Genomic DNA, 72,089 nt, shown 5'->3' with positions numbered 1-72,089 from the left:
AATTATCTTTATGGTATGGTCAGACTTTGATCTAGAATATTTCCTTTTGTTGTCACAAGATAAACTGATATGCTAGTGAAGTGTGGTCAACCACTGGAGGTGAAGTGAATTCAAGGAAAGCCTTGGCAGATGAATTATTTTACATTCCTTACAGTGCATGAAACCTTCCTTAAAAGCTCATATGCGTATGATGGCATCCACTGGCTATCCTAACCCCATCACAAGAATCAAGCTTCTTGAAAAGAGACTCATAGACACAAGCAATCATTCTCTTATAACCACATGCTGTTTAGATGGGTGTTCTAAGGCTTTCTGAAGAACCACACTTCACTTTATTCTGGTTGTTGCAATTTGTTTTTCAGAGACTTCCTTGTGATTTTCGCTCACTATGTTACAGAAAGCCACTTGACCAGTGAGGGGACATTTTTTTTTAATGCTGAATTTTTCATAATTTTTAGATAAAAATAATTTGTTGTCACTAAATTTATGAATTTGGTTTTCCCAAGTAATATATATTAGACATAGGAAAGAAAATGTTTCTTAAAAGGAATATTTAAATAGTTAAGAAATGACATTCGATACGGTTCCTTAATTAGAGTTTTACAACAAAGCGGTACCACCCTTAGCACTGGGGAACTGGAACCCCTGACCTGGGCATTCTGTGTTCCTCTTGCCTCCTTTCCACCCCAGACAGGGCACTGACACATCAGGAGCTGCTGTTCTTCCTCCTCTTCTACTTTTGCATTCCTCTCTGGCTTCTCCAGGACTTTCGAGTTCCCTGTAAAAATGCATAGACCCACTTTGGGGTCCTAAGGCATCTTCCCCAGATAGAATACTCAAAACCCAATTCAGCTCCAACTGTTCATCCTGTGGCTCTTGGGCCCACAAGAACTGTTGGGGTGTGTGATCCTAGTGTATAGCTATGGACTGGTTTCTCCACAGACGGGCACTGAGGTCTCTCCTGCTACCAGGCAGATCTGGGTGGTGGTTAGATGGAGGCTGAATGTACCTAAGGGCCTCAGTTTGTGTTTTTCATGGGCTGTGAGTGCTGGAGAGGTGTGGGAGGCCATCCTCGCACGTGATTTGAATTACCTCCCTAGCTGGGCGAGAGGTGCTTAGACACATCTTTGTGCCCAGAGCTTTCCCCACCCTTCTCAGGTCTGAGGGCTTGTCCAGTGTGGAGGTGTGTCTGGCTACTGCCCCTGAAGACCAATCGTCACACCTGACCTTGGGACACTGCCCCCCTTAATCTTCATTGGATGGGATTTTCCCCAGAATTTCTTCCCCAATAAAAGTCCACTCCCTGGTGTGTTCTCTCTCTCTCTCTCTCACTAGCCTCTTCAGTAAACCTCACTACCATAATAGGTGGCTGGAGGCTGGAGCTAGGAGAAGCCGTCCTGGAGCTGGCTTAAAGGTAATTAGAGCCTGTCTCTTTAATTCAAACACTCATTTTGGATTTCTCATGTAGCTGAACCTTCATTTATGAAGCCTGTGCTGGCCACGGGCTAAAGAAAAGGCATTGAATGAAATAGAAGAAGTCACAGCAAACTAAAGTCTATGCTTCTTCTTTAAGATAGTTTAAACACAGCATGTAAGGGGGTGAATAGCATTAAGTCAAATCAATAGTCAAAGACAGGGTTCTTTAGATAACAGGTCTTGGATTTGTAGTTCTGTCTTCTTTTTCCTGTGTTTCTTCTGCCTTCGAGAATCTGCCCTTAGAGATCCTATAATCAAATTTAAATTTGATTATAGGATATAATCAAAGTAAATTGAATATAATCAAAGTAAATTGAATTTACTTTGGTTCATTGTTGCAATTTATCTGCCTGTCCACCTGTTCCTAGTGCTATAAATACCAAGGTGCAGCAAGTGCTTGAAAGTGGGTGGGCAAGGAAAACTTTGCTTTTGCTGAAAGGGTATGCTGGCTGGCAAGTGGGTGTGGGTAGGCAGTCCACCTGGTTATATCACTAGAGTAGCAGTGCCTTTAATCCTGATTAGAGGAGTTTAGGGATATAATCTATGCTAATTTTAAAATTGGAGTGGGCAAAGGGAAGGACTATGATTAAAATGGCTACAATTGTATCCAATTAAGGTTATCTTCTGAAAATGGACCACTGGACTTTCTAATTCTTACACTAATGGGATAAGAAAAAGAAGGTGATGGTGTGTGGTGGTACATGCCTGTAATCGCAGCGGCTTGGGAGGTCGAGGCAGGAGAATTATGAGTTCAAAGCCAGCCTCAGCAAAAAGCAAAGTGCTTTAGAGACCCTGTCTCTAAATAAAATATAAAACAGCGCTGGGGATGTGGGTCAGTGATCGAGTGCCCCTGAGTTCATTCCCTGATAACCACCCACCTCACACACATTAAAAAAAGAAAGAAAAAAAGAAAAAGAAGGTGGCATGCTAAGGGCTATTCATGGTGCAGGTAATAGTCCAAGTGGACAGAAATTAAAAGGCTATTTTGGTATTGGGAAGCATCTCAGAATTGGCTAAAGGCAATTAAGGGTTCCTCAACCATCAACTGCAATGACAAACCGGCTTCCCAGTGGATGACACTCAATTTAATTTGCCAGTTAGAAATAAAATTGGGAGGCCTTTTGTAGGAAAAAGGAATTGGAGTCATCCTTCTGGCTGAGCAACAAAAATTGAACAAAATAAATAAAGACATGGCTTACTAAGACAAGGAACAACAGGCAGCAAAGCACAAGAATTGAGAGAGGAGAAACAAATGAGGGAGGGAGCCATACTGTGAGGAATGGTGACTTTGATCATGGTCTCAGACTGCCTCATAGGAGGCTGCACTTGTGCTGGAAACTTCCTGTGCAAAGGTTCAGATCAAGATTGCCCAGTTGCTATGGTGATGCCCTGCTTGAGGAGGTTCTGTGCAAGGCAAGGGACTATCAGTCTTGACCAGCTGCCAGGATAGAAATTTATGATCTCCACTAGAAATTATAGTTGGTTGTCAGTGCTTTGACCTTTAAGTTTGCCTGCTTTTCAGAAACTTTCTCACAAAAAATCCTTTTGATGATAAAACCTCTACAATAAACATGCTGAGCTAGCTCTGGGTCATTGTTCCTCGTCAGAGGATGGTGTCCCACCTGGACTCAGATTTCTCTCTATGTGTGTTTGTTTGCCTTTCTTAATCCCCATTGCCCCTTTCTGGTTTTCTAGGTTCAGCGTGTAGGTCTCAGCATCCTACAATTGCCTGTTTACTGTCTGGCGAGTTTCCAGATCATAGTAGAGGAGGGAGTATCCAGGTGGATGTTGGTGGTACCTCTGAGTTGAGGATAAGCTGGTGAATCAGGTAGGTGGCAGAAGCTTATAGGGCAGAGGACCTAAGAGAAGAGAGAGCTTCAGAGAACTTCAGAGATCCGAAGAGGGACACTTAAAGTCTTCAAATGAGTATGAATCAGTGTTTGTGTGTGAGGAAATTACCTGAAGCCAAGGAGGAGAAAAACACTCAAAAGGTGTCAAGGGAACAATCCCCAATGTTCTGAACACTTCAATTAAAAGACAAGGGGCTGGGGTTGCAGCTTAGCGGTAGGGTGCTCACGTAGCAGGTGTGAGGTGCTGGGTTCAATCCTCAGCACCACATAACAATAAATAAATAAATAAATAAAAATAAAGGTATGGTGTCCAACTACAACTAAAAAAAATATTTAAAGAAAGAAAAAATTCTCAAGTGGAATAAAAAAGCTAAGTGGTTGGAACAAACAATGGTACCCTGACAAAAAAATTAAACATATTAACATTAAGCAAAAATTAATTTCATATAATAAATAATAATTGTTATTAAATGAAATTAAAATTAAAAGTTGAAAATCGTCTTAAATATTCAATGAAAACTAATGTCTGATTATTTGAAGACTTGTAAAATTTTATAAAATTTGTATCCAAAATTAAAATATATATTAAGATATATATATATAGTTGTAGATGGACATGATACTTTTCTTTCTTTCTTTCTTTCTTTCTTTCTTTCTTTCTTTCTTTCTGTCTTTATTTATTGTGGTTCTGGGGATCAAACCCAAGACCTTACACATGCTAGGCAAGTGCTCCACCCTTGAGCTACAATCCAGGTCTTAGCATTACATTTTTATGTGAAATTTTGTGATCCAAATCTTTGGATCATTTGTAGCAACATCATAAAAAAGAGTATGTATTTTCAAAAGCAATTCATTTCAGTGATTCCTATGGACAAAGCAATCTGAATAATTCTCACATGGTAATGTGACTTCAATTTTTTAAAGAGTTAAGTTATATCCTAAATAATATGGTACTTATGTTAGTTAACTTTCTGTCACTGAAACAAAATACTCAATAAAATCAACTTATAAGGAGGAAAGGTTTATTTCAGCTCATGGTTCCATAGGTTTTAGGCACTGGTCAGTTTACTTCAATGCTTTTGGGTCTGTGGCCAGGTGGAATGTCTTGGGGAGCACAGGGTGAAGCAAAGCTGCTGACTTTATGGCAGCTGGAAAGCAGGGGGGTGGGGGAGGGAAGAAACCATAGTCCCAACATTTCCTTCAAAGGTACATGCCCAGTGACCTACTTTCTTCATCTAGGCTCCACCTCCGGAAGTTTCCACCACCTCCCAATAGCACTGCAGGGTGGTGACAGAACCTTTATGATCCTTCGGGAGACATCAGACGTTTCCTTTAAAGTTTCCTCTTCTTCTCTTGCTCCATGCTATAGTTTGAATGTTTAATGTCCCACAGACCCATGTGTTGAACGCTTGCTTGGTCCTCTCTGTGGGGCAGTGAGGATGAAGGAAACTTTATGAGGTGGAGCCTAATGGGAAGTTTTTAGTTCATTCAGGGTGTCCCCCCAAAGGGATAGTGGCAATCTAACAAAGAGGTGAAAGACCTCTACAATGAAAGCTTTAGAACACTAAAGAAAGGAATTGAAGAAGACCTTAGATTATGGAAAGACCTCCCATGCTCCTGGATAGGCAGAATTAACATTGTCAAAATGGCCATACTATTAAAAGTGTTATACAGACTTAATGTGATTCCTATTTAAATCCCAATGACATTCTTCACAGAAATAGAAAAGGCAGTCATGAAATTCATCTGGAAAAATAAAAGACCCAGAATAGCCAAAGCAAACTTTAGCAAGAAAGATGAAGCAGGAGGCATCACAATACCAGAACTTGAAGTATACTACAAAGCAATAGTAACAAAAAAAAAAGCATGATATTGGCACCAAAACAGACATGTAGGCCAATGGAACAGAATAGAAGACACACAGAAAAACCCACATAAATACAGTTATCTCATCCTTGTTTGACAAAGGTGCCAAAAAATTCACTGGAGAAAAGATCACCTATTCAACAAATGGTGCTGGGAAAAATGGAAAGCCACATGTAATAAAATAAAATCTTTATCTCTCATCCAGCATCAAATTCAACTCAAGTGGATCAAAGACTTAGGCACTAGAACAGAGATCCTGTGTATAATAGAAGGAAAAATAGGACCAAATCTTCACCATATTGGCCTAGGATCTGACTTCCTTAATATGTAAAGTGGCATTGGTTGGGTGAAAAGCATGTGGATTAGTTGAAGTAATGGAAGAATGATGCTTTTGTAGGTGGTTAGAATATCAAGAGCAAACATACCAAAGGATGCAGAGCATTGAGTCTTTCCGCAACCTCTGTAGAGAGGCTTAAGAATATGTGATGTCCTCAAAGCAGTTACCCTGAACTTGGTGAGAATTTCATGGGAGAATGAAGCATCCTGTTCCCTTGGGAAGTTGCCGCAGTCTGGCTGGGCACAATTCAGGAGCCACTTGTCAAAAGAAACTAACTTTATTTTTAGAACTACAAACGCCAAACAAAACAGCTCCTCAGGAAAAAAACCCTCAGAGCCCAACTGCCACCACTGGCTTCCACAAGCCTCTCCCCACACACACCAAACCACCTCCCACAATCCTCCTGCTCTTGAGGCCGATTGGCTGGGTCGTGTGGGCGGAGCCAAAGAAGTCCCCCAATGAGCAGTTCCGTAGTCTGAAGGGCAGGGAAACAGCCCAATGAACATCACCGCAGAGGAGCCAATCAGCTAGATGTTGCTGGGGCCACTGTGAGCCAATCATCAGCCAGCAGCTGGAAGTTTGCTGGCAGCTGGAAGTTTGCCGGGGCCCCTTTGGCTGTGGCTCTCAACATCTCCCCCTCTCTGTTTAAACAACAAGCATGTGGCTTAGGGACCGTGCCTGCCTTAGGTTGTCCAATACTACATATGGTCCTTACCCGTCTTCGGATGAGCTGACCTCAGGGCGTCAGCCTCCTGTCTTAGGTTGGTACCATTGTAATTGGATCTTACCCGTCATTGACTACCGGTCCAGTATACAGCCACACCTGTGGAGAGGTACCAGCGGGGGGGTGAGGTTCTTTGCCTCACCTCTGTTGGCCCCCAAATAGCTGAACGATCATTACAAGCAGAAGGGAGGAAGATATACCAAGCCAATACTCCAACACTACCACAAGTCGCTGCACCAACAGATAGTTCACAATGCATACAAGTGAGTTTACAATGCATACAAGTGACACATAGTTTAGGCAAGTTCTGTAAGCGGTTCAGTGATGGCTATTGCAGAAACTGTAGATTAGTTTTATCTTTGTCTTCACCGGCACAGGGATGAAGATAGGAATTCTGGCAATAATGGCTAAAGAAAAAATTATATAACATTCTAGAAGGTACTAAAAGAAAACAATTTTCTTAACAATTCTTCACTGGCACTGGGATGAAGATAGAAATTCTGGCAATAATGGCTAAAGAAAACATTGTGCAACATTCCAGAAGGCACTAAAAGAAAACAATTTTCTTAACAATTTACATTATCTTCACCGGCACTGGGATGAAGATAGGAATTTTGGCAATAATGGTTAATATTAATAATTGTGTAACATTCTAGAAGGCACTAAAAGAAAACAATTTTCTTAACAATTTACATTATCTTGAAAAGAATTATTAAATATAATGAAAAGGATAAGTGAAAGTAAACAAACAGATCTGTTAACCTTCTTTTTTGTTTACATATTAAAATAATTCTTAACAGTTATTTACCCAATTTAAATTAAACCATTTAAATCACGTGAATAAAAAAAAAATTTTTTGGATCCATCTTTTTTTTTTATGAGCGCTCATCATATATGATAGATATATGGACATATGTACATTCAAACATATAACACAAAACACAATTGTGCACACATAATATAATACATACAACACATAACATAATAGTAACTGATAACGCCAAGGTCGCGGGTTCGATCCCCGTACGGGCCACCATGAGGCTTGTGGAAGCCGGTGGTGGCAGTTTGGCTCTGAGGGTTTTTTTCCTGAGGAGCTGTTTTGTTTGGCATTTGTAGTTCTAAAAATAAAGTTAGTTTCTTTTGACAAGTGGCTCCTGAATTGTGCCCAGCCAGACTGCGGCAGGAAGTAAGGTGGTGGTAATGACCAAGAGTTTGGGAGTTACTCAAACAGCACTGATTCTTATCTTAAGTCATAATATGCAGCCCAAGGAAAGGGAGGCTCCCTAGAGGAAGCCAGAGCCCTGCTTAATGTGAGAGAGCTGGGCGGTGATAGTGGAAGGGAGAGTTAGGGGTGGGGTCCCACAACTCCCTTGGGTTCTTTGAGGGCTTCCTAAGCTCACTAAGAAGGCTGCTAGGATAGGCAATGTAAAGTGGCATTGGTTGGGTGAGAAGCATGTGGATTAGTTGAAGTAATGGAAGAGTGATGCTTTGGTAGGTGCTGCAGACAATGTCTTGCAGTAGTAGTAGTAGTAGTAGTAGTAGTAGTAGTAGTAGTAGTAGTAATAGTAGTAGTAATAGAAGTAGTAATAGTAGTAGTAATAGTAATAGTAATAGTAGTTTATAATATTTCCTTCCAGTCTCAAATGTCAAGAAAGAAAATGCCAGAATGCCTTTTTAAAATTTTGTCCTTCCAAACCTCCAACCTGTGCTTTCTGAGGAAAATAAAAAATTAAATTTTCCTGAAGAAAATTCGAGTAGAAAATAAAGTTTGTGCCCAAGAAGGCCCTGTGCATCAGAGGAGGGAGGGGCTCGGTGACTAGAGGAAAGAGGGAAGTGTGAGCCCAGGTGCCTTAGGCCAAAGAGAGTCATCCTTTGTGTGAAAAGTCAGAGCCTCTCGGGGATTTAAGAGTCACAGAGAAGAGGAGAAGATTATGAAACCAATTTACTCAACACTGAAATAAGAATTATGTAGATCATATACAATGGAATACTCTTCAGTCCTTTCCAGAGGTATGAAATAAATCCATTCAGAGGCAGGGTAACATGGACTGGCTATGGAAGGCTTGCACTGAGCTGCTCCAACACCTTAGTTTGATGCCTACCCAGATCATGGGTCATTCTACTGAATTCTTTCATGTCTGAGAGTTTGCTTTATGCCATAGACATTATCTATCTATCTATCTATCTATCTATCTATCTATCTATCTATCTATTTATAGTTAAGAGACAAGTTTATTGTATTATAGTTATTGTTCAGTCTGTAAAATAATTTCATCATCTTCCTTCAATAATACTTAGAAACTGCCTTTCTAATAAATCAAATTAAACCATATCAATATTTTGGGCAAATTTGTATTTATACATATTTCATCAAAGTAGCATGCTTAAGACATTATTTATTTTTGCTCAGCACCATGTAATATCATTATTTTAATTCCTTCCCCTATAAACACACTGCTGGTCAAGTTCCAATCTTTTTCACCAGTACCATATTCATTCATTCATTCATTCGCTCATTCTTCTCTCTTTAGGAATTTATTAAAACTATTTTTTAGGAAAACACTCAATTCAGCCAGAATGGCAATTATCAAGAATACAAGCAACAATAAATATTGGTAAGGATGTGAGGGAAAAGGCACGCTCAGACATTGCTGGTGGGAATGCAAATTGGCACAACCATTATGCAGATTCCTTAGAAAACTTGGAATGGAACCACCATATGACCCAGCTATCCCACTCCTCGGTCTACATCCAAAAGACTTAAAATCAGCATACTACAGTGATGCAGCCACATCAATGTTTATAGTAGCTCAACTCATAATAGCTAAGCTATGGAACCAACCTAGCTGACCTTCAACAGATGAATGGATATGATGGAATATCACTCAGCCTTACAGAAGAATGAATTTGCCAGTAAATGGATAGAGCTGGAGAATATCATGCTAAGCAAAATAAGCCAGTCTCAAAACCCAGTATTTTCTCTGATGTGCTAATGCTATTTCACAATAAGGGGTAGGGGTAGGGAAGAGTAGAGTCACTTTAGATTAGGTAGAGGGGAGTTAAGGGAGGGGAGGGGGTATGGGGTAAGAAGAATAATAGAATGAATCAGACTTTATTACTCTATATACATATATAACTATATGACCAGTGGGATTCCACATAATGTACAACAAGAAGAATGAGGAATTATATTCCATCTATGTTTTATGTATCAAAGTGCATTCTACTGTCATGTATAACTAATTAGAATAAAAAAAGGAATAGTGGGAGCCTGGGTTTTGCTTTCTTGCTTTTGCTTTGTGAGGTAAACAGTTTTGCTCTGCTCTATGCTCCCACCATGATGTGCTTTCTTACTACAGGAACAAAACAATGGGCCAATTGATCATGGACTGGAACCTCCAAAATTGTTCAGCATAATAAAACTTTTCTCTTTATAAGTTAATTATCTTGAGTATTTCATTACAGTGATAGAAAGTAAGCTAACACACTCCTCTCTTCTTTTTCTCCTCCTTCTCCTTCTAAAGCCTTTAAAACAATGCATGGATGAATTCTATGAGAAGGCAATGTAGAAATTAAGAATAGCAGATGTTTGAGTACAATGCAAGTCCTGAATTCTCATGATATTACCCCCATAGCTACCCATGAGACACCATTTTAGGGATGAGTACACTGAAGCTCAGAAAGTTCTGAAACTTGCTGACATTTGATATTAAAGTGGAGTCAAGCTCAGGGGTTTGACTCTGAAGCCCATGATTTTTACTACTATGTCAGAGTTAATAAATTCAGATATAAATGTTTATTATTCAGGGGTAACCCTCTGATATTCAGTGTACCGTGAGTGCATTGGTTCTTTTTATGTGAATTGACACTCTTCACTCAATCGTTGGCTAGCTCCATGTCAAATGACCTGGTCAAAGCAGTCCATGTATTCTCTCCCCATGACAAACTGGTTCCTCATGCTGCCTCTGTGTCCAGATGAGTTACAGTTGTTCACTTCTGGGTTGGCTACAAAGAGCACATTTAAAGCTTTAAAATGTCTCAAGTATCAAAAGGCAAGTAAGTGGTTTTACTTATTCTGACTTGGAATCTGTTCTGGAACATACCTCTAAACAACTGAAAAATCTTCTTGACTATAGTAGGATGGAAAATTTAAGGCATAAATTTAAGACTGATTTTAATATCTATTGCATATGTAAAAGAGTGTGGGGTTTGATTTTTTCCTGTTGTCTCAGAATTTTGGCTAAAACCCAAAGCTAAGGACAGATGGCACTAAGTTTTCCTAAGCTCCTAGGGCTTACTAAGTGGCATTTGTTTCCACCACCATTGCTAGTTATTACTCCATGTCCATTTTTTTTCTGCTTTCCCAGAACTTGATGAAGGAGAGCATTCACAGTTTGTAGCCAGAGGATGCTTGGAGAAAGAGACAGTAGTGCTTTTCCATCCTTGTAGCCAAGTGAGTTAGCTTCAGTAAAACCTCATGAAGATTGGGGACATTTTGTAAATAGTAGCCTGACACCCTGTCCCTTGAAATATTTACTTAGCTGCAGAATCTGGAGATTTCTCCTCTTGCTAAATATATGACATTCTGTTCTTCTCCGCTCTCCTCTGTCACTATGGGAAAGAAGAGGGAAGTGGTAGATAGTGGCTCCGGATTTTTGAAGACGTGTTTGTGGTGAGATTGAAGGAGATGGAAATACTCCTGGAGACAGAGGATTTCATACACAGAGTGGGCCAGGGTGAAACTTCACATGCACACAGGCTTAGGTTGAGGGTGCCCCACCAGGTGATGCCACCACAATCTAAGAGAGTCAGTCTAAACTGACTGGGAACCCCTCCAAGCTAGCATTGTGGAGAAAGTCACCTAAGGGGAGTTTCATTGTCCTATCTTCATTCCCAAATTGTCACTGAATCCAGTCAGAGTGGCGAATGTCCATAATGAGGGACGAAAGAAGGTGTCTCAGAGACAGCCCACATCCACTTCCTCCACTTCAAACACTACGCCTGTGTGGGGTGATGGAAAGGACGGAGGGAGGACAAGAGTTCTGAGTCAAGTGTGAGGTTCAGGTTTTAGAAAAAATTAATAGCATTCATTGAGTCTTAATTATTGGCAGGAAGATGGTTGTAATAACTGAAAACGACTTTGGAATCATCCCGTGTCATTGTTAAGGTGGCAAGCATTCAACTGGAAGAGTAAATTTATTCCAGGACCGGTGGTGGTCATAGTTGGTGGATAAAAGTCATTTGGAAATTAAATGCCAGCAATTGTGACTCCTTAACTGGCAGGTATATTTATAAGTGAATTGTTTCCCTCAACAAATTTCCTTGTCATGTTTCCTTTCTTTATCTGTTTTGTAGTGCTAGGGATTGCCTTGCACTTGATAGGCAAGTACTTTACCTCTGATCTACATATCATGCCCCTGTTATTTTCTTTATGGGCAAGGCTTCCGTTGCTTTTTCATGTTATCTAGACTGTGGCTGTCTAGAACAATATTCTATAATGATGAAAATGTTCTATGCACAGGCCAGCATAGTATTGCTATAGATTGGATTGAATGCCCCCAAAAGGCCCTGTGAAAGGATTGGTCCCCAGCTTGTGAGGGTATTGGAATGTGATAAAAGGCTTTCAGAAGCTGAGGTAGAAGTTTTTCAGTCATATGGGGTGGGTTGCCTTGAAGAAAATAAATTGGGACCCTGGGCCCTTTTCTTTTTCTTCTGCTTCCTGGCCACAACAAGGTGAGCAGGGTTCGCTCTACCATGATGTCCTGCCTTGCCACAGTCCAGAAAGCAATGGGACCAACAGATCATGGACTGAAACCTCTGGAACACTGAGCCAAAATAAATCTTTCCTGTTTTGAATTTGATTATCTCAGGTACTTTGTTACAGTAGCAGAAAACCGATCAATACAAGTATCCACTAGACACGTGGTCATAGAGCATTTGAAAAGTATCTAAGAAAACAGAGGAGCTGAACCTTTAATTTTATTTAATTTTAATTTATTTTGATTTAAATTTCAATAGTATCATGTGGCTAGTAGCAATAGTGTTGCACAGTGCTGGCCTAGGCTTGGAAAAAAAATTGGGTAGAAGAAAAAAGTGAAGATGAAGGAAAGTTCTATGTCAATAATTGGTTTTCTGTGAATTCATTTTTTAAAAGGTATTGTATAGAAGCATCCATTTGTATTAACTTGGCTAAAACTTGTTTTAATCCAATTTAAATTTTTAATTTTTGGTATGTCACATGTTTAAAAAGCTACTTATCACCTTAATAATGTTGAAAAAATAAGATGCTTGGATTTAAACTGTAAAATACTGTGCCATAGAGAATCTTTGAGATTATTCCTCCCTGAGTCATTTTTCTGGACCTTTGACCTTTAAGTAAGGTTAAACATGATTGCTTCTCCCTTAAATTAATTTAGCTCCTCAGTATTGCTGTTTATCAGTTTGATTATTTATATCAAACAATGGCTAAATTAGAGTCAAGAAGGCCAAGATGGGGCCAAAGACTTTTTTTTTTGTGCAGATGAATGATTCATGATACTTCAGCCAGAATCAAGGCAGGTGAGATGCTATTCTAGTCCATTTCCAATGGAGAGAAAAGAGAACCTCGTTCTCTTTCTTCTCAACCACATAAACCAATTCTCTCATTATTATTTAGATTAAGTGGGTACATATCCTTTTATTACAGCAAATAGAAGATCAGAATTCTCAAACTGATGATACATGGTACTACCTGGAGTAGGAAGAGCCCTTCATTCTGATTGACTACTACTATTAATGAGAACTACATAGTATTATATATACATATATTATGTATAATTAACAGAACTGAAATAGGTATAATTGGCTGATGAATTCTAACATTAAAATAGTAAGTATTTTAAATATTTTATTCCAGTGATGTGGCTGTGTATTTTGCAGTGAACTCATTCTGGTTGGCTTTATAGGAAGCGCTAGGACTTTCAACTCAGTGATTATCAGGAGGGGTCCCAACTAGCTGCCTGCCGACCAAATTCTACCAGGACAATGGTTACCAAAATGTTTTTTATATTTTTGAGTGCCTCCAGATAAGCATCTTTAATTTGCCACTGTTAATATCTGACCTTATTACATAGTTAGTGATGCTGGAGGGCTTTTGAATTGTCAACTTTCATTCAACCTATTGACAAAAATATCTAGGCTCAGTCATCTACATCTTGCTTGATGGAGCTCAACTTATTGGTTACATAGACTTTTAAACAAATTCAGAGACTTAAGGCAGACATTGATACTCCATCAGTTCTGGAGTCTCCAATTCTTTAGATTGTGTCCAATTATGGTTAACATGAGGGATGCTGGAAGGAAGCCATATGTGAGAACAGTATGATAAGTTCTAATTTCTAGTCTAGGAACAAGTCAGATCAAGAATCATCTGCCTGCATTGTATTAGCTTTTACTACAAAACGGTTTCTTTTTTATGAAACAAAATTTAATACTGTGTCTTTAGCTGTATTAACAAAAAATGTTGAATCAAAAAAAATTGTTCATTATCTTTACATAAAGACAGATGGGATATATTCCTGTATCCCTAGAGCCAGAGCAAATAAAGTTTATTTTTGAATTGGTGTGTTTCCTTTCACCAGACAGTGAGAATTATTTTGCCTGAGATGTTTCCTTTTTAGCTTGGTTGTCAGGATATTAAAATTAACTTATGGCTGCTCCCTTACACACTTTTCCCCCATTTCTCTATAAGGTGTCTCTTCTCCTTTAGTGCATTTCTAAGTGAACGTTTATATTTTCTTGTAACCAATGTCAGTGTACTTTTGGAAGTATATGACTTTAAAACTGCAACTAAATAATTATGAAACAGCTATATTCACATATGCCAAATGAATTTTTTTCTTTCTTATTGGTTCTTTTTAGTTATACATAGCAGTAGAATCCAGTTTGGCAAAATTATAAGAGCATGGAATATATCTTGTTCTAATTCAGTCCCCAGTACCTCCCCTTCCCCTTTCTTCCTGCTAGCTCTTGCTCCCTTTCCTCTGCTTTACTGATATTTATTGATACTTCTGCCATTCATCCATTGTGTGTGTGTGTGTGTGTGTGTGTGTGGTGTTTAGTTAGTTTCATGTGGATGTACTGATAGTGAAATCACTGTGGCATATTCATATATGTCAGATTCATTCCATTGACTTTCTTTCCCTCATCCCTCCTCCTTTTCCTTCATTGCCCATTGTCTACTCCACTAAATAACAACTTTTTTTTTAAAATCCCTCCCCACTCACTATTGGGGATGATTAGCTTCCACACATCAAAGAAAACATTCTACCTTTGGTTTTAGGAATTGGCTTATTACACCTAGTGTGATAGTCTCCAGATCCATCCATTTAATAGCAAATGTGCCTTTGGCTGCATAATGAAAAAAAAAGTGGGATTAAAAAAATTTGTTCTTCGTTTTGGCTGAATAATACTCCATTGTGTTTATACACCACATTTTCTTTATCTATTTTTCTGTTGAAGGGCTCCTAGGTTGGCTTCATAGCATAGCTATTGTGAATTGTGCTGCTATAACCATCACTGTAGTATGCTGATTTTAAATCCATTGGGTATAGACTGAAGAGTAGGGTAACTTATCAAATGGTGGTTCCATTCCTAGTTTTTTTGAGGAATCTCTATACCACTTTCCAGAATGGTTGCACTCATTTGCAGTCCCACCAACAATGTATAAGTGTACCTTTTCCCCACATCCACACCAACATTTATTGTTACCTGTATTTTTAATAATTGCCATTCTGACTGGACTGAGATGAAAGCGCAGTGTAGTTTTAATTTGCATTTCTCTAACTACTAGAGATGTTGAACATTTTAAAAATATATTTGTTGACCATTCATTTCTTCTTTTGAGAAGTGTCTGTTCAGTTCCTTTGCCCATTTATTGATAGGGTTATTTATTTTTTGGTGTTAATTTTTTTGGTGTTTTTTAATTTCTTTATATATCTTAAAGATTGAGGCTGTATATGGGGTGCAGGTGGCAAAGATTTTCTCCAATTCTGTAGACTCTTTTTTCATGTCCTTGATTTTTAGTTTGATGCCATCCCATTTACTGATTTTTGATATTACTTCTTATGTTTTAAGAGTCTTGTTATGTGACAAGGACTTATGTCCTGAGTGACATGTTGGAATGTTGGGCCTACATTTTCTTCTAGAAGGTGCAAGGTTTATGATCTAATTCCTAGGTGTTTGATAAACTTTGAGTTAAATTTTGTGCAGGATAAGAGATAGGGGTTGTTTCATTCTACTACCTATGGATTTCCAGTTTCCCCAGCACCATTTGTTGAAAAGGCTATCTTTTCTCCAATGTATGTTTTTGGCAACTTTGTCAAGTAGGAGATAACTGTACTTATGTGAGTTTGTCTCTGTGTCTTCCATTGGTCTTCGTGCCTGTTTGGGTGCCTGTATCATTCTGTTTTTGTTACTATAGCTCTGTAGTATAATTTAAGGTCTAGTATTATGATACATCCTGTTTCACTTGTTTACCTGAGAATTTCTTTGGCTGTTCTAGGTCTCTTATTTTTCCAAATGAATTTCATAACTGCTTTTTTTATTTCTATGAACAATGTTGTTGGAATTTTGATGGGAATTACATTGAATCTGTATAGTGCTTTTGGTAGTATGACTATTTTAACAATATTAATTTTGTCTGTACAAGAACATGGGAGGTCTTTCCATCTTCTAAGATCTTCTTTAATTTTTTTCTTTTGTGTTCTCAGTTTTCTTTGTAGAGATCCTTCACCTCTTTTGTTAGATTGATTCCCAATTATTTTATTTATGAATGGGATAGTTTTCCCAATTTGTTTTTCAACAGATTTATCTTTAGAATATAGGAATATGATTGATTTATGGGTGTTGATTTTGTGTTCCAGCACTCCACCACTGACATATAACCCAGTCCTCAAAGCAACATGCATATTTTTTTCATTGCACAGAAAAATCTGGAACCATATCTACCATGAGTTCACAATAATTGCCTCTGGGTAATTAGGATTATAAGTATTTAAAATGGTTTTTATTTTTTCTTATTTGTATTTTTGCTTATTTTTATAATTAGCCAACATTACAATAAATGCAAGTAGACTTAAAATTAAAAACCAGTCAATAGTTTAAGACTTTTGTTTGTATGTGTATTTGATGGTAGAGCAACATGAACAGTGAAGATAAGGATCTGTTGCCCATCTGTTAGAGGAAAATTGGGCCCAGAGAGGAAATTCAAAGAGCAGCTTACAGATGAACCCTCAGTGATCCTTTGATCTTCAGTTTAGCTTCCTCATAGGAACCATTTAGTGTCTCCTATTAAGAGGATGAGATGAGACATCTACCTCTTCAGTAAAGTCCCTTTGATTTCGTAGAGGTGGAAATAAAGGGGTTTTAATAGATATGATCCATTAAAGTCTGTTATCAATGTTTATTAATCTTCCTGAGAGACTTTCAGAGAGGAGCTCTAGCACAAAATAATTTAATTAACATCTGTAAGCACTCTGTTTTTTAAAAAAATATAGTCATTCATGGATTTAGAATACTAACATTTAATAGTAGCTTAGAAAAATATAACTCAGTGCCTAGTCACATATCAAGAGGAACTAAAGTTGCCCTGTATAAAGGTAGTTCTCCAAAGATACCTGGGGAAGGCTTTTATTCTTTTTTACTTTCTTCCAATTCTTTTAAAGCATGGGGATGTTATATTATCTCTGCTACCACTTTGTATGATGATTGACATCGAAACTTGAAACTTCCATTTCCAGAATAGAGTCACTTTTAAAACACAGGTGTTGTCATTTTCCAGAAGTGGTTGATAATTCTGGCTAAATCCCCTGGAACATTTAAAAGGTTCAGTTGTCTCCAAATAAAACATTCCTGGGCTTCTGGGTGGTGTCCGACTGATGGGTAAAAAGTGGGAATATGAGGGCAGTCGTTTGGACAAGTGCTGTTTTCCTGTGAAGATGAGGGAAATAATTCTGCTTCCAATCTGTGAGGTACCATCTGTCTGTGGGTTTATGTTGTCATTAATCAGAGATTAGGTGTAATGATCTCTGCAGAAAAAAATTACCTCACCTGCAACAAATCTTTTACTGCATCTGTTCCCAACATGTCAATTAAAGTCTTACCTTTTATGACAATTAGTATTATTGTGCCGGATCCTCTACTAGCTATAAAGAATCCTAAAGAAAGAGACTATGTATGGTTTTGATTTTTATTTCTTGTAAAACCTAAGACAGTATTTTTCACCCTATTCATATTCAATCAATGTTTATTGGATTGACTCTATTAATTGTGTTTTTCTTTATGCTAATAAGCCAGTCAGGTTAAGAAAAATCACTGAATTCAAAATCTTAAGGAAAGAAAGTCTGTGTACATCAGACACAGTGGAATGACACTTCTTTGAGACAACTCCTAATACTGTCAGCGGTCATATCTGTGATTAATACCTTCAAACAGATGTCTAGTTTTGAAAATCCCTTGCTAGAAATTGGTTTTGAGAAAAGCACATGACCCACGATGACTCAGGGAAGCATAAGCAAAGTTTTCAAAAAAAATTTCATATTTTTAAGTAGGTGTAGTAAGAGATGTTTCATTAAATTCTTTAAACATTTTCATATCTAGATGCACTAGAAACTCCGTGACCTTGGGTAACTCTTGTTACCTTGAGTTACTTTGGGGCCATGAGGGACCACCAGTCGGAGGGCAAAGGCAATGCTGATAGCAGAGTGGAGGAAACAAGGAACAACTTTGATGAGGCTGTGGAGCTGCTGTGCCTAACTAACCCGATAGGTTGGACTCCTATAGGTTGGGATTCTTATGTGAAGTAATATGTTTCCTTATCATTAAAGACAATGCATAGAAATTATTTTGTGATTTGTAGTTAAAATGCATCTGAAGATGACTTTCACTGTAACCTCAAAAAAATTTTGGAGAAAATATATGTTCTTCATTATGTTCTAAGCACATACGGGGCCGAATAACAAAAGCCTTCTGCCTTTGAGAGCTTGTGGGTTCAAAAATAATACTCTTGAAAAAAACTGAGGTAGTTTATGAAAGAAGCCAGATGTGGCTGAAAACCAATCACTTGTTTCAACCCAGAAGCTTCTGCACCCTGGATGCTGATGCACAGGAAGAAGAGACTTGGAGCTAAATCTGGAGGTAGGAGCTGGGCAGAACAAATGGAAGAGAAGGTGGACTAAGGAAATGAACTTGTGGGAGAAAAATAGTTGGAGTGTTTTATCATGGTCCCCAGCCTGGAAAAGAAATTGAATTTAGGAGTGTCCAGGTGGGCTGAAGAATTGGAAATGGCTAAGGGGATTTGGGATGATGGCGATGATGAGTGTTAATCAAGGATCAAAGGCATGAAAGTGATAGAAACAGAGTGGGTTATTAAGATGAAAGACTTAAAGGTGTTGAAACACAAGTTCAAAAATATTGTAAGCCTGATTTTTGTTTATTAGTTTATGCAACCAATATTTTTACTTGCTTACTATTAAGAACTTATTAGATCCATTTCTATATTTTAAGTAGTTATGACTGTCTTCAGTGGTTAAATCAGTGACCATTGGTGATCAATGTATTAGAAGATTTAAAATATGCACCACAATTGTGATTCTAAAAAAGAACTTTGCAAAGAGAGAACTAAGCCAAACTTTTCTTGATTCCTCTGCTAGCTAATTCCAAAAGGAAAGTTCTCATATTATCTTTGTCTAGGGGTCTTATTTTAATTTTTAATGTATTGGAGTCCACCATGCCTGATGGCCAAAATAAGAGTCCTAAATTGGCCAGATTTTTGTATGCCATATATGGAGATGTATATTCATACCTTTCTATTTTTTGTACTTTCGTCTCCAAGGCACTCAAACTGACCTCAACACTGTAGACATATGTAGCTCAACACAGAAACCCTGGTGCAACGACCTAGAAATGAAAACAAAGGACTCAAAATTCACAACTATCTGACATTATTAAGACCATGTCAGCTCAGAGGGGAGAGGGTGAATTGTGACTTTATTTTTTACCCCTGTTGGTTTGTTTTTGTCTGTTTCAGTATTAGATGTCCTTAATATCTACTCTGGTGAAGGGATGCTAGTTAGTATAATGATATGAAATATGAATCAGAACTAACTCTTATGCTCCAAGACTTATTGTCCATTGTGTGTATTAATGATAAGCAATCCACATCTTTTACTTAAATTATTGCAAATATCTGGTAGCAACATGAGACGTCCATGTGAGTGTCAGTTAGACAAAATAATAAGAGTTTAAAAATATGCAAGTAAACTATTGGAAGTTCTTGTTAAGATTATGTTTTTGATTCTGTTAATGAAACCTGGAAAAGTTGAGTTTTGAGTATTCCTACAGAAAGTGGCATATAAGATTAGTTTTATGTTTAACAAATTTATTCTTAGGAACTTCTGACTTAAATGTGTTAATTGGATTTTCAAATTCCACAAGAATTTAGAAATAATCTCAATTACTGATGACAAGAAATGCCTTAAATACAAAAAAAATATTTTTACATGATATAAATCTACTGTGGTTTACATGTGTAGCACGAGGTATGGTTTCAAAAAACTGTTTATTAACATTAATGTTAACTCAAACTCTGTACCTTACAACCCTCAGTGTCTGATTTTTCTCTTTTCCCTGGTGAGTTTACTTGAGGAACAACTGGGAAAGGATTGGAAGAATCATTATCATTGAGCTTAGCTGTAGTGTTGAGGGCCCTTGCTCATGGGGATTTAGACTCCTTTTCAAAGACTTCTATATATAAAAATTGAACCAGGCTGAGAAACTGGGCAATGAATTGTGACTTTTAAGGGGGAAGGCCTCCTCATTTTCTGGATTGTAAGACCTTGATTTTGACTGTACACATCTGCATTCTCCAATATGGTAGCCACATACATGGCAGCCACATATTGCTCTTGAAATCTAACTGAATCAAATAATCAATTCTGTTCCTCAATTATGCTAGCCACATTTGCAGGATCACTGATTTTCAGAATCTCTCCATGAAAATACTATCAAAAACTATATCCTTGAGCTTGCAGGGCTGCAAGTTTTTCCTGTTCATTCTAAACCAACTTCACAACTTTTAAATCACAAAGACACAGGTTTTTTTACTCTGCCTCAGATGGAGTCCCCTTTCCAGCAGCAGAGCTGCTGGGTTTTAACCTTGCTCACTACACCTGGAGGGGAGGGAACTCCGGGAAAGCCTGCTGCCACCGACTCTGTCAGACTTACTTCCTCTGCTGTAGCAGTGTGTCAAGTATAAATGCTCTCAAATTTATTAACTGACTTTGGAAACTCCCACTATGCTAAATTAATTGTTTTTTTTTAAACATTTCTCCAGTTTTATATTATTTGGTGAAATCATTGACCTCTTCAAGCCCCTGCATCTGAGAGTCCATCCAAGGATGATATGTTTCCAGTTGGCACAGCCATTAACATTTATGTGGCTAGCATTAACACCTCAATAAACACTGGCTAATAATTCTATATTATGAGTATTAATAAAGTACCTATCACAAAAAATGAAATTCTGTGACTTCTCTGACAAAACTTATTAAACCGACTTTATCTGTCTCAGTAAAATTCTGTGCCCTTATGAGGCCCACATGACTTGCATCTTTTCCCTACTCTATGTCAGTCAACTTCCTGTTACTGTGACAAAATGTCTGAGATAATCAACTTATACGGGAGAAAAGTTTATTTTGGTTCATGGTTTCAGCGCATTCAGTCCATGGTTACTTGGCCTATTTCTCTGGGCCAAGTAACCATGGACTGAATGGGGCTATATAATAGCAGGAGTGCATGCAGCTCATTTCATGGCCAGGAAGCAAAGACAGAGGCAGGAAGAGGTGAGGGTCCCATTATAACCTTCACAATGACCTAACTTCCTTCCACTGGGTCCCATCTCCTAAAGGTCTCAGCATCTCCCAATAGCAGTAAGCTGGATCCATGCCTTAAACATGTAGACTTTTCGGGAATATTCCAAATCCAAACTGTAGCACACCCCTCTTCTCTGACTGTATTTCCTACAAGTTCATTGTCCCCTCTGCTGTGACCATACTGTCCTCTACTAATTCTCCAAATGCAAAGCTCACCACTCCCCTCAGAGTCTTTTCATTTGCTTGTCTTTCTGCCTTGGACTTTCTTTCTTTAGAGTCTACATGACTCACTCCTTTGCTTCTTGTCAGTGAGTCTTTTTCTGAACATGTGTTATAACAAACAGTCTTCCTTCCCATCCTTTCTTACCTTGTTTCTCCATAGTACCTATTACATCTGGCAAAATATGTATCCTTGGGCTGCCTGCTCCACCCTGATACTAGCTTCTTAAAGGAACTTTTGCTCCTGCTGTGTCCTGATACCTTGAAGATGCCTGGTACAGCCTAGATTTCCCACATATGAGTACTGAATGAATAGGATTTGTCTTTAGCAGGATAAAGAAAAATGTGACAGAATTGAAAGACAGAGCTCTAAAGAAGATAAAGCTGAGCTCTCAATCTCCTCTCCACAAACCTTTCTCAGGTAGAAACATTTGTATTGGAAGTGCTGGTCATATTTGCAGAATTTTTTCAAGTCATTCACAATCCATTATGGATGTGGGTTGTCATGGCAATTTGAAGAGGAGACATAAACTTGAACAGGATGATGAAAGGTTTTGTCATGAGGAAATTGTCTTGCTATGTTACCATAAGGGAAATCTTATTCCTTTACTTTGAACTCGAGACATCTTCATTGCTTACTGTCATGCACTATGAAGTTAATCATACTCCCAATAATCTGCAATCCATAATAGCCTCTACCTAATTACTGAAGGTCCTAGAGAGGCCATGGCTCCAAGTGAAGGATAATAATAAAAATATTAATAATAATTGTCAAAAATAATACAAACATTAATAATAGTAGCTAAAATTTGTTTTAACTTACTATGTGCCAATACTGTTAGAAACATTTTATTTGCATTATCTTATTTTATTCAACAATTCTATGAGTTATTTATTGGCATTATCATGCCTGCTTTCTTTACAAAAAACATGAAGCACAGAGAAGTTTTTTAATCAGCATTGGATTATAAACGTTGAGGTTCAGAATGAATGACACAAGAATTTAGTGCTAGTGGACTCTGGCGGTTGTGTGAACAACAGACCAACATGATTTTCTCTGTTGTTGCTCCAGGGAAACTTCAGATTTCTGTAGTAATGCTATGATGCTCTTCACAGTCTCACAGAATCTCTGTAGAACAGTGGTTCTCATGAGGATTTTTTTTTTCCACCTAGAGGACATGTGGCAATGTTTGGAGACATCTTTGATTTCCATACTTTAGGGATGCTGCTAAACATTGTAGCTTACAGGACAACCTTCCACAGCCAAGAACTGTGTGGCCCAAATATCACTAGTGCTGGGGTTGGAACTCTTTTTTTTTTTTTTTTAATATTTATTTATTAGTTATTGGCGTACACAACATCTTTGTTTGTATGTGGTGCTGGAGGATCGAACCCGGGCCGCACGCATGCCAGGCGAGCGCGCTACCGCTTGAGCCACATCCCCAGCCCCAGGGGGTTGGAACTCTTGCTTTAGACTCTCTCTTGCTCTATTCTGAACCTACTTTCTCTCTTTTGGCACTCTAATTTCTGTCCCCTGGTTTTTTCTTTCTCTCTCTTTACTTTGAGATTGCTGCTTCAATTGGACTGTCAACTTTGGCCTCTAATATGACTTTGTAAAGATTAGAACACTTTTGGCTACAGATAACAGGAATAATGGCTCAAATGGACTGAAACAATGAGAAAATTTATTACCATGTATACCCAGGAGTGCGTGATAGGGTAGGGATAGGTAGAAGTATGATCAGAAGAAAGGTAAGATTGTCCCCCTCCCACCCCCCGCCGTGGTTAACTAACTCTGCTTTCCCCTTCTCCCTTATCAACATGGTCTATAGGTTGGCATCCTTGATGATTACAATATGCAATCAGCAGCAAATGGGACAACCATCTTCATTGCTCATATACAACAGAGGACACAGAAAACTATCACCTTTTCCCCAATTCATGGCATATGCTCTTTCCTTCATTCTCACTTAACTTAAAACACATCCAAAATTTGACCAGTAAGAGTGGGACTAGAATGCTTTGTGTAAATTGGCTTGCTATTCAGGACCTAGAACTAGAAATGTGGTTAGTAATTAGAATGAGGGAAAAGAGAAATTGGGGAAGGAGATTAGGTAGCACATCAGCTGAGTCTACCATACCCCTGGCTACTGTCTCCAAGGTGTTTCTTTGTTCCACACTCTGCAGTCAATGGACCAGGGCCATCCCTCCCTCACTGTCTCTATCCTTGGTCCCTGGAATTGCAGCTCAATTCATCAATTTTCTATCAAACCTACAAGAAATTACTGGGATGAAATTTATAATGAATCTTATCAGAGGACGTGAGACTTGAGCTGGGACTTGAAGTGTTTCAGAGATTAAGATTAAAACCAAATGCGGAATGTTTTCTCTGATATAAGGAGGCTCATTCATAGTGGGATAGGGAATGGGAGCATGGGAGGAATAGATGAACTCTAGATAGGGCAGAGGGGTTGGAGGGAAAGGGAGGGGGCATGGGGTTATAAATGATGGTGGAATGTGATGATGATTATTATTCAAAGTACATGTATGAAGACACGAATTGGTGTGAATATACCATGTATACAACCAGAGATATGAAAAATTGTGCTCTATATGTGTAATAAGAATTGTAATGCATTCCACTGTCATATTAAAAAAAAAGATTGGTAGCTTTAGATTGTAGTACAATAGATTGCCAGTACAATAGATTGCCAAACTTAGAATGATTAGAAAGGAGAAAACTGGATTTTTCTAAGAATCCTGGCATAGTACATCTTTAAGGGGACAATTTTTTTACCCTCATAAAAATAGCAGATATGTGGTAGGAATGATCTGAAATTTTAAAAACTTGTCAGTCATTTTTCTAAAGTTACCTATTATGTTGATGTGTCATGTGGCTGCAATATATGACATGACCCAAATAGGATCTCTATTGAGCCCATCACCTCAAAAAGAATTTATACCTTTAGTTAAAAGAGTGGAGGCATGATTAGGTGCACAGGGAATAAAAAGAAAAGCAGCATTTAAAACAAACCCATCTTTTCTTCAGTTGCTAATGTTTAATTTGAATAGTATAATTAAGCTTACTTCCATTCCATTTTTCCTTCTAGAGGCTAAAATCATCTTTTAAATATATAAATGCATAATTCTTTAAGCATTATGATTTATATTGATAGATCGTTATAATCTATTTTTAATTTCAAAAGGTGATAGACAAACCACATTTCCAGGTAAAAATTTTCATTTTATCCCCCTTTTTTTTTTGGATAAACACCACAGTTAAGTTTCTGAGTATAGATAAGCGATATATCTCATACCCAGATGACTCAATTTCACACATAACCTATTCTTATGTTATTATTATGTTGAACGTGGACTTAATAGTCTTTTATGGGTTGGTACATATTTTTTTACATATTACATGAAATAGAAGCCCACTGCTGATGTAAAAAGGATCGGACAGTGGTATTTTAATTTTCTTGCATCACTAGTCTAAGTCTTACAGTGTTGTCATTTATTGTTACCTGTGTTGGGAAATGAGCAAAGATTAGATTAGAAAGATTAGAAAATTTTTTTAAAAATTATGAGATAAACTTCACAAAAATAAGTTCAGGCATTTACTTTGGATTATGTTGTATTTTGTCATTACAACTAAATATTAAGTTTTAGAATTTAAAAAGTAGATATTGAGCTGATGAAATTAAATAACTATATGTTGATGGGTATAGTTCGAACTAAAGTTAAAAAATTTTATAAGAAAGGTGAAATGTAAAATTACCTTAAATGTCATCTAAAAACAGTCAAATGATTATGAAAAAAAGAGTATCATTTAAAATAGTTCTTAAAACAAGAAGTAGGCTCATTGTATATTTATTTATATACATATACATACATACACATTCATATATATGTACACAAGTGTTTGTGTGTATACACACACACACACCCACATATACATATATGCATACACATAGATATCCATGTATGTAATTTGGTTTTTAGAAAACCAAGTATAACAAACTATGTTTTTCTTAAAAACCCTATAAAATTTCCCTTACTAGGAAAATTTCCTAAATAAAACTGAAGTCATACTTTTGGCACAATAAAAATTCCTGTTTCTAAGAAGGCAAAAACCAGAGGGAATTCATTTAGAAAAACATCTCACATCGCTTTGTGTACACCAGCTAAAATAAAACCATATGTCCTATTAGAAAGTGAAGTCACCTCCTCTGTCACCTTATAAATTAAAGAACTGAGGCACTTTCCACAAGTTTCAATGAAGGAGTCAATTTTTCTAACTCTTTGTCACATAAATCAGGTGTACATTTTTATTATTCTCTGTTACTTAGATGTTTTTATATGTTCTAATTTTTTTACTTAGTTCAGTCAAACATTTTGGTTATAATGAAACAAAAGGAGAAAAAGAAAGGAAGAAAAAAGTCTTAGTTTTATGAAAGACACATAAAGATATAAAGTTGGGAGCAGACATGTTTCCAAAACCTGGTATAAGGAAGGATGGAACAAGGATGAAAATATTCTTCCATGTACTCTCTCTGTATCTTGACACAATCCCAAGACAAGAGAGTCACTGAAGAAATAAATGTCCCCAGTACGGGGTTAGGAAGTCTTGTGGGCAGCTAGAATCACCAGAGAGGCTTTAAAAGATACCAAAGCCTGGGTCCTGCTCCCAGTTACTTATTTGTGGTGGAGTTTGGGGATTAATATTTTTTTGAAGCCTTCTAAGTGAGCTAGTTCTCTGTAGCTGGTTGAGATAATGAGGTGGAATCCAGGTATGGAAGGACAATTATATTGCCCAATGAGGGAGGTGGAGAACATGGATCAAAAATCAGACAGATGCCAGTATTCAACTTCCATAATTATTCATGAAAACGACAGGTGAATGTTTTCAGGCTGACAGCCAACAAGGATTCTCAATAGAAGGTTCAGTACCAAACCAGTTATTTGGTCAATTCTAAGCACAGATCCAAGAGCAACAGCCATGGTTATTCATAGAAACAAGGAACTTCAATATACCCAATTAAAACATGAAGTTGTACCACTGTCATTTAAAAATCATTTCACATGAGTCATTATTCCAATAATAACTCTTAACTAGTTTTGATTTTTATCTTTGGATCAAGGTAGGATCTCTGGATATTTGAAAATGCAAGGTCTAGTCTAGTCTTAGTCTCTTTAGGTTCCTCAAGAGCCAGATGAAACTTATTTGACCTAGACTCTCTTTAGGAGATTTCCTGGAGTTGATGCTCTTTTTTTCCTGGCACACATCCTAGAACAAAAGCCTAAGTGAAGATTTCCTATCCAAGTTTTATTTTCCCATGCATTTTAGATTTTCTATAAATATTCCTTTTTCATAGATCTACCTCCCCAAAGTTACCATCTGTAACCCCATCCACATTTTCATCTCTTGCTTCCCTACTTTTCCATCCTATGGAACACCTTTTATCTCTATTCCTTCTCCTTTCCCTCAACTCACAGACACATGGATACACAAATGGAAATTGAGACTAGAACAATGGTATTTCTAAGTCTTGTTAACACAAATATTTTTATCTCTGAATTTATGCTATTTATTTTCCACTTTAAAATGTGACACCCAGTGGTTCTGCTAATCTTCACATGCTTTAAGGGAGATGTTTTTTACTCTTGCCATATTATTAATAAACTCAAATAATGAAAAAATATTATTCTACCCTTTCTTAAAGCTAGTTTCCTGTGCTTAGTTGTAAGTGCAAGTCCCAAAGGTTTTTAGATTTCTAACCAGTTAGTAGCTATGTAAAAAAAACCCAACAACAACAAATGACTAGATTCTTAAAAATGTGTGGAAGCAGATTATTTAAAATGAATCTTGCTGGGTGTGGTGGCACATGTCTGCAATCACAGCAGCTCAGGAGGCTGAGGTAGGACTACAGTGAGTTCAAAGCCAATCTCAGCATAAGTGAGCCACTAAGCATCTCAGTGAGATCCTGTCTCTCAATAAAATACAGAATAGGGTTGGGAATGTGGCTCTGTGGTCAAGTGGCCCCGAGTTCAATCGCTGTACCCCTCCCACCAAAAAAAAAACTTATCTTCATTAATCAAAATGAAATATTAGTTTTGGATTTTTAAAAAGATAATATGTATTTTCTCTCTTTAGTTTCCTTAAACATTTTTTCCAAAAGAATTCATATTCATTATTTTTAACCAAAGTATGTTTTTTTTTAAAAAATAGATGGCCTTTGGATTATCTTCCATGTCCTTCAGGCCAGGCATCCAAAGACAACCATTTTCATCTCCTTTATTTCTTTTGATTTTTCTCAGTGACATGTGCTTACAGTAATTTTGTTGACCAACTTTAGACCATCTATCCAACTTCCTGTAGTGATAGCTGAGGATTCAGCCATTGCTCTATTTACCCTTCCCTCTTTGGGTTCCTATGTCATTACATCTGATGGGTCTATGACTTGGTGCTTAGTTCTTTTCAGTGTCCTGGATGCTGGGGTCACTAATTGGGATTGATTTAAACATTTCAGAAATCTAGCAATAGGCCCCTGCAGGGTTATTAGGAGACAAGCAACTTTCTCTCAAACATTTGAAGCAGATAAAGTTTGAATAAACTCCCTTTAGTGCAAAATGGAAATCAAACACTTTCTTTAAAAGATCTCTCCACAGCTTTCATCTGTGGATGCACACTCCCTCCACCATCCAGAAGGCCCTATGACTCAAAAGTGAGTTATGGTTTTGGCATCAGCCTTATTTATTCCAAGACATCCTCTACCCTTTGGGTTGGGACCACCTCCAGTGATTTCCAGGATCACTTCTAGCCACAGAAGAAAAGAAGATAAAGTAGAATCACAAATTTCATTTATAGCTGGACATCTCATTTTAATGGTACAGGTTTGCTGGACGACTTTGAAAGGGAACCCCTTATTGAAAGGTGAAGATTCAGACAGGTTTCTTCATTGCTTTAAAGAAGTATCTCTTTACACTTTCTATACAGGCATATAAAAAGTGCAGAGGTGAGTGACAGGTATTCAAGGCAAGCAGACAAAAAATATTCATTATATTCAGAATGAAGAAATATGAATATGTTTAATTTAGAATATATCTCTCTTTAGTGATGAGCTTGATTTGTTTTTCCCTCCGGCTTGTATCCGACAACTTTGCCTCCTCTTCTCTTCCAGAACATTTTCTTCTTCAGTAATATGAAGCTACATATCATATTGTGCATATGTGGTCCCAGGCTTTCTTTAGGTGTGTGGATGATGACTCCAGGAGACTGCAAAGTGGCCACCCACACCAAGAGCGAGACTGAGTCTCCTGGCTTCTCTGACTCAGCCATTTCTGGCTCATTCTACTGTTTCACGGGATTGTTATTTTAGCTTTCAGTTTTTTAATGTGCATCATCAGAAATTTGGAATTAAATAAATCCAATTCTCCCTTATATGCTAGAGGATGTATACAGGTTGAGAATCCTTAATCTAAAATCTAAATTCTGAAATCCATCCAAATTCAACACTTGATGAGGGCCAACGTTGATGCCATAGGTGGAGAATTCTACGCCTGACTTGGTGTGAAAGGTCTCAGTTAGGCAGGTGCACTAACAAGATGTATAAAGTTACCTTCAGGCTATGTGTAGCAGGTATATGTGAGACACAAATAAATTTCATGTTTAGACTTGGGTTCCATCCCCAAGCTATCTCATTATGCTTATGCAAATATTTATGCAAATATTCTAAAAATCTAAAACATCTGAAATCCAAAATACTTCTGGTTCTAAGCATTTTGTATAAGGAATACTAAACCTGAATTCCTATTTTGCAATGCATGGCAGGTGTTAGAATACTTGAAAATTTTACCTTCCCAATCCTTTGTCCCAATATTTCCCCTCCACTGCCTTCTTCATCTTCTGCACAAGAGCCTCCTTGGTGGATCCCCCAAGAAGTCTAGGAACAATTGCATCTTTCTAAGTCCTTCCAGACAGTTAGTTGTTCCATTCTTTTTGTTTTTTTTTTTAACATTTCCCCCCTATCTTTGCTTTTTCTTTTCTGATAATATTGTAATTTATCTTTTTACTCATTTGATTCCTCTATCTACCTGGGAGGAAGGACCATTTCTTAAGTTATTTTGTGTTCTTAACTTGGTGTCTGTGTCAAAAAAGAGACTCATTATAAATTTGTTGAACAAGCTAATGAAAAAATTCTAAGATGGCAGTATTAGAAATGTTCTGTAGTTTATGCTATTTTTTTTTCCTGGAGCCCAGGATATAGTACACTTAAGGAGACAATAATTGTCTGTTACCAAAACTATCCGTAGACTGTCAGAGAACCCAGATAGAAGTGTTCATGTGTGATCTGAAGGATTTGTTCTCCAGGGATGCAAAGCCTTTCTTCTGCAATTCAGAGATTGAGAGAAGAGAGGACTTGTCTGGGTATCTTTTCCTTTCCCATGCTGGGTAATACAAGAAACACCCTTTTTGTATTACTGATCAGAGAACCAGGTGAAATCTCTTCTTTACATTTGCCCTTGGCAACTAACTGAGTTAAACTTTTCTTTGGAAGCAGAGCAAATAGAAATAATCTGAACAATGAAGCGTGTTGTAGATATTTTCTAAATAGCCTCTAAAGTTTGGAGGATTTTTCTAACCATCCTGCTTGAAAACTAAACTGTATGAAAATTATTGATTTGTAAGTTTATGTGCGTAAGACAGGAGTTGGAAACTGATATTCCTGATATACCCTGTGAATGTAAATTACTAGTTTTTAGATGTCATCTAAGATCCTTATCTTAATTACTACTACAAAGACCTTATTAAAAATAAGTTTACATTCCAGGTACCAGGGTTAGGAATGAGACATGTCTTTCGGAGGGACACAATTCAACCCAGTATACCACCTATGGTTTTTAAACATTTCTTCCTTATATACAAAATACACATTAGATTTTGCATATATTAAGGATATGATGATAGGAACAAAGAAAAGTGAAAGAGGTAATTGTATGGAAAATTCCAGGAAACAGTCAACTTTGGTTCAATTAGTTATCAGTCAAAACCTAGTTTGGGGGCTGGAGTTATGGCTTAGTGGTAGAAGTGTGAGGCACTGATTTGATTCTCAGCACCGCATATAAATAAATAAAATAAAGATCCATCAACAAATAGAAATTTTTAAAAAACCCCTAATTTGTTTTGAAAATTTGTATGATTGTATAGGCATTTTTTTTTTTTTTTAGCTTTTAGGAGACAGGACTAAGAAAAGGATCAAATAATTGTTAGGCTAGGCGTGGGGACTCATAATTTGAGAACATAAAGGAAGTAAAGCTTTTCAGGCTGAAAAATATTCTGAAGGTTCAATGACTTAGGCAAATATCTCACAATTTCAGAATTTCTTTACTATGAATGTTGTCTTAATCTGTTTGGTGTTGTTATTACAAAATACTTGAGGATGAGTAACTTATATAGTAAAAAGGTATATTTGGCTCAGGATTTTGCTGGATGGAGGTTCCAAACAGAATGGTGCTGGTTTCCTGGAGAGGGTTCCCTACCTGTATCACAACATGGTAGAAAATCAGAAAGGGAACTGGCCAGAATGAAAGAGCACATGTATGAGAAGGAAAGCAAGAGGCCAGGGAGGCATCAGTCTTGCTCACTTTATAACAAGGAGCGGTAACTCACCTTCTTCCATGAGAGCATGAACCCATTCAGGAGGATGAGACCCCCACCACCTAATTGCTTTTTCCACCTCTTAAAGATTTTTTCGCATCAAAACCACTGCACTGGAGACCAAGCTTCTAGCACAAGGATGTTTTGGGGGATAAACCATATCTACACTGTAGAAAATGTATTTTTTTATTTCTTATAATCCAGAATTTGGGTTTTATTTGTAATTCTGTAATTTAGTATTTATTTGGAGTTAGTTGGTTAACTACATTTACTGAACACTACCTGTTCAGTTATGAATTCATCAGTAGGCACATTCTCTCCTCCTTACTAGTTTCCTTCAGTTAGTGATGTTTATGTGATTGAACAAGGTTTTCATGACTTTGATCTTGATTCCTCTTGACAATTTACTTGGTGTGTGATGATGGAATAATATAGTGAATTTTCAATAGCAATGGAAAATTGACTTTCATTTTCTTTAGTACTTTTTGATTCTTTTTCCATACTGTGAATGATTTGATGAATTCTTCTAAGTCTGCTTTTCCAGGTTTCGAAATAAAGAAAACAACTGGCCTTTAACAAAATACACAGTTGAGTTCTAAGATTAAAAAATAATGTTGTGTAATTGTTAGTTAAGGAAATTGTACAATGATGAATCATTGTTTGAGTAGATTTGTTATTTGTGAAAGTGGTAAATAAGAAACGTTTCAAAATATTAAAGACCAAAGTGATAAAAAAAGATCATGGTAAGCAGCTTTTGTCCTGTTTATTCACCAAAACATGTGAAATATTTAGTGCATTATAAATAAATCCTTAGTGCAGTTGACATCTTGGGTTTCTTAATACATCTGGCCAGTTTTGTACCGGAGAAGATGAGAAAAAGTGAAATTAGAGAAAGTAGAGCTGAAAAAATTGCCATAGAGAAAAAGTAGGATCACTGGTGTCATCGTAGCCAGCCATTGAAAAGGTATGGAGGGGTTTAACTCTCTCTGTGTGTGTGTGTGTGTGTGTGTGTGTGTGAGAGAGAGAGAGAGAGAGAGAGAGAGAGAGAGAGAGAGAGAGAGTGAGTGTGAGTGTGTGTGCTCAAGTGTGCACACGTGTATAAGGACAACTGATTCTGTAGTTTGAAAGTTAAATGTCCTCAAAGGTCTCTGTTCCAGTGTGTCACTATTGAAGATTGAGGGACCCCTGGACTCTTTCTCTTCCTGTTTCTTCTTGCTTCCAGCTCATGAAGCTATTAGTGTGCTCTGCCATGTGCTCTTGCCATGATGTGCTGCTGCACAAGAAGCCATAGCCATATGGCCACTCATAGACTGGAACCCTCAGAACTATAAACCAAAATATCCCTTTTTAAAAGAACTTCTAAGTTAATTATTTCAGATACTTCCTTATAGTAATGCAAAATTGATTAATACAATTACAATGATTGTTGGTTAGAAAAGATAAAGCATAAAGATACCCTACCCTCTGACTGCTTCACTTTTATCTTCTCTAGGTTTTCATATATTCTAAAAGGTGTTCATGTTAATTAATAAAAATAATATTTATGTGATTGAATCAAATATGAAAAGCAATATTTATGTGACTGAATTAAAGTTACAGCAATATGGAAAATACAGCCTTCTATGCTTGGAGAGGTTGGAGTAAGGGAGATGGAGGCCATATTTACCTAGCAGGCCTCACTGCACATGGGGAGATGATGGGTAATGAAAGCAAATACTCCCCCACTTAGATTCCCCACTTAAGCTTTGTCTCTACTAAACAAGAGAAGTCCAACTATTTCCTGCTTAGGCGTCCAAAGAAGAGGTACATTATAAGAAGGAAGAAGTGATCATTGAGAGGTTGGAAGAGAAATTACATTTCTTTATCAATATTGTGATTTTTTGAATTTAGAAACCAGTGTGTCCTAACTTAGGTCAGTGTGGGAAAGGGGGAAGTATCAGGAGGCTTGGATTCTAGCCTGAGGGAATTTAATAGTCGAATGCTGTTAAACTGCCACTTTTCTGAGCCTCAATTGCATCCACAGTAGAAATAGGGGAATATGCAAATAGGAATATAATGTATGACTGAATAAAAACTAATGAAGTCAAAGTAGTAATTTGATCCTTAGGAGGAACAGTAATCTTGTTATAGTTATGAACTTTTAAAACTATATTCAGCTTTTTCCAGATATTATTCATTGTTTATAATAGTTCCAGGGTAAGGGATGAAATATCCAAAATTTATTACATTGTTGGAAAATAGCTAAAATTTCATGGCTCTTTCATTTAAGAATGGATTAACATGTTTGACTAGTTAAAAAAATCTTTTGATTTGTTTATCATGATTTGCTATAAAAGAATAACCACATAATGTGAAAAAATTACATTTTTAAAATTAAGAACAAAGGGCTTCTGTTTTTAATATATAAAAATGTATAAAATAGAAAGGCAAATTCTGACAGAAAAATGTACCAAAAGATATGGCAGAAGGGTTACAAGAAGAACTCATAATTGGGTATAACAATCATTAAAGCTACCTAAAGGTAGATTTTAGAGATTAAAAATATATAGAAACAACACTAAGAATGTAAAAACATAAAATTTTAAAATTCACTGGCTCATAGTTATCAACAGAGGTAAATTGTGAAAACGGAGCACATCCTAGTGGTGAGGAGCCTGTCCAGCTGATCCCTGTTATTTCAGGGTGGAATTACTATGGGTCAGTTCTCCACAGGCACTTCTCACATCTTATTCTTAAAGTTTATTGAAAAGGTCGGAACGAAGGACACTACTTTGTGGAGAACCAAAAATGATTAGACCAATGAAGACACAGAAAGCAGGATTGTTCTAACCATTATGAGTCATTTGATAAATTCCACTTGGAGACAAGAGGTGTGTGTGTGTGTGTGTGTGTGTGTGTGTGTGTAACACCACTCAGTGCTGTTCAACAAAACTTCCTGTGATTGCAGAAAAGTACTTATATGTACTGTCCAATATAGTAGTCATTGGCTACATGTGGCTTGTGAATATCTGAAATGTGGCTAGTGTGAGTGAAAAAACTACATTTTAAATTTAATTTGAAAGAGGCACATATAACTAGTGTATTGGACAGTGTGGCTCTTGTCAATTGGAGTACAAAATCTTGGCCTCTGACTTTTCACTTACTCCTATTTGAGAAATAGCCTCTCAGGTATAACATACCCAAAGATGCACTTGAGACATAAAACCATCTCTCTGTGAGCTGGGAGAGCACATGCCCTTGGATATGCTATGTCTACATCTTTTTAGTGCCAAATGTGAAAAAGTAGGAATAATTATGGTACCTCACTAGCCACATGTTGTTTAAAGAGGCAACAAACACCATTCTGATGCACTAATTTTTTTTCTTTCTTTTTTTTTTTTTTAGTGTTATCAGTGGTGACATGATCAGACTTCATAATCCACGTGAAAATGAAAGAACCTCAAATAAACTAAAAAAATGTTAGAACTGGCATTTCTCAAAGGCAGTGGACTCCAGAATTCACTTCTGTTTGTGCATGTGTAATATCCACTAGCAACCACAAATCTAGTGTTTCATGGAATACTTGTTGGAAGAGACTATCAAATGAATGGCTGCTGCTCCCTCCACAAATCATATTTTCAGTCACTCCTATAATGAATTTCTCTGATGCTTTCTATTTTCCTTCCTTCCTTCCTATGTAGTTGGTACTGTGTGAAGAGAATCCTGGGGCCTTAGTGACAAAGAGTTTTGTCACAGGAATCAGTCATTGCTCCTACCACTTACTTGTGCCTTGAATACCTGTCTCAGCCCAATTTAATATATGCAATCTCTATTTGGTAGAGAAGGCCTGCTATCACACCCAGTTTGATGTACCCATGAATCCTACAACACCTGGTTCATGCTGGGCATCTCAGCTTGATGTTTTAATAGAGGTTGGTGTTAGAAGTTCAAGTATTTCTAATTTTTAGTGACAGATAAAATTATGGGTATTTATGATGTACAACACAATGTTTTGAAGTATATATATATATATATATATATATATATATATATATATATATATATGTTGTGGAATGCTTAAATATATCTAATTAGCATCCACATTACTTCACACGGCTATCATATTTTGGTGGTAACAACAATTTACATAAACTCTCAGCACTACTCAAGAATATATTATTATGGTCCTTATATTGTGCAATAGATTTCTTGAACTTATTCCTTCTGTCCAGCTGAAATTTAGTAATCACCATTCCATTCTCCACTTCCAAAAGACTGACTTTCTTAGATTCAATATGTGAGTAAGCTTGTGCATTGTCTTTCTGTTCCTGGCTTATTTCACTTGACATAGTATCTCCTGGGTTCATTCATGTAGTAAAAAAATAATAGAATTTTGTTCTTTTAAAGGCTGAATAGTATTCCATTGTGTACATGTATTGGCTATTGAGAATAATGCTGCAATGAACATAAGAAAGCAGATATTTCTTCAACAAACTGATTTCATTTTCTCTGGGTATTCACCCAGTAGTAGGATTGTTAGATCATATGGTAGTTTTATTTTCAGTATTTTGAATAGGAAAAAAATGGTCCAGATAGTTGTGAGGTTAAAGAAGGTACTGTTTTCCATAATGGATATACTAATTTTCTTAGTCATCCTCACCAATAGGAAGTGTGGGCTTTCTTTCTGCCACATTTTCACCAACACTTTTTATTTTTTGCCTTTTTGATTGTTATAATTCTAACAGGTATGAGATAATATTTCATGTGGTTTTGATGAATAATGATGGTGGTGAATAGTTGATGAGCTTTTCATATGCCAATTAGCTACTTCCAGGTCTTCTTTTGATAAATGTCTATTTAGATCTTTTGCCCATTTTAAAAATATGTTATTTTCTTTCTTTATATTGAGTTGCTTGAATTCTTCATATATATATTTTTATATTAACACCCAAAGTTCAATGATTCTAATATTAGTTCATTTCATTTAATAAAGTAAATGGAAAGTGCACCACACCAAAGATGTTTGAAAATTCAGTTTCTCTGGTTTATAACCATTTCATAATTTCACAGCACATTTAACTAAATGGAGAACAGTTTTTCATATCCAGGTTTTCTATTAATATCCACCACAAATTCTTAGTTTGTGCATTTAGTTTATCTTCATACATGCAGAGCAGTTTCTTTTTCACACTTACTCAGTCAAGCAAGATAAGTGACTATAATTATAGAGAAACGAAACTTCTTTAGCATCAACACAGTGTCTGCATTTATTTTTGTTCAGAAAATAAACAATAACTACAAAGTCAGCCAAATTTACTTTTACCTTTGCCAAATTCTCAGAATTTCAAAGGCCATGCTTGGCTAAAAAATGTGAAAATAAAATATTTTTTGGTTAAAATATTATGGTTCACATCCCAAACAAACAAATGTTTTGAACTGAAGGAAACTTTAGGATAAGTAAAAATTTTATGTTTAGTTAAATCTAAGATTACGGCAGAATATGCTCCTATTTTTATACGTCATAATACTCATTGCCAGAACTATTATAGCTCTTAGCAGAATAACAGTGAGGCAATTGTGTTTTTGTCTTTCTTATTTTTTATTTTTACTGAGCAACAGTGCCTCAAGTGGACATCCTGGGCAATGGCAGCAAGAATGGAGTTCCAATTCCCTATGTCTAGAGAACCCAAAAGTCTTTTCTGAAACACTTTTACATACTTTGCTTCTTATATCATCTTAAGATGTTAATATAATGAATCATTATATGCGTTCTTTTCATAGGAATTATAAAATATTTAGATCATTTTTTTAAAAAAAATCTATATTTCTTTTTTTTTTAATGTCTTTATTTTATTTTTATGTGGTGCTGAGGATCCAACCCAGGGCCTCACACATGCTAGGCGAGCCCTCTACTGCTGAGCCACAACCCCAGCCCTAGATCATTTTTTTTTTTTAACTAGAGAATGTTTTTTATCTGTGGCCAATCTCAAAACTAGACACTGGGCATGATATAGTTTTTCTTGAAGAGTTAATCTAAGTGTAGAGTGTTGGCTATATTTTTATGGGAATTTGAACCCTGTAAATTGATAACCACATAACCTAATATACTAATGAAATATTTCTTTTTGAGTTTATGAAATAATGTGTTTTACCTGTGGCTTATAAAAAAGTTGAAAGAAAGGCTGGTCTCTTAAGTGACTTGGGAACTGCATTTGCAGTACTGTCATGTGGTGCCACTTTAGCAGTATCTTGGGCACTGTGCTATTGTCTTAGTCAGCATTTTTTTTTTCAGCTGTAACCAAAAGATCTGACAAGAACAATTAGAGGAGGAAAAGTTTATTTTGGGGCTCACAGTTTCAGAGGTCTCAGTCCATAGATAGCTGATTCCATTATTTGGGGCAAAAGATGAGACAAAAAGAACATCATTATAGAAGAATCTGGCTGAGGGAAGCAGCTCAAAACACTGTACCAGGAAGCAGGGAAAGAGAGAGAAACCTCTGCTCAAGAAGGACAAAATATATACCCCAAAGGCACATCCTCAGGACCTCCCTCCTCCAGTCACACCCCACTTGCCTACAGTTACTATCCAATTAATCTCTATTGGATTAATGCTATGATCAGGTTAAATTATTTAATGCTACGATTAGGTTGACACAATCATTTCACCTCTAAACTTTCTTTCATTGTCTCCCACATGAGCTTTTGGGGGACACCTCCTATTTAAACAACAGCTATCTATTGATTATAGAAATTGTAACCTCCAGGTACTCTGGTGACTGATATGCTGTTATTTTACCATTCACTGTTATAATTTCAAATACTTTTAGAACACATAATTTGTCACCTTAAAATTGGTAGCTTTGGAATGAAGTCAGAGGCCATGAAATGCTATGAAGAATTTTAGCTGATGCAGATTTTTGGGAGAACTCTGAAAGAAATGTTGCAAAACTAAAATGAGACATTAAAGCAAAAAATGCACGTTTGCTGCATATTATTCATTCTAGGTAGCTATTTCTAACATATTCTTAGTGTAATGGTGGAAAAGTAGATTTGGATTACCAAAGTTTTGAAATATGTTAAGTATTCAGCACCTTGGTGCTTGTGTAAAAATGCCACTGCCTTAACACCAACACAATGTCTTATTTTAATTTAAAAAGTAAGAATTTGTTTTAAAGGTGGAAATTTTGAAACAGGAAAGCATGGAAGGAAAGAAGGTGGTTTGGGCAAAAGCATGCTGCCACCTAGTTGCCCTCACCACTGGAATCCTTTTGTCTCATTGTCCTCACAACTATCTTGAAGACTTATTTTCCCATTTCTAACATCTACTTTGATTAAGAAAAAAAAAAACTTAGAGAATAGGCCAATGGAGGGCTGAGGATATAGCTCATTTGGTAGAGTGCTTGCCCTACATGCACAAGGCCCCAGCGCCACACACACACACACACACACACACACACACACACACACACAAAAGAGAGAGAATAGGCCAATGGACAAGGTTAAAGGGCATTGAAGACAGGAAATAGTAATAATAATAAAGTCCTATTAGCCTAGCATACTTTTGTATTGAAAAGATAGAGAATCTAAAAGAAGTTAATAAGGCAGGTCTATTTACATTCTCTTTCATCTTTTTAACTTTTCTATTCTAAGCCCTGATTATCCCCCAAGCACATCTTTTCTATGTGCTAGATCCTCATCTAGCAAGATTTTTAAATGTTAAGACCCTAAATATGCTACTATTGACATTTTATTTATGAATATTTTAGCTATCACAGGTAGTTTTTCTCCCTACAACATATTCTGGACCATATTCCTTAAGGGCTAATGCATAAGCCCTGCCTTGACTACTATAAGGGCCACTAATGAATTTTGGGAGATGGGTAAAAAGCATGGTGATTTTAATTCCTGGATATAATATATAATAATATATGTAATATATATGTATATGATATAAAATTATATTATTAATGATCATCTATCACATAATATACCATATTTTATGCATAATAATTTATAATATATTTTATGAATGACAAAGAAGTGTTGAATAAATTATGACTTACATATTGGGTACTTTGGAGAACTGATTTAATTTAATTCTGTGTAAGAGTAGGGATTTCTCAGATATATTTTCTAGGAGCATCCCTCATTTTATATTACCAAGTTGCTAAAAAAAAAAAATCTTTCAGAGGAAACCCAATATAGTGAAGTGTGAAAGAAGGAAAAGAAGGGAAGAAAGCAAAATAAAAACCAAACCAAAAAAAAAAAAAACCAGCAACAACAACAGCAAAAACAAAACAAGTGAAGGCAAAGTTTTCCATTACTGTAACAAATACCCAAGACAATCAGCTTATAAAAGGAAGGGGTTATTTTGGGTTCATGGTTTTGGAGGTTTAGGTTCACTACTGATTGGCACCATTTCCTTTGGGTATGTCAGAAGGCAGCACATTATGGCAGGGATCACATGTTAGAGCAAAACTATCCACCTCATGGCCAGAGAACAACACAGAAAGGAAGAGGAGGAGTTGGGGGTCCTAATATCTAGTTCAAGGTCACATAGCAAGGATCAGAAGATCTCCCACCTGGCTCCACCTCTTAAAGTGTCTACAGCCTCTTAATAGCTCTTAGTCCCCACATGATGGGGACTAAACATGTGACCTTTGGGGAACATTTAAGATCCGAACTGCAGCGGTGGATTATTCTTAATGTGTAACTGAGGCTTGGTTCTATGGGGAAAACTAAGAAACCATTTGGAGCACCCTGGGCCTGTTCTCTCAGAGGATTGGAAGTTTGGAACATTTTCTATGAACTTTCCTCTTATGGTTTTAACTCTTCTTTACTCCACCACTCCCATCTTCCTATAGAGCCCCAAACAACTAAATCGAGGTCTATGTTTTCCTACAACGAATGCATTTAGCTATTAGATAGCTAAATTTCCCATTTCTGTTTTTCCCTTTATTATTATATATACTATTTATTTATAAAATTATGTCACCATTATTATAGTGCTATAATGATACAATATAATATTACAACTAACATAATAAATAAAATAGTATTATTTAAAATATATTAATTATAATAATGTTTTGAAATTACTATCATTTTATTTATAATTATATTACATAATTCATTATATGGTTGCCAGATCAAAGTCTTCAAACCGCTTTTTATCATATTCTGCCATATTTAAGAAGATAAGTGCTGTGTCAAGGCTTAACTCTCTTGCCATGCTCTTCATTCCTATGTGACTTGACCTCACCAATTCAGAATGAACTGCCACTGTCACACAACCTGTCCTGTAGAAGATTCTGGCCATTCCTCTGCAGACTTTTTCCACAACAGACCTGTGCCTTCTTCCCTTTACTTTCTGTCATAATCCTTTTAACATTTAAAAGGAGCAGTTTCTTCTCTTAAATTTTAGCTACAAATTCTGTATTTTCATTGACATCTGATAGTCGGCCATGCAGATTTCTCCTCCAATTCTCCTCTTGTTCACTGTGCACCATGTATATTCTACAAGAAGTGCCACCTGCTTTTCCTGTTTGCTAATGGTTTAAGCCCACACCTTCAGAATAATAAATGATCCCCACATTATAATGGTAAGAATATCATGGGAGATTTTTTTTTAAATGCAGATTTTAGAGTCCTCTCAGACAATCCTGCTGATTGATGGTGGCCATTGACCATGCTCTGAGAAATGTTGTTTTAGGTTTTATTTTCCCCCTGTATGTAATACTTTAATTCACTTATTCTTTTCAGGCTAAGCAAAAATTTATCAGCTTTCTTCCCTCCCTGCATTGTTTTATTAGTTGACAAAGGGATATGTTGACCACTGTTAGGCCAATAACTAAATCTTGACCTTGACGTGGTTTTGGAATCCCACAGACATTGATAAGGAGTGAAAATTGTCATATAAAATTAGATGTTACTTTGGATTTTTGAAGTGATGTAATTTTAGAGTTAACCATATCAATTGTGAAATAGCTTTCAACAGATTTGTTGACAATTTCTCCTTTCTCTTCTATAATATGTTACCACTGTCTTTAGATGACAACAAAGTTTTCTAGTCCCAGCTGGGAGTAATTTCTCTGAAGCAGGATGCTGCATATTTTGTTGATTCAATATTTAATTAAAATAACTCTGAAAACAGACATTCAGTAACATAGATAAAACTACTTGAAAGGAAACAATAAAATTATTCTTTAAAAGAATAAGAAGATAGAACATAATACTATTTTCACTTAGTAGGTTCAAAATAAACAAATCTTGATTATTTGTTTAATAGTTTATTCTCATCTATTTATGTTTTTTATTTATTTGTTATACCTTTATTTTGTTTATTTATGTATTTATTTATTTATATGTGGTGCTGAAGATCAAACCCAGGGCCTCTCATGTGTGAGGTGAATGCTCTACTGCTGAGCCCCAGCCCCAGCCCCTCTGTTTTTTATTATGAAATCTTGGATAAAAAGATTCTAGCTTATAGTTGGTATATAATTGGCAGTAATAACTTTAGATGAAGTATATAATTGGTTATAATATATGTCATTTTATGAAACTAAGTATTTTAGATAATCTATTCTTCCAGTCTATCTCTAAACTTTAATCTTAATGCAGACATGAGAGGACTATAACTACTTTGTAGTCTTTCTTCTTTTAGGTGATTTTCAATTTAGAATATATAGCTCAGGGTTTTGGGGCTAAATAAAAAAATCTGATATCAAATTTTCCCAGCCTCCTCTGTTCTCTATTCATAAATAATACTCTAGCTTAGTGATTTAAGTTTTGTTTTATGAATTAATGAATAGTGTCATCTGATAATAAGCAGTCATTAAATTATTTAAGCAGAAACTATGTAGCATAGAGGGAAAGAATGAGTGAGGGTGTGAATATTGGTTGTCAGAATATAATAAAAGGAGAAATACCAATGAGAATTATACAAAGGAAAGCTAATTCTATATAGCTTCTCACCCCCACCATCAAAAAAAAAAAAAAAGAAAAAAAAAGAAAGAAAGAAAGAAAGAAAAAGAAAAAAAAAGAAAAGAAATTAAGATGGAAAATGGAACAAACCCAAAAGGTAACTGAAAACACAAACTGGCAAAAATTTTGGTAATGATGCCAAAAGTAAAGAAATATTGATTTTACTAAGATTGTCCAAGTAGACTTATCTAATTAGTATGAAGTTGTATAAGTCTAAACTATAGATATAGATATAGATATAGATATATAGATATTAGTAGCAGGGTTTGAACCTGGAGCAGAGGGCTTTATCCACTGATAAATATCATATATTATCCATACCTGGAACCATGTCAAAAACCATATCATATCTCCAGAACTTTTTAGTATTTTATTTAGAGACAGGGTCTCATTGAGTTCTTTAGGACCTTGCTAAGTTGCTGAGGCTGGCTTTGAACTCAAAATCCTTCTGCCTCAACCTCTGGAGAGGCTGGAATTACAGGTGTGTGCCACCGAGCCTGGCAGTCTAAAGGTTAACTATCTTAGTTATTGGAATGATTTTAGCAGGGCAATTGTACAGTGTATGCTTTTATTAAAAGTTGAATGTTTAATTTATCTTATGGTAGGTTTATGTCAGTTCAATTCAACAAGATAACTGAATTACTATTGAGTTCCAAGCACTGGACTGGTATTGGAAATACAAAACATTGTTGAGGAAAATTGGCAAAGACGTGAATAAATGGAGAGAAATTCTGTGCTCATGGATGAGAGACTGAATATTTTTTAGATGCCTTTTCTCTCCCAATTAATGTATAGACTTAATGTGATTTCAGTCCAAAGCACAAAAGACAAATTGACAAGCTGATTTTAAAATTCACATTAAAATGTAAAAGACTTAAAATACCTTGAACATGTTGGAAGAGAATCATGAATTTGGAAAACATACACTGCCTGACCTCAAGACTTGTCATGAATCTATAGTAATCAAGAGACTATGGTCATAATGTAAAAGTATACAAATATATTGATGATGAGGCATAATAAAGAGTCCAGAAATAGACTCACACATATGTGACTTATTGAGCTTTGACAAAGGTGCCAAGGAATCTTCAGTGGGAAAAGAATTGATTTTTCAACAAACTGCTGGAAAAATTGGATATTCATATGCAAATGAGCAAACTTTTCTCCATATCTGGCACCATGTCAAAAATCATATAAAATATAAATCTATGAAATTTCTAGGGGGAAATTATGTGACTATGGGTTTCTTAGATATGACACCAAAAGTGGTTTTGAAATATTTCTTCTCATTATGTAAATTAAAACTTTATTAAGATACTATTATACATCCATTAGAATTGCTATAGTACAAAGGCAATTCATGTCATGTGTTGGAAATTATGTGGAGCAACTGGAATTCTCATAAAGTCTTGGTTGGAATGGGAAATGGTAGTACCATGTAAGTGAACAGCTAGGCAGTTTCTGAAAAGTTAAAACATACACCTATATGATAATCCAGTCATCCCATTCTTAGGTATTTGCCCAAGAGTGATGATAGTGAATGTTTCTACAAATATTTGAAGACAAATATTCATATCAGCTTTAATTGTAGTAGGCAAAAGGAAGAAGCAGTCCCAATATTCAATTTCAACAACTGGATGTATAAACAACTTGAGAAATATCCACACAGTAGAATAATACTCAGCAGTAAAAAGGAAAGATCTACTGTACATGCAGCAAATGCATGAGTCACAAGGTCATGATTCTGAGTGAAAAGAATGTGGACAAAAAAGAAGATATATTGTGTGGTTCTAAATATGAAGAATTCTAGTAAGTGAAAATGAATCCATCACTGAAAGCAGATGCTTGGTTGTCTGAGGTTGGAGGAAAGCCCATTGTGGGGAAGCAGAGAATAGCAGTGGGACACTAGCAACCTTTTGGGAGGGGTGGACATATTTCATTTTCTAGTCTTTTTTGGTGCTCTGAGGATTGAATCCAAACTTTCTGTTTCTAAGCAGGTACATGCCACCAAGCTACACCCCCACCAGTCTTAATGGATATACTCTTTATGTTGATGGCTTCTGAAGTTTATATGTACACACACACACACACACACACACACACACACATTTATATATTAATACAAGTGCAACTGTGCCCTTTAAGTTCCCTAATAAAGCTGACTTAAAAATCAAGAAATATTGGAGTTAATATTAGATTTTAAACCAAGAAAGAGTATTAATATTTTGCTCCCCCAATGCTATCAATGGGTAAATTTTAGTTACATATTGCATGAAATGAAAAGCCTGTTAAAGAAGACTCCCCCAATTTTGTGCAAATCCCAAATTTGATATATAAGTAACAAATTAGTCACAAATTTAATTTCTAATTAATTTAGTTCTAAAAATCTTTACCTTTATATATGTTTTTCACAAAGGTAAAAGTTTCCCCTTTGCATCTTGGGGTATAAAAAGTAATTTCAGAGAGTGAAAGGAACCTGGGTGGTGCTTTTATTCTGGATGTTCAACAAAACTCGCCAAACACGGTAAAAAGAATTTGAAAAATGTTGTCTATCCTGACAATCAGAACTTGGCCAATATGTAGCTGTGACTCTTTTTGAGTTTCTGGGTAGCTTCAAGACTCTTTAGTGGGAAGGCCATTATATTTTATTTGTCTTTTGAAGGGCCCATGCCACAGGAATCTGGCCAAGTCCAGGTCCAATTCTGATTTGAGAGAGAGTGAGAGGTTCTCATAAGATTTTAAATGTTTCAAAATTTAAACAATCCCTTCTCATCATGATATTCACACACAAACATCTGGAAGTAGGAGTTGGGTAGGGAAATACTTTTTAGAAGAGAAAGGCAAAGCTAAAATCTGTTTCATGATCAGTTTTCATGGAGCACCTGCATTCTGTAGACCTGGTGTTGCCCAGTTTTAACCTAATGGAGTAAAAAAGTTTCTACTGACAAAAGAGACACATAATACCAGCAGGGATACTTTCAGATAATTAGCTTGAAAAGTTAAAGAAGATGAGGACATCTAATGTGAAGATCTTTGGCATTCTAGACAAGGGGAGAAGGAGCAACCCTGACCATGTTTTCAACTTGTGGGTGATTGACATCAGGGTTCCAAAATGAATACAAACACATCATCACTCAATAATTTAACTCGTCTTATTGTTGAGATAAGCTAGTTTATCTTCTTTCTCACACTCATGATGCAATATCTTCCTCACTTTTATTGCTGCTTGCCACACCTTTAGATTTTCAGATAGCTATTATACAGCAAGGGTGCTAAGAACCAGCTCTTGGGCCATTAACAATAACGATCAAGTTGAGATGCATGAAGGTATGTATAGAATAGTGTAGAATTAGCAATGGTAAAAGATGCAGAAAAAAACAGAGAAATTAGTAACACTCAGATTGTGACTTTGTAAAGCACTTATTGGGATATTAGTCTGTGTATAGGCTGATTGAGGTGTTTAAAGAATTTTGCAAGGAAGAGTAACCCTGGAAATAATCTGGCAATCTAGAAATAAACTATATAAAATTTCCCATAAACATACATTTTATTTTAAAATGACATAGCTTTTTGCTAAGTGTCATTTTAACTTTGAACTTGCTGCATGTGGTAGGAAATCATCTTTCAGATGCTCATGTTCTCTAATGTTCTTAAACTTCCAGTTAGATGCATGTCTGACAGGAGTTAATAGAAGAAGGGAAATGAAAACAAAACAAATCAAAACAAACAAAAGCAAAAACCTAAAGCAACAAAGTTAAAGTCATCAAGAAAAATATTTATATGATTGACAGAATCTAAAGCAGTAAAGTTAACTCTGGTGGTAGAAGCCATTGGGAATTTTTGGCTCTCCATTTGGTGATGACCTGAATATTTCCAATTCCATTAAGATCTTGATTTAAATTTGATTTAGCTGAACATTATTTATACTTTACCAAAGAGAGTTTCTCCTTCAAAAGGAAAGATATGCACAATGAGGGAAAAGCAGGGCTCCTATCAATTCCCTGCCACTCTGGCAAACATGAAAAGCTCTGTCTTCATGTAGCCTAGGAACTTTTACTGCTTTATGCTTGACTCCAAATATAATGGCCATAAGCAGTTTTCCCTTTGTTTTCATGAAGAGTATAAATCAAATCACTCTGGTCATGGTGACCCTGTGCATATGACAGTATGCACTTTATTTTGTGTTTCACAACAGGTGACGAAGACAATAAAAATGAAGTGGGATAGAATGTTTTGTGTTGAATATCAGTCTATTTTTATGTGGACTATATAAACTGCCATGAACAAGATACTAGAGGAGAAAATTTCAAACATGATTAAGAAAGATTAAAAAGTCAACCTACATTCTGGGAGAAAATATTTGCAAAACATACATCTGATAAAAGGCTTTGTTCAGAATATACAATTCCTACAGCTCATTAATAAGAAACCAGGAAAATCCGTTTTGAAAATGCATAAGAGATTTGAAGAGAAATTTGATCACAGAAGATATTCAAATGACATAAAAGTGCATGCAAAGATGTTCAGTATCATCAGCAAATGCAAACTTAAACTACAATGAACTACTTCTACTCACTAAAATGGCAAATTTTAAAATGCAGGCAATTCCAAGGTTTATCAAGCATAAGAAAAAACTAAAACTCTTATATATTGATGGTGAGAGAACAAAATAATACAGTCTACTTTGCAACACATTGTGGTAGTTTTTTATTTTAAAATGTTAAGGGTATACTTATCATATGACACAACAGGTCCACTTCTGGGTATTTAGTCAAGTGACAAGTGTACACAAATATTTATATGTAAATGTTCATAGCATATTTATCCATAATATTCATAGCTGATCCAAAGTGAAAACCACCCAAATGTCTACCCCTGGTAATGGCGAGGAAACGCATACAATGGGATACTATTTTGCAAAAAAAAAAAAAAAAAAACTATCAATATACCCAATAACCTACATGCATCTTAAAAACATTTGGCTAAGTAAAAGATGCCAGACAAAGAAGTCTACATACTCTATTATTTTGTTGTATGATATTTTAAAAAATGCACATAGTAGAATAGAAAGCAGACTAGTAGTCACCAGGGTTTGGATTAGTAGAATGGGATCTACTACTAACAGTCTTAAGAGAAAGCTTAGTGGTGATGAAGATTTATCTTACATTTACCACTAAAAGCAGACTTTAGGAAGGGATGGGGAGTAAGATAATAAATATGTTGTCTTAAGTAGGCTATAATTATTTTGCACATAATAATGTTATAAAGTAAAATATAAGAGCCTTACATAAATATGCAAATAATAATACAGGAATATAAACCATTCCTGAGAAAAACCCTTCAACATTCAACACTCTGGTTACAGGATTTTGTCCAAATGAATAGTTTTGTTCAATACTTGCTTTCTCTGTTTACTGCCCAACTAATTCACACTCATTAAAGATATGGACTTCTGTATGACATAAATGAAGGACATAAGATCCTTCATGCTTCTGTTTTTATATCTTCAAGTAATACTTTTTTTCTTTAAAAAAGAAGAAATACATTTGTCCTAGGTTTTATTAGCTGGGATATATTTTTGCACAGCTCCTTTAATTGCTAAATATTTCATTGTATGGCTTATGTCACTTCTGGGCCCTAACAGTACATAAATAATTTAAGTCTAATGACACATACTTTAGAAAGGGAGGCATTTATATATGTATTGAACAATCACAGTTGATGTTAAGATTTTCCTGATCCATAATTTTATTTTTATTTGTTCTACCTGACTTTTGGTTTCTCAGACAAGGAAGTGTAATGAAAAATTTTATTCTTTCCATCTTGAACATGTTTTTCTTACTTAAAATCAAGTATTTATTGTCTAGTAATGTAGTAACGATGTAAGAGAGGGGAAGGTTTTGTTAGATATAAGCATTTGCCTCAATAACCACTCTATTCTATTAAATATGTTAGTTCACTTCAGAGAAAATAACAATAAAATCTGTTGCATGGCAAAAATTCCCTTAAATGTTTCCATTCAAATTACTACACATTATTTCTTAACTTTTAAAGCTACAAATACTCTTGAATTAAATCTTTATGACATTAAAAAAGTTATCAAAAGATAAGACAGTAGGAAAAGCACACCAATCACAAGCATTACTGATGGATGAATTTTCAAAAACTACCATGTTGGTCACCAGTGCAGTGATCAAGAAACACAGCACTACCAGTACCCAGGAACTCCCTCGGGACCCTCCCAGTCACTGTACCTCTCCAGAGGGAATTCCCTTTCCTATCTTCTCACAGTACGGATGAGTTTGTCCTGGTTTTGAACCGTATGCAAACAGAATCTCATAGTGCGCCTTCTTTATGCCTGACTTCTTTCATTCAATACTGTGTTTTGAGGTTCATTCTTGTGTGCAGCTGTACTTTGATCCTTCTCATTGTGTTCATCTTATACTATGGAAAAACATCAGAATTCATTTATACATTCTGTTGTTGATGATCATTTGGATAATTTTTATTTTTGTACAATTAGGAATTATGCTACTAAATATATTCTTGCCCTTATGTTTTGGTAAATGAATAAGTTGCTCTTCGGTGTGTGTGTGTGTGTGTGTGTGTGTGTAACTGCTGGTTATAAGATATGTTCAGTTTGAGGGAATGATGCCAAAGTAATCTCAAAGTAGTCGTATCAACTTTTATTTCTACCAGCAGTGTGTAATTCTGATTAATCTGTGGTCTTGTTATTTTCTGCCTCAAAAATTTTTAGACATTCCAATAGATGTATTTTATTGAATTGTGGTTTTAATACGTGTTTTCCTAATGTCTGATAAAGCTGACTACATACTTTATGTGCTTATTGGCCTTTTGTATATACTCATTCATGGAATAGCCAGTCAAATTGTTTTGTGTATTTCATAATCACAGTCCATTGAAAATATTTGTATGATCACATTTGAAAACCGCTGGGCATTGATTTGAAAGGTAGGACATTTCATGAAGTTCAGCATTTTCATTCATAGGTATGCCAGGGAGAAGACTTTGAAAGAATGTACCAGGAGTTATGATATTTTTCAACTACACAAATAATTTTTTTCTAGCGATAATTTTAAACTGTAGGATGGATTAATAAATGATGAAAGTTTAGTACAATAAAATATACAACTGTGGAAATAAATAAAATATAATAACACAGTAGTGGTTAGATAAATTGTGGAGGTAATCATCTATAATCCCAGAGGCTCAAGAGGCTGAAGCAGGAGCATAGCTAGTTCAAAGCCAACCTCAGCAACTTCCTGAGGCCCTAGGCTACTCTACGTAAAATATAACAAAAAGGGCTGGTGATGTGGCTCACTGGTTAAGTGTCCCTGGGTTCAATCCCTGGTACCCAACAAAAAAACCCAAACCAAACCAAACCAAACTAAAACAAAACAAAGACAGAAAATAATAGAAGACTTGACTGAGCTCTTGGCTGTATCATTAGTTCACCTCAGGCGACCTGCTACCCTGTGGACAGGTTTCCTAACCCTGCTCCCGTCACCTGTGATTCAGTCACAGGTGCTGAGCAGATGAAGCCTGGTTTGGCAGCTACTCTGGAAGGACAAGGACAGTGGGCCTGCAGCTTGCTTGGTCTCCCCAGTACAAGCCAAGAGATTGGACAGCAGATAGTAAAAGGTATGAAGTTCTAAGCAGACGGCCTCTCAGGGTTTGGATCTCAAACGTTCCCTTGAAGTCACGTATTGAAAGCTTGATTCCCGGCTGTGGTGCTATTGGGAGGTGGTGGAACTTTCTAGAGGTGGGGCCTAGTGGGAGGAACTTAGGTCACCAGGGGACATGCCCTTCAAAGAGGCCCTTTCTTTCATTTCCCTGCCTCGGCGAGGGGATTAGTTTCCTCTGACAAATACTCCTCACTGTGATGTACCACCTTGCTTCAGGCCCAGAGGCAACAGGGCCTTAGAGTGAAATCTATGACACCAAGAGCCCAAATAATTCTTTCCTTCTTTAAGTTATGTCAGGTATTTTCCCCCAGCAATGGAAAGCTGGCACACTGCCCTTTTTACCAGAGGGCAAGTTGAGTCTCTCCGTGCAATGCTTCTTGCATTTTTAGAGTTCCCGCTTCTTTCAAAACATTACTCATGAATATAAAAATATCTTATGTTTTAAAAATTTTAGTGTATCTAAACATTAGGACTCACTGATATAATTGTATTTTTTCTTTCTTCTTTTTGCCTGAGAATATTCTGAGGTGTTTAATCTGTAGCTGCAACTGGCTACCTTGCCTTGGTCTAATTTTATGACTTTGTTTTTAGGAAAAATGACTCAGAGGTGACTAAATAAGCCTGAATTGGAATATTTTCCTTAAAATTTAATAGTTAGAATTTCCCTTTTGTAGAAAAACCAGTCATTTGGCATTGCCTGTCTTTACAAATGAACTGTTTTGTTACTGACTCTACAGTAACTAAAGAAAAAACCTTCAAAATAAAAGAAGAAAATAAATAACCCATTTTTCTCATAATTATATTCCAATTTTCATATTTATTCTATGTATGAAAATCCTAGAATTTATAGGTTAGTAAAAATATTGCAGCTATTCAAGAAAAAAGTAGGTGGCTCATATAAATACTAATTTGTTTCTGAAAAGTCTATTATACTCTTAAAATTGTAGCATAATTAATAATTTTTAAAGTGACAGAAATGTTAAAAGTCTTGAATAATATTTACTTTTTGTGATTTTTTGAAATCTCAAACTTTAATAGCTTTTTATTTATAACTATAATGTTATACTTATCACTTGGCAAAATGTTTTGATTTCAACTGACTTTACCCAATAGTAAATATTTCCCAATAGTGCAGATGACTAAAAGTCTGCAGTGTGGGCCATGCTAGGGATACAATCACTTTAAAATTTTATTAAAGATGTGAGTTTCAGCTTTTAGCTGTAAAAGGGTTATAGTTTACATTAAGAAGAAACAATAACCTATAAATTAGGGGTGAGCTTTGACAGGTTCTGCAAAACAGCAAATTTCCTGCTTAAGCATGCAGTACAGTTGTGGTTTAGAATTTCTCCACCAGTAAAGCAAAATATTGGTCTGTGATACTCCAAGGTTCAGTAGGAGGTAATTTAGAGACATTATGGATTTTCCCAAAGGTCTCAAGGATGCCTTAGGTTATCCTGATGTGCTTGCATACTGAACAGATGAAATTGTCTCATAGTTATATAAAAGAACTGCATTCAAGATTAAGCAGGGTTATAGCCTTAAAATTAGTACAAAATAAGAAAAAAAATTGCTGCAAAATGTCATCTGACACACTGGTTATTTTGGGAAGTAGTGAGGACATAAAAATCTCTGTTTTAGACTCGACCAGCATTGATAACAGTATCATCAGTGTATTTGGGTTAAAGGATTGACCTGACTTCTTTAGTTCAGCTGCTAAGATAAACCATTAGAGACACTGACCAGTATGACCACGATTACCTGTAGTGTCGTCCCTTAGGCCAATGAACAGAAGTTTGGTTAGTTCCAGAGATCCCTTCTATCTCTCCCCCCCCCCCCCCGAATAGTGTCTGTAGATGAGTCAACCATTGCTTGGTTTTGAGTAATCTAAGCACACATGCTCATGAATGAACTCATTCATATCAGAATCAAACTGAAGTCATATGCAAGGAATCATTCCCCAGCTTTTACATATCCCAATACAGAAAAGTAGATAAGAGATTAAAGGCATTCCAAAGTCTGGTGGATCTTGATGAAATGGACCATGCTGCTTAGAAACCTTTAAACTATATATAATACTTACATATTGCAAAAAGGGTTATTTAGTGATGGTATCATCAAAGGATGGGGAAAACTCCAAAGGCTGTAAAACTTAAATCACCTTGAATAAAATTTCTGGCAAAACAAACGGATAGAAATTTGATTGAATTAAATAGCAGAGCCAATCAATTGTACATCTTGGGGCATATTTATCAGTTAAAAAACACACTGAGACTTTTCCTTAGTTTATATTTAAATAGTAATAAAAGGCCCAATGAGGAGATCAGGCCTGCATTATTTTTATTACTTGTTGAACAGTGCCAAGAAAAATCAGTTATTTGTTTGGAGAGAGGTTCTTGTTGGTAAGAAGGCGCGAATGACTTTCTCACCATTCAATTTCTCTTGCCTAGGTCTCCAGCTGCCTTTGCATGAAAGAAAGCTGCTGTCATCTGAGAGCAGGAAGGAAAACAAAAGCCAACGGGCTCTTGTGGGATTGAGTTCATGCGTTGAGTGAATCAAAACAATATGACCCAAATAAGTGACAGAAGCCTTGGAGAAAGCATGATTGAAGATCTTTTGATTGTCTCACGGTGCAGTTGAGTTCAATGGCAGTGGAGCATGGGCAGAATGGACATGACCACCTCCAGCATTATGTCTATGTGGTTAGTCGATTGGTAAGTCCAGGAAGTCAAAGAGGAATGAACTGCCATTTTCAGAGAAGCTCATTTTTTTTCTCCATTTGATGATGCAGCCAATGACATTCCCATTTTTATTAGTGAGAAAATTGAGACATGGAAAGCTGAAGTATTTTTGCCAAAGGATAGGTTTCTGGTCAGGCAAAAAAAGCCGGGATTTGAACTTGGGTCTTGTATGTGTGGCTGTTAATGAGTTTCTTCGGTACTTGGAACTTATTTCCATTATAGCAATTATAATATTAACTCAATCTTCAACACATGTTTATTGAGTGTATACTCAATGTTTGGCAGTGATTGTGGCACCAGTGACAAAGAATTAAATAAAACATAAAAAATTCCTCCCTTTGAGAAGCTTACTTGTACTGTAATTTTTTGGATCTCCTTTGTTTCCCCACTTGATGGTATATAATTTGAGAAGAGGGTCTTTGTCTTATTTATCTTTGTATCCCCTACAAAAAAAATGTTCAATAAATGATTATATGATTTTATCTCTTCTTCATAGTGTTTTAGGAATCATGTTGTTATATTTAGGAAGACTAGTTTCTAAGCAAAGATGGTCTTAGGAAAATGGTGAAATAAAGATTCCAGTTTGCCTGCCTTCAACCTTCTTTTTATCTCAGGCAAGTCCTTTTTATAAAAAGTCAAGATATCCTTTGCCTCATAGCCAGATTTCCTTTAAGGAATCTCTGATATTATAGTGTTGGTTATTATTTATAGCTTGCATTAGCTTCATGTTACTATAAAGAAATACATGAGGCAGTTAACTTATAAAAAGAAAAGGCTTACTTTGTTCCCCGATTCTGGAGGTTCCAGTTATAGATCAAGTGGCTTTTTCACTTTGGGTCTCTGGCGAAGACAACATATCATGTTGGTAGCTCATGGAGGAGCAAATGGCTTACCTCATCAGCTAGGAAGCAGAAGGAGGGACAAGAAGGGGAGAGACCGGGTTTCCACAGTTTTCTTCAAAGGCAGATTCTCAGTGACCTGAGATTCTCTCACTAGGCCTCACCTCCCACAGGTTCACAGCATCTCACGGCAGATCCTTTAACACATAGATTCTTCAGGGACTCAACTTATATCTAAACCATAGCACATCTTTTTCTTTGTCTTGTACGTATTATCATCTTTTTTTCTGAAATTTGTCCATTTTACCTAAATTTTTATTTATTTTATTTTTTTAAAAAATTGTTCTTTTTTAGATACACATGACAGTAGAATGTATTTTGACATATCATACATACATGGAGTGTAATATATTCTAATTAGGATTCCATTCTTGTGGTTGAATATGATGTGAAGTTTTGCTGGTCATGTATTCATATAGGAACATAGGAAAGTTATGTCTGATTCATTCTATTGTCTTTCCTAATCCCATTTTCCCTCCCTTCCTTTCATTTCCCTTTGTCTAATACAATGAACTTCTAATCTCCCCTCCTCCTTGTTATTGTGTTTTAGCATCCACTTATCAGAGAGAACATTCAGCCTTTGGTTTTTTGAGATTGGTTTATTATTTCACTTAACATGATAGTCTCCAGTTCCATCTATTTACCGACAAATGCCATAATGTCATTCTTCCTTATGGCTGAGTAATATTTCATTGTGTACATATATATCACATTTTTCTTTATCCATTCATCTGTTGAAGGGCATGTAGGTTGGTTCCATAGCTTGGCTATTGTGAATTGAGCTGCTATAAACATGATGTGGCTGTATCACTGTAGTATGCTGATTTTAAGTCCTTTGGGTATAAACCAAGGAGTGGCTCACATGATGGTTTCATTTTTAGTTTACTGAGGAATCTCCATACTGCTTTCCAGAGTAGTTGCACCAATTTTTTTGTCCCACCATCAATGTATGAATGTACTTCCCCCGAAACACCGTCACCAACATTTGTTGTTACTTGTATTCGTAATAATGGCTATTCTAACTTGAGTGAGATGGAATCTCAGTGTAGTTTTAATTGCATTTCTCTAACTGCTAGAGATGTGGGACATTTTTTCATATATTTGTTGACCATTCATTTCTTCTTTGAAATATCTGTTCAGTTTCTTTGCCCATTTATGAATTGGTAAATCAGAGCCTACCCCATGTGAATATATGAAATTATACTACCTTTTCTGTAGATCTCATCTTGACTCTAAAATGAACAGATGGAAAGATATAATTCAATAAAGAGAACCTCAGTTGCTTGGATGTGTATTTTTGGTGATAAGAATTTTGCCCGACCTCCCTGAAATCACAACAGGCAAATGTTTGGTGCATGTGCTTATGACCCGTTACTGGTTTTCTGTGGCCACCCTTGGTAATTTAAAACATGAGTTGCTGGTACTTTAAAAAAAAAAAAAAGGCATTGAAAAAGTATGCTTCAGCCCTGCAGCACAGCCGCACACGCGGAGATGGGAGGTTTGACTAGACCCAGCTTGGAGCCACCTGAAGAGAGATGCTGGGCACTGGCCATGGAAATGCTCACTCTAATGTGCTTTCCAGGAAGAATCCGGTTTGACGCACAGAGTGGTTCTGAAAACCTTGAGAGCAGAGCCTTTGAACAAAGCCACCAGGTTTATTGTTCCAAAATTTTAGTCTGTAATGATTCTATCCAGGACAGAATTACTTGAAGGAAACAGCCATAAAATCCTTTCAGTTCTCTTATTTGCAGTTTTAGCCGTTACAGACAAAAGCAATTTTAGTGCTCTCACCATATAAAACAAGAGATACCAAAACACTACCTGTTGAGGTCCTGACACTGTTTTAACGTGTGTGTGTAGGAGATTTTTAAAAAAACTTCATTATTTTAAAATTATTTATGCATTTATTTACTTGTCTTTTTTAGTTATACATGACATAGAAATGTATTTTGGCAAATTATACATACATAGAATATAACTTTTTCTATTTAGGATCTCACTCTTGTGGTTGCACGTGATGTGGAGTTACCCTGGCCATGAACTCAAGCACAAGGCTAGGAAAGTTATGTCCAATTAATTCTACTGTCTTTCTCGTTCCCCTCCCCTTCCCTCCCCCTTCTCTCCATTTCCTTTGTCTAATCCAATGGATTTCTATTATTCCCGTCCCCAACCTCCTTTGTTTTGGGTTAGTATCCATTGATGGATCAAAGAGAATATTCAGCCTTTAGTTTTTGTGATTGGTTCAGCCTGGTATTCTCCAGTTGTGTCTGTCTGGCACAGAGGAGGTCCTGGTTTAATCCCCAGCACCGACAGGAAAAAAAAAAATAGCGCATGTTTATACCTTGCTATAACTTTAGAGTGGAGGAATGTAGGTATTTGTTGTTGAAAATTTTAAAAACATTCTTTGGGCTGTGTTTTATTTGAACACTGATTTAATATATTAGGACGAGCATAAAAGTGGGTCCTTTGGGGCTCATTGAATACAATTTTGTAAAGCAGGTTTAGATGATGTGTAAAGCAATTTTTGATTCGCTTGGTGCAGCGCTCACAATACAGGGAGGATTATTTCCTTATCATGTGACCTTAAAAGAATCGTGCATTTAATATTTAGTTATTCATTCAACCATTACATGTTGAGCACCCCCCAGGTATCTGGTAAACACTGAGCAGATTCTGGATATTTAGTGTTGAACAAAAAAGACTCTTCTCTATTCTCATGGAGATTATGGGGAGAAGATAGATTTAAAAAAAAAATAACCTCACAAGCAAACCTGTTATAAAATGGTATGAAGAAAATACAAGTATCAAAAATTATCATAGCTGAAGTTTCTAATTTATATTGGGGCTATATAATCATGATCTAGGAAATCTCTTGTTTAAAACCTCTATGTGACTTCTTGTCCCATTTAAAATCAAGTTCAAAGTCTTCCCAACATGGGCCAGGTCCTATGTGGTTTAGTTGCAGTTCACCTTCCAATATCCATTAACAACCCCGCCTTCTCCTTTGCTCACATATTTTAATCACATGGATCTTTCTATTACTCAATATTCTAAGCTTATGTTATTTGCTTGGACTGTTCTACAGAATCGTCTCATGGCTGGCTGGCTTTTGGCAGCCAATCCCTAGCCTGGAAGCATTTCTTCAGAGAGTCCGTCCTTCAGTTTTCAACCTAAATAGCCTCTTACTTCCACTTATCTTTTCACATTGTTGATTTTCTTCATAGATCCTGGGGCTCTTTGACATTCATGTTTTGCATGTGTTCATGGTTTACTTATGTTTTATCTCTCACACTGGAAAGCAGACTCTCTGAGTCCAAGGATAAGACCGCAATACTGACCCCAGAATCTACACTCGTGTTTGGCACGTGAAAAGTTTTATTACTCTGTCTAGAATGATCTCTGAGTCATATAAGGCATGTGTAGCCAACCCCAGTGTAGTGTTTCTGTTTTAGTCGGCTCTCTATTACTGTAACAGTATTGGAAATAATCAAATTTATAAGACTAAAGGTTTATTTTGGCTCACAATTTGAGGTTTCAGGCCTGGGTTGGTTGGCTTCATTGCTTTTGGGTTTGTGGTGAGGCAGCACATCATGGCAGGGACTGTGGCAAAACCATTCACCTTGTGGCCCAGGCATGAAAGAGAGAGGGAGAAGAGCGGGCCAGAGTTCCATATTCCCTTCAAGGGCACATCCCTAGTGACCAGAAGACTAGGCCCCACCTCTTAAATTTCCACCACCACCCAAAAGTGCCACAGGCTGGGGACCAAGCCTTCCCTACATGAGCCTTTGTAGGACACTTAACCAGACCACAGCAGTTTTCTTGAAGTTTGTCTTCCAGCTTCCATCAATGATCAGGTAGGTAGGTAGGAGACTCAGCTTTTTATTTGTGTCTGTTGAGAAACTCCTTGTCCAATCTCATTCACACATTTCAAGAAGATAAATGTTAGTATGAGGATCGGCATAGCTAAATCCACTTAGGGAACAAATTAATTTCTAAAACACACCTCAGAATTACAGCTGAATCGTGATACATTCAAATTGCAATTTTTCAAAGAAAATACATACCTTATTTTAAAAGAACTCCCCGTGGCCTACTTTCAAATTTTAGGGGGGAGGGGCAAGCAGAAAAAATCAAAGTGATAGAGTGCCAGGGATCCCAGCAGCCTGCAGCAGGGCCCCGGAGATCCAGGCCAACTGATTCGCGTGGCCTGCCCTGCGGCTACAGAAGGCGTGGCGCCTCAGTGAAGCCATTAATTGGCAAGCAGGGAGGTTAGGGAAGGCCATTAGGTGGAATCCCACCAGCCAAGCCCACACGGACCCTTGGGCCGAGCACGGGATCTCAGAAGGGGAAGGAAGCTGTACAGTCCCATCCCCCACAGCGGACACTCCACCGAGGCAGTCAGCGGCCACCATCCGGGAAAGCTGAAGGATACACCGCCACTCTCCTTCAGAGTGCAACATCAAAACAGCGGACACTCCATCCAGGCAGTCAGCGGCCACCATCCGGGAAAGCTGAAGAATACACCACCACTCTCCAACAGCTTGCAACATCAAAACAGCCAGCAGCAGGACCCCGGAGATCCAGGCCAACTGATTCGCGCGGCCTGCCCCGCAGCTACAGAAGGCGTGGCGCCTCAGAGAAGCCATTAATTAGCAAGCAGGGAGGTTAGGGACTGCCATTAGGTGGAATCCCGCCAGCCAAGCCCACCGCCCACGCCCGGAACAGGCCCAGCGACCTGCCAGCATTGTAGTCACGACACCCCAATTGGAATAGGGACAGAGCAGAGCCGCCTTCCACTCCCGGAACAGGCCCAGAGAGCCGCCAGCGTGGTAGACACGTCACCCCAATTGGAGTAGGGGCACAGCCGCCGCCCGCACCTGCAAGGGAGACTTTTCAAGTATACAAGAGCAACATAAATAAATAGGGGGTAAATTTCAAAACACAACAGTTGCACCAAGCAGAAAGAAACGCGAGCAGTATGAAAAGACAAGGAAAGAAAGGACCACAAGCAATGCAGGTCAACTCAACTTTAGAAGAGGTAATAGCTGCAACAGATGGAATATCAGATAAAGAGTTCAGGATATATATGTTTCAGATGATCTGGAGTCTCAAGGAAGACATGAGACAGCAAAATCAGACAATGAAAGATCACATTGACAAACAAATCCAGGAAGTAAAAGATCAATTTCACAGGGAGATAGAGGTAATAAAAAACAAACAAATTGAAATTCTAGAAATGCAGGAAACAATAAACCAACTTAAAAACTCAATTGAGAATACTACCAGCAGAGTAGATCACTTAGAAGAGAGAACATCAGACAATGAAGACAAAGTATTTCAACTGGAAAAGAACATAGACAGCTCAGCAAGTCTGCTAAGAAACCATGAGCAGAACATCCAAGAATTATGGGACAATATCAAAAGACCAAATTTAAGAGTCATTGGGATACAGGAAGGCACAGAGCTCCATTCCAAAGGAATAAACAGTCTATTCAGTGAAATAATACGAGAAAACTTCCCAGAATTGAAGATTGAGACAGAATCCGAAATCCTAGAAGCCTACAGGACGCCGAATGTGCAAAATCATAAGAGATCCACACCTAGACACATTATAATGAAGATGTCCAACATACAGAATAAGGAGAGAATTTTAAAAGCTGCAAGAGAAAGAAAGCAGATTACATTCAGGGGTAAACCAATCAGAATAACAGCTGATCTCTCAACACAGACTCTGAAAGCTAGAAGATCCTGGAATAACATATTTCAAACACTGAAAGACAATGGGCTCCAACCAAGAATCGTGTATCCGGCGAAATTAAGCTTCAGGTTAGAAGATGAAATTAAAACCTTCCACAATAAACAAAAGTTAAAAGAATTCGCAGCTAGAAAACCATCTCTTCAAAAAATCCTTGGCAAAACATTACAGGAAGAGGAAATGGAAAACAACATTGAAAACCAACAATGGGAGGTAGGACAGTAAAGGGGGAAAAGTAGTCAAAGAGGATAACAAATCAGGTTTAGTAACATCAATAAACAAATATGGATAGAAGAACAAACCATATCTCAATAATAACCCTAAATGTTAATGGCTTAAACTCACCAATTAAGAGACACAGGCTAGTAGAATGGATCAAAAAACAAGACCCAACAATATGCTGTCTACAGGAGACGCATTTGATAGGAAAAGATATACATAGACTGAAGGTGAAAGGTTGGGAAAAATCATATCACTCATATGGACCGCGGAAACAAGCAGGAGTGTCCATACTCATATCTAATAAAATAGATTTCAAGCCAAAGCTAATCAAAAGGGATATAGAAGGACACTTCATACTGCTCAAGGGAACCATACACCAACAAGACATAACAATCATAAATATATATGCCCCAAATAATGGTGCAGCTGTATTCATCAAGCAAACTCTTCTCAAGTTCAAGAGTCTAATAGACCAACATACAATAATCATGGGAGACTTCAACACACCTCTCTCACCACTGGACAGATCTTCCAAACAAAAGTTAAATAAGGAAACTATAGAACTCAATAACACAATTAACAACCTAGACTTAATTGACATATATAGACTATACCACCCAACATCAAGTAGCTACACTTTTTTCTCAGCAGCACATGGAACCTTCTCAAAAATAGACCATATACTATGTCACAGGGCAACTCTTAGACAATACAAAGGGGTAGAGATAATACCATGCATCTTATCTGATCATAATGGAATGAAACTGAAAATCAATGATAAAAGAAGAAAGGAAAAATCAAGCATCACCTGGAGAATGAACAATAGGTTGCTGAGTGATCAATGGGTTTTAGAAGACATCAAGGAGGAAATTAAAAAATTCCTAGAGTTAAATGAAAACACAGACACAACATATCGGAATCTATGGGACACATTGAAAGCAGTTCTAAGAGGAAAATTCATTGCTTGGAGTTCATTCCTCAAAAAAAGAAAAAACCAACAAATAAATGATCTCATACTTCATCTCAAAATCCTAGAAAAAGAAGAGCAAAACAACAGCAAAAGAAGTAGAAGGCAAGAAATAATTAAAATCAGAGCTGAAATTAATGAAATTGAAACAAAAGAAACAATTGAAAAAATTGACAAAACTAAAAGCTGGTTCTTTGAAAAAATAAATAAAATTGACAGACCCTTAGCCATGCTAACGAAGAGAAGAAGAGAGAGAACCCAAATTACTAGCATACGGGATGAAAAAGGCAATATCACAACAGACACTTCAGAAATACAGAAGATAATCAGAAATTACTTTGAATCCTTATACTCCAATAAAATAGAAGATAGTGAAGGCATAGATAAATTCCTTGAGTCCTATGATCTGCCCAGATTGAGCCAGGAGGATATAGACAACCTAAACAGACTAATAACAATAGAGGAAATAGAAGAAACCATCAAAAGACTACCAACTAAGAAAAGCCCAGGACCGGATGGGTATACAGCAGAGTTTTACAAAACCTTTAAAGAGGAACTAACACCAATACTTTTCAAGCTATTTCAGGAAATAGAAAAAGAGGGAGAACTTCCAAATTCATTCTACGAGGCCAACATCACCCTGATTCCGAAACCAGACAAAGACACTTCAAAGAAGGAAAACTACAGACCAATATCTCTAATGAACCTTGACGCAAAAATCCTCAATAAAATTCTGGCGAATCGGATTCAAATACATATCAAAAAATTATACATCATGATCAAGTAGGATTCATCCCTGGGATGCAAGGCTGGTTTAATATACGGAAATCAATAAATGTTATTCACCACATCAATAGACTTAAAAATAAGAACCATATGATCATCTCAATAGATGCAGTAAAAGCATTCGACAAAGTACAGCATCCCTTTATGTTCAAAACGCTAGAAAAATTAGGGATAACAGGATCATACCTCAACATTGTAAAAGCAATCTATGATACGCCACAGGCCAGCATCATTCTGAATGGAGAAAAATTGAAGGCATTCCCTCTAAGATCTGGTACAAGACAGGGATGCCCTCTCTCACCACTTCTGTTCAACATAGTCCTCGAAACACTGGCCAGAGCAATTAGACAGTCAAAAGAAATTAAAGGCATAAAAATAGGAAAAGAAGAACTTAAATTATCACTATTTGCAGATGATATGATTCTATACCTAGCAGACCCAAAAGGGTCTACAAAGAAACTATTAGAGCTAATAAATGAATTCAGCAAAGTGGCAGGATATAAGATCAACACGCATAAATCAAAGGCATTCCTGTATATCAGCGACAAATCCTCTGAAACGGAAATGAGGACAACTACTCCATTCACAATATCCCCCAAAAAAATAAAATACTTGGGAATCAACCTAACAAAAGAGGTGAAAGATTTATACAATGAAAATTACAGAACCCTAAAGAAAGACATAGAAGAAGACCTTAGAAGATGGAAAAACATACCCTGCTCATGGATAGGCAGAACTAACATCATCAAAATGGCGATATTACCAAAAGTTCTCTATAAGTTCAATGCAATGCCAATCAAAATCCCAGCAGCATATCTTGTAGAAATAGATAAAAGAATCATGAAATTCATATGGAATAATAAAAGACCCAGAATAGCAAAAACAATACTAAGCAGGAAGTGTGAATCAGGCGGTATAGCGATACCAGACTTCAAGCTATACTACAGAGCAATAGTAACAAAAACAGCATGGTACTGGTACCAAAACAGGCGGGTGGACCAATGGTACAGAATAGAGGACACAGTAACCAATCCACAAAACTACAACTATCTTATTTTTGATAAAGGGGCTAAAAGCATGCAATGGAGGAAGGATAGCATCTTCAACAAATGGTGCTGGGAAAACTGGAAATCCATTTGCACCAAAATGAATCTGAATCCCTATCTCTCGCCGTGCACAAAAGTTAACTCAAAATGGATCAAGGAGCTTGATATTAAATCAGAGACACGGCATCTGATAGAAGAAAAAGTTGGTTATGATCTACACGCTGTGGGATCGGGCTCCAAATTCCTCAATAGGACACCCATAGCGCTAGAGTTAACAAATAGAATCAACAAATGGGACTTACTCAAACTAAAAAGTTTTTTCTCAGCAAAAGAAACAATAAGAGAGATAAATAGGGAGCCTACATCCTGGGAACAAATCTTTACTCCACACACTTCAGATAGAGCCCTAATAACCAGAATATATAAAGAACTCAAAAAATTAGACAATAAGATAACAAATAACCCAATCAATAAATGGGCCAAGGACCTGAACAGACACTTCTCAGAGGAGGACATACAATCAATCAACAAGTACATGAAAAAATGCTCACCATCGCTAGCAGTCAGAGAAATGCAAATCAAAACTACCCTAAGATACCATCTCACTCCAGTAAGACTGGCAGCCATTAGGAAGTCAAACAACAATAAGTGCTGGAGAGGATGCGGGGAAAAGGGCACTCTTGTTCATTGCTGGTGGGACTGCAAATTGGTGCAGCCAATTTGGAAAGCAGTATGGAGATTTCTCGGAAAGCTGGGAATGGAACCACCATTTGACCCAGCTATTCCCCTTCTCGGTCTATTCCCTAAAGCCCTAACAAGAGCATGCTACAGGGACACTGCTACATCGATGTTCATAGCAGCTCAATTCACGATAGCAAGACTGTGGAACCAGCCTAGATGCCCTTCAATAGATGAATGGATAAAAAAAAATGTGGCATTTATACACTATGGAGTATTACTCTGCATTAAAAAATGACAAAATTATAGAATTTGGAGGGAAATGGATGGCATTAGAGCAGATTATGCTAAGTGAAGCTAGTCAATCTTTAAAAAACAAATACCAAATGACTCCTTTGATATAAGGGGTGTAAACAAGGACAGGGTAGGGACGAAGAGCTTGAGAAGAATATTTACAGTAAACAGGGATGAGAGGTGGGAGGGAAAGGGAGTGAGAAGGGAAATTGCATGGAAATGGAAGGCGATCCTCAGGGTTATACAAAATGTCATATAAGAGGTAAGGAGGGGTAAGTCAAGAGAATACAAATGGAAGACATGATTTACAGTAGAAGGGGTAGAGAGAGAAAAGGGGAGGGGAGGGGAGGGGAGGGGAGGGGGGATAGTAGACAATAGGACAGACAGCAGAATACATCAGACACTAGAAAGGCAATATGTCAATCAATGGAAGGGTAACTGATGTGATACAGCAATTTGTATACGGGGTAAAAGCGGGAGTTCATAATCCACTTGAATCAAACCGTGTAATATGATGTATTAAGAACTATGTAATGTTATGAACGACCAATAAAAAAAAAAAAGTGAAAAAAAAAATAAAAAATAAAAAATAAAAAAATTAAAAAAAAATAAAATTGTTTAAAATTTTGAGACAGAGTCTCACTAAGCTGCCCAGGCTATCTCTAACTTGAGATCCTCCTGCTTTAGCTTCCCAAGTAGCTGATATCACAGGTGGCACCACATGGCCAGCTCTATCATCTGCGTTTTGACAAATGTATATACTTGTGTAACCCATTCATAATACAAAGCCCAATCAAGATATAACCCAATAATGATATACCACCAGTAAGATATATAACATCTCCATCACTCCAGAAAGATCCCTCTGGCCCTTTTCCACTCAATTGTCACATCCCACAAGCAACCTCTATTCTGATTTCTATCAGCATGGATGAGCATGGGTCACTTTTTGATAAACAACACGGTTTTTTAAAAGAAATTTTTGGAGCACATGCGTGCCCGGTCCCGCAAACATGGAGTCCTGTAGCCCAGGTCTTACCTGAGTCAGGCTGCACTCATGGAAGACTTCTGACAAGTTTTTCACCTATATGGGATTGTACATCTTCTACTAGGGCTCTGTGGTTGTAGTTGGCAGTCCTGAGATAATGTGCTTTTACATGGCTTTCCAACTTCCAGCTATGACTGGTATAAGATTTGGGAAGGTCTGACTCTGAGGTTTCATCCAATGATTGCCCTTGAATTCTTAGGCTTTGGCTTCAGTAACAAATGGAGACCACACCACTATTCCATATTTGAGCAGGCCAGCATCATGGAGGCGCTATAATAGGACTCAACCTGTTGTCTCACGAGTGTGGAGACATTGTTGCTCAGGAGCTGCTGTATAGGTTCAAACAAAATGGATCCAGCCAGCTTACCATAAAGAGTCTCTGTCTGTCAAATGGAGGTATCTTTTCTAAGACTCATCAGCCTCTTCTTCTCCAAAAACTACTTAAAGTTGGAGGTGTGCTGTCACCCATCTTCACGAGGTTGATGGACTTCTTTGTATTTTCTCGAGGTTTTTCCCCAGTCTTTGGACCATACACTCAATCCTCCGAGAGTGAGCTGTGGGATATATTGGCAGGGACTGGAAACAATGACAGGAACTTGGTGATTGACAGTCTCTTACATCAATCAGACGTGTAGAGGATGCTGGGTGGGGGCTCTTGCCTCTGTAACTATTCCCATTCATTTTATCTTTGGGCCATTGGATCCTATAAATCCCATTCAGAACTTTTGGAGCTGTACAGGAAAATGCTGCTGCGGTCTACAGTGTCGATTCTGGATGAACAGATTAGCCACTACCCACAGCTAGAGGATCTCATGGGCTTCTTGAATGCATGTATGGGCTTCATCAACTCCTTCTGAGCTGGAAAGAGTATCTTTTGTATATTATCACCCCCACTTCGGTATCTGTTGTGGATTCCACTTAGGAAGAAATGCCCCAAAGAGGTCCTGGCAGTCAAACACTGTTCTCTCACAAAAGTCCACTTTACTCACATTGATGGAACAGAATATAGAAAGAAGGCAGTAGAAATTCTGACAAAATAGTCCACCTCATTCCTTTGACGTCTGATTAAGTATGTAGACTTGTCTTTTGTTTATTAAGAAATTCTGTTGATCACGACTTCTCATGGATGCATAGAGACAGGCATTAGACATTCTTTTGCTTAAAAGACTTAACACTTCTGTGGACTTTGCTGAAGTCTCTGACAGTGCTAATTTCTGGCCCAACCCCAATTGGAATTCCACAGTAAAGAATGAGGCGTGGGGCCTGTTATCTCTTCTTGAAAGGCTTAAAAGGTACATGGTTTTTAAAGTTTTTAAAGCAACATAGCTTAAGTGAGAGTGAATATCCCTTTTCATACTTTGGATTAGTTTCATCAGCTGCTTCAAATGATAGACATTTTGTTAAAATACTTGTTTAAGTGATGCAGTATTTTAAAGTATGGTGTAAGAGTATGATTTGCCAACACATTGTGTATAGTTTATAAGGACACTACACTGGCATACCTTTACTCTGCCAAAGCAGTGAACCCTTATTAAACATGTGTAATTTCTGAGTAAACTAAATCTAAATTATTTACAGAATTTCCTAAAATGACAGACATTAAGAACCAATTGCATGGGAGGAATAGACGAACTCTAGATAGGGCAGAGGAGTCGGAGGGGAAGGGAGAGGGCATGGGGTTAGAAATGATGGTGGAATGTGATGATCATTATTATCCAAAGTGCAGGTATGAAGACACGAGTTGGTGTGAATATACTTTGTATACAACCAGAGATATGAAAAATTGTGCTCTAGGGGGTAATAGGAATTGTAATGCATTCTGCTGTCATATAGAAATAAGAAAATTAGAATAAATAAATAAAATTTTTAAAAAGAACCAAAAAAACAACAACAACAACAACAAAAAAACAAATTTTAGTGTGTTTCCCCTAGAACAGAGAACTTGGTTGCTTCAAAGCTTTATTTTAGGATACAGAAAATATTCCTGGTGTTTCACTGTGAGTCAGGGTATAGTTTTGTCTTCAAACATTATTTAATTCTTTATGCAATGATCATTACTGAGCGACGACAATGTTGTCATTTTGCATTCAAAGGCATTTATGTTATGGTGTTTTTCTTTATTAAGTATTATATAAAAGTGGCTTAACCATATTTGTTAAAATTTTTCTAGAATGCCAGCACATCTGCAGTGAATGTGTAACTGGCTAATGTCAAAAGAAACAGACTTATTTGAAAGAGTGCTTTGCTGGTCCTCCTACGTACTGATAGTTTTACTTCATCTGAGAATTGCATGTTTAGAAGATTGAAGAAGAGATAGTGAGTTAACTGCTGCCAAGAGGGAAGACAATGGTATCAAATCCAGGTCTGAATAGAAAACGAGCAGGAGGTCCTCCATACTTCAAAGCCTTAATAGATAATCTGCTGCACCCATATGTCCAAAAGGTAGAAGGAACTCTTGGGCCCATGAGAATGCTAGCTTGTTATTTCTTTCTCTTTTCAAGAAGGCAAATTATTAAGTCTTGATGTCATGTGGAGAAAAGTCGGAAAACCCCTTCCTTGGATTTCAATCTATAGAAAGATCTGTGCCCATCTGGGAGGGCTGTAACTCCCACCTTAAGGCAACTAATGCCAGAGGACAAGCTCAGTGGAGTAACATGAGGCAGGCCAGGGGCCCCTGCCCTAAGAATACTCATGCATTATACCATACGATTGCCTGCTTTGTCTCAATCAGCAGCTATTTGGGGACCAAGAAGACAAGGCTCTGTGAAGATGAAGCAGATCCACATGATGTCACTTTTGGGGGTAACCAGAGAGAGGGAGAGGCTGAGGGGTAGTGCCAAAGCATGACAAGAAGCTGAAATGATTCTTCATGTGAGAAATATATTCACATTAGAAATTCCAGAAGCTGAGCTTATTCTCATTATTTTTTTATTTATGAATAACATAGCTTATGTAACAAAAAGCAATTATTTTTCCTTGCCATAAAATAGTATAACATTGACATTCTGGCTGCAAATGTTTGACATAAATATTTTATTCTTCAAATCCAAATAAGATTTCTTCCTGCCTCCCCCCCTCCTCTTTTTTCCCCTTTTCTCTTGGCACTGGGGATTGAACTAAGAGGGCTGTAACACTGAGCTACATCCCCAGAACTATGTTTTTCTTTTTTAAAATTTTTGAGACATGGTCTTATGAATTTCACAGGTTGGCCTTGAATTTGTGATCCTCCTGCCTCAGCCTTTTCAGTTGCTGGGATTATATGTATATAATGCACCAAGCCTCCAAATGAGATTCTACCAGTAATAATTGAGGGAGTGTTAATGGAATCTATCAGCTAAAGCTTGTGTCTTATGGCCAATAATTCTGGTCCTTTAAGTTACCAGGGATGCTGCTATAGTTTGGATCTTGAATGTCTCCCAAAGGTTCATGTGTTAAAGGCTTCATCCCCAGGGTGAAGTTTTTGGGAGGTGGTGGAACCTGGATGAGGTGGGGCCTAATGGTCCTTAGGTCACTGGGGATAGTGCTTTTAAAGGGGATTGTTGGGTGCTGGACTCTTCCTCTTTCTCTCTTTTGCTTCCTAGCCATGAAATGAGCAGTTTTACTCTACCACACACACTCTGCCCTTGTTAGTTGGAACCTCTACCAGAGACTTAAAAGCAGTGGGTCTGCCTGGACATGGGCTGTCACCTCTAAAACCATGAACCCAAATCCTCTTTATAGGTTGATTATCTCAGCTCTATTTGTGATGTTGATGGAAAGATTATTTTTTTTTCTTCAGTATGTAGAAGACAAACAATTGAATGTCAAAATACTTTTGGTTGCCATGATAGACTCAAAAGATGTAGGAAATCCTCAATATCATCCTACAAAATCACAAATAACAACAAAAGCAACAAGCCCTGGGATATATTATAACTCCAAAGAAAGGGGGAATCATCTGGTAAATAAATGAAGAGGGAACTAAAATGAGGGCAATGAGTTAGATGGGATGGGAGGGCTGATGAGGGAATCAGGACCAGAAGTAGGCTCTGGGTGTGCAGATTAACAACAAGAAGAAATAAAGGACATGAGCAAGAGTAGTGCGATAGACAGAAGCATTTGGATTAACAAATATGGCATATATACAAATGTCTGAGACACTATAGAGGCAACATCCAGACAACATGTAAAAGTACAGGTAATTTTAGAAAGAATAAAAAGAAAATTTGGAGAATAGGGAAATTTAAACAAACTGAAGTTTTAATGATGTAACTAAAAGACTGAAGAGTCTAATTAAAGAATTGGAGAATAATTTCTGAATTAAAAGATTAATGATAAAACAGAGAGATTTTAAACATGGAGAGATAAAATTGTGACAGATTCATAGAGAATAAACTAAAAGGATCCCTCCAACAAATGCTGATAAAATTCCAGGAAAAAAAGGAAAGAGAATAAGGTATGGGGAATATTAAAAGAGATAATGGCTGAGAATATTCTCAAACAGAATGTGGGTCTCAGATTGGAAGAGTCCATTAAGAGGCCTCAAAAGAAAAGAAAAACAAATTATACCTAGACTAAGACACAGAAAAATTGTAGGTTATCAAACAAAAAGGGGGAAATTTAGGTTTTTTAGAAAGAAAAAAACATAAAACTTATAAAAGGAATGGTGGTTAGGTCAGCAGCTGATTTCTCAGTGGCTCCAATAAATGCAACAAGACAATGAACAATTTCAGTGTGTTGATGCAAAATCATTGTCTACTAGTAATTCTGTAAAACTAAATACTAACTGGAGACAGAAGGTGAAATTAAGATATTTTCAGTCATGTGAAGTCTGAGAGGATGTAAGTTGGAGCATTTTAGGATCATCCTGTTGTTGGTGCTAATGTCTTTGGAAGTTTAAATACTGGGTGATAGATACTGAGTAACAAAAGAGTGAACGCAGGTGCATTTGGTGGATTGAGTTTAACCATCTACTTTCCCTCTTTCTAGTGCAACTGAATGAAGATGCAGAAGAAGTAGAAAATTGTTTCCAAGGCTCCTTGCAGTTAGGTCACAGCAGTGACAATCAGATACACTCATACAAGATGTGAATTTGCTGTTTTTGCTGCTTCTCTTCACATACAGAGTTGGGGAAATTTCCTCACTTTGCTGTGTTAGCAGGAGGTTTCAGGGACCATGAAGTACATTATTGAGATATTAAGAGACAGTGTAGAAAGTATCTTTTTTTTAAAGCATATTACAGCAATTCAGGTAATAGTAGCAGCAGAATTGCTTTCTGTTGGTTGTGGCTCCTTGTGTATGGGTTTGGTTTTTTTCCCCTTTTTGTACTGAAAGATAATAGCTGAGAAAGTGAAATTCCAAAGCAAGTGACTTGCTGATTATAGAAGAGGTAGCAGTTCTTTGTAACCCACTTCTGAAGTGTTGCCATAGTATATCCTGCAGTGCTCTGGGTCAGTCTTTCTTTGGCTAGCATGCTATGAGTGTTGCCTACTTACATTTCACAGCTGCCCTTGTTCTCAAAAGAAATGCCCTGGCACGATGGTATCTGGTATCCTGGTTTTATTTTCTGTGCTAATAACACTGGGTAAGTACAAAGAGAAGAAGTTCATTTTAGCTCACAGAGACCTAGTCAAAGTGGCTTTTATAGCAGACCCATCCTGGAGATAACCCATTAAGCCATGCATAGAATAATCCATTCCTCAGAGCAGAGCCCTAATTTCCTTGTAAATGTCCTACCTGGTCCCACCTCTTAGAATCTCATAGTGGGAATTAAATTTCAGTTTCCAAGAGATAAAACCATATTCAAACAGTAGGACCAGGTCACCTAAAAAGTTATGCTCCGCCCTCTGGGGGCAGTCAGTAGCCAATGTCTGAATGACAAGAGGGCACAAAAGACCAGTCCTCATACCTCAAGGATAATTGACTCTTTGGGGTGATTCATGCATAGAGCTTTAATTTTTTATTTTTTAAAAAAATTTTAATTTTTTATAGTGAGCTCAGGTTTAAACCACTCTCCAGCTAAGACCACATTTTCCTCTTTGCACTTGTTTCCCTGCCCTGACCTGCTTTCTCTTCTCTCCTGAGTCTACTCCCTGAATAACTCTGTAACAAGAATCCCCTTAGCAGTCTCTACTTCTAGGGAACCACACCTAACGAAGATGGTCCTAGGAGTGGGCTTGTGAAAAAGATCACTCTGCTTGCAAAAAGAATCATAGTATTGGTGTTAGGTAGAATATTGATAGTGCTCTGCATGCTGTACAGACAAGATTGCTAAGACATTTACTTGTAGGAAATTTGACTGTGATAAAGATAAAAGAGGAGGCATCAAAATAGTGTAACTTATTGAGCATTTGACAGGGTTAGGGAAAACAGTATCTATAAGGACCTTGGAATTGGATATTTACTGCTAAGTGCCAATGGCTTTTGAAAAAAGAAAAATGACAGAAATATATATATATATATATATATATATATATATACATACATACATACACATATGTATATACATATATATAACACATAATACATGTGTACATATATACATATATATTTAACAACTTAAAAAGTTTAATGTGACATTTAAAAAACTTCTTTGATAGTATTTTGAAAGAGAGCCAACAGAACTGACTTAGGCACAGAATTTAATACTAGAGGTGGAAGAGACTTTAGGGAGGCTGAGTTTTTAACTAGATAAGTCTCTGAATGTTATGCTTTGGATTGTAAGTGGTCCCCCCAAGACTTATGTATTGAATACTGTGTCCCCAGATGCTGGTAACTGGGAGGTCATTGAACCTTTAAAAGGTGGAGACTTGTGGGAGGAAGTTAGGTTATTGGGGGTGTGCTCCTGAAGGGGATTGTGGGACCCAACACTTTCTTTTCCCAGCCATGAGGGTGATCAGTTTTGCTTTATCAGCACAATGTGCTTCTTTGCCAAAGACCTGAAAACAAAGGAGCCAGCTGATCATGGACTGGAATCTCCAAAACTGGAATTTCCAAAACTGTGATCCAAAATAAAATTTCTCTCTTAATAAATTGATTATCTTAGTTATTTGTTATAGGGATAGAAGGGTTACTAATTTATCTCTTACGTCAAAGCAGAGCTCTACTTGGGAAGAAGTAGGGCCCCTAGACCCGAGATCTAAGTAAGTGCATTTGAGAGTCTTGATCCACATTCTTACTGCCTTACACCTCTGCAGAAGTAGCATTCTTTCATATTAAAGGATAGAAGCCTCAAAAGCAATGCTTGTTTCAGGCTCTGTCCTCTTTTTAACTTCTGACTACCAAAACCATAACTAGAGTCAAGTCTCTCATATTTTGATGAGGGAAGTGATGGGTCATCCAAAGGAGGATTATTGTGGGTTAAACAAGTTGCAGAATCTGGGTAAATTGTATTGGCAGGAACCCAAGAGGGTATGGAGGAGAACATATCTTGAGGGCTTCTGGTAGTGGGAGAGTTTGTCAAGAGGGATGCCATTGTTCTGTGACATAAGATTAACACTCAGACAGGAGCAATTGTAATACCTTCTAGATCCACACCCAGATACCTGGGATAAACAAAGAGGCAGAGCTCATGTGGCCAAGTAAGGAGGAGAGAATAGTTTCAGAGAATTAGAAATGCATATGCTTTCTTTAGGCGGACCTGGAGGACACTGCAGTAGCCAATAAGAAATCCACTGATAAGGGGCATAAACAGCATCATTGAGAACAATTAGTGGTAGTTATTTTCTTTAGCAAATGACAGGAGCTGTGATTGAACTGGGTTCCTGGGTTGCAGTGGGAATGGTAGAACTCCAGAACAGCAGTGGAAAGGCACTAAACCATCAGATGAAGTGAGAAACACCAGAAATATATTTGAGCATTGTCTTGCTAGTTTCTGAGTACAATATGAAAACGAGAAATCCAAGTCAAACTTATCTATTGAGATAACAAAGATCTTAAACAAAAACAGTAGCATGCCAAATACAACAATT

The 72,089-nt window shown here is 36.9% G+C and overlaps 1 pseudogene; it reads left to right on the top strand.

Annotated features, from left to right (window-relative positions):
- The first annotated feature begins 17,949 nt into the window (after positions 1-17,949).
- LOC113197249 (mesoderm-specific transcript homolog protein pseudogene) lies at positions 17,950-64,997 on the top strand (annotated as a pseudogene).
- Positions 64,998-72,089: the final 7,092 nt, after the last annotated feature.

Source organism: Urocitellus parryii, chromosome 10 (genome assembly GCF_045843805.1).
Source record: "Urocitellus parryii isolate mUroPar1 chromosome 10, mUroPar1.hap1, whole genome shotgun sequence".
Taxonomy (NCBI): domain Eukaryota; kingdom Metazoa; phylum Chordata; class Mammalia; order Rodentia; family Sciuridae; genus Urocitellus; species Urocitellus parryii.
The sequence above is the reverse complement of the archived record's forward strand: the minus strand, read 5'-3'. Positions and strand labels throughout refer to the sequence as shown.